Genomic DNA, 72,089 nt, shown 5'->3' on the forward strand with positions numbered 1-72,089 from the left:
CTCGGCAGGCAAGGACAGCGGCGGCGTGGCAGTTGGCCGAGGAGCGGGGGGCTTGGCGCGGGAGGGCGGGTCGACGTTCGGCGGTGGCTGCGGTGACTCGACGGCGAACTTCTTCAGCGATGGTGGCGGCGTGGGACAGCGAGGTGTGGCAGCAGAGTGAGGCGGCGGGATGATCTATTGGCCGGAGACGAAGGGGGCGGCCAGATCCGGCCGTCTAGATCTGGCAGCCTCGCCGGGGTGGGGGTGATGGCGGCGAGATGGAGGTGAGAAGCGGCGGCAGCAAATGGTGGCAACACAAGGACGAAGGACAGAGAAGGAGGGGTGGCCAACCTTTGGCTGTCTCTTTCCTGGATCTAGTGGGGGAAAAGGGAGTTCGAGATACAGGAGGCCGGCAAAGACGGTGGCTGGCAGAGGCGATGATGGCCGGCAAAGGTGGTTGTTTCAGTTGGAGCCGAAGTAAGATGGCCGGCGAGTTTGGGCGCGAGGTGCAGGTGGCCGTCAGCCCAGGGTAGGAAGCCGATTTCGGCTGGAGTTGGCTGACGAGGTGGCCGGAGTTGGCCGGCGGGGCTTCAGTGGTGATGAGAGTTGGCTGGTGGTGTTGCTGCTTGGAGAGGTTGTCGTTGGTGACATGGTTCGTTCGTTTGGAAAGCCGCAGGTCATGGTGAACAATAGTGTTGTCGGGGGCTTGATCATCGGCAAGTGATCCTCCACGATCAGCTGGGGCCTCTCCCGTTCCCTGGAGTTCCTCCCCTCCTGTTGGCCGGTCTGCTCTCAGATTCCGGTTGTGGGGAGTTCTATAGCAAGGGTTGGGATGCTAGCTTTGGTTGGTGTTTGAGAGCCGCAACACTGCTTGCGCTTTGAATTTCTTGCCTCTGTGAAGTGCTTGGTTTGGTGGAGTTCGGTGCACAAGACCACTGTGATGCTTCCTTCCGCTGGTGTTTGGGGAGGAGTCAGAGCTGCTTTGCCAGGTGTGGCAAGCTGGGCAACGATAACCCCCTTGCTCCTCCTTTCTGGTAGCTTCGTTGGAGTTGCTGTGCAGCTGGCTTCCTAGCGTGTCTGTTGGGTAGGTGTGTTGGGGGGGGGGGAGTCGGAGCTGCTTGTCAAGTGATTAGCTCGGCAACGATAATCCTCTCCCGCTTTCCTTGGTAGCCCTGTGGTAGCCAAGGTTGTCGTAGTTGGCAGGGGGAGAGAGCCGGGGTGAATGTCCTACTCGATCCTAAGCTAGAGCCAACGATGGCGACGCCTGTGGGTGCTGTTTTTCTTCTTGAAGGCATCGTTACTTTGCTTTTCCCGTTTCTTCGGGTGAAAACCTTGTTCCATTTTCGAACGGACATTGTCTGCGTTTCAACGCTATCTTCCTCCCTGGAGGATTTGTCTTGAAGACCCTTCCCTACGTTGTCTGTGGTCTGTTCATAGGAAATCGGAGCTGCTCTTCGGAGCTTGGCAACGATGACCTGTGTTTTATCCTCCTGTTGTGTCGTTGCAAGTTTTTAGTTTGTTCTCCGTGTGGGTTTAGCCCGGTTTTCTACTTTGAACCGTGCTTATGTGAGGGTTTTGGGGCCCGGTTTTCCCTCAAAAACTGAGCTAAGTTTCTTCTTTTTAAATGAAAACAGGCTCTTCTTATCCTCTTCTGAGGTTTTTCCTAAAAAAATAAAGTGATAAGTGTAACACCTGGGCTCGAAAAAGATTATAGGCCCAATGCAACAAAATTTTATTGCAGTACTTTTGCACTCATTCTCACTTTGTGCAAAGTGAGAAAATCCAGAGTTACACGTATATAGACCAACTGACCAAAATCAAAATTGAGATTGTTTGGGAGATGTCCACAGCAGGAAGATCAGTGTGAGCCTCATAAGTCAAGGAACCGTGTTAGCATAGGTGGCGGCAGAACAAACACAACATTCTCTATCCGAGTAATAAAAAAACAATACGAGGTAAAGCCATTTATAGTGAAGCTGTCATTTTTTTATATTTTTAACAGTCATATAAACACAACAAGATATATATTATTGAAATAGTTTATACGTACGATAGATTGTTTTATATTTAAAAAGTAGTTTGATGTTTCACAGGCAATAGAAGTTGTATGAAAAAACGTGTATACATGATTTTATCTAGATAAAATCAATTTTATCTTTCACTTTATTAATTCTTTGCCACATCAATTAAACTGTTGACATGACAACGAGCAAGATTCTACTGTTGACTCTAGAATTATCTGCATCAGCAATACAGTTAACTGATGAAAGATAGCATGTTCTCCCTTCGTTCTAAAATAATCAATTATAGAGAGAGTTTCAGTATTAGCTCATCTATGTTTTGCAGTTTCCAATGGAAATTAATTGTCCCATAATTTATTCGTTTCGTTAGGGAACCTTTGTTCAATGAAAATTCAAATACTCACCCGAGAACTCTCATTGGGTCCCCGGAAAATTGCCTCCCTAAATACAATATTATGCTGTCGACCAGCAGTCCACAAAGGAGGCACACAGAAGTTCATGTTTCAACTCAATTGATATGAATCTGTCCTTTCCTTTGTAATTTATTTTTCCATAGGTACATCAACAATCTCCGGAATGCAAATCTGACTGAATCAAAAAGATTTTTTTTAAAAGAAAAGATAGCGTTCAGAGTTCAGACAAATCGAAGCCGGCCGGCCATGCACACCGCCACTTCCATGCGGGACTACTAAAACAGCTACACGGCGTCGTATATGCATGATACACTGAGATCCTACCAAATCTAGTACCATCATTCCCCGGACACACGTACGCTGCGTGCGCATCCAACGATCATCCATCCATCCATCCCGACAAGCGCATCACTTTCGTATATACCGACGCCCCGACCCCGAAACCTCGTTGATGTTATCACCACCCTTGCCGCTAAAACCCCACACATGTTTTGTATCCACATGAACGCCATGTTCATATATATGTCCCCGATTGTCTACCACGCACCACACACGATCGATCCAGCTCTAATATAATTGATCAGCTACCGACTGTAATTGAGCATGAACAAGCCACGGGGGCTACTGGAGCTCATGACGGCCGTCGACGCCGGCCTTGTCGCCGTAGACGACGACGGCAGCGCCAGGATTGCCGGCCACAGACGGCAGAGCGCGCCGGTGGTGGCGGTGGCGGTGGAGACACCGCCGACGTCCTCGACGGACGACGCGATGAGCTTCGAGTTCAGCGCGGCGGTCAGCTACAGCTCCGCGTCGCCGGCCAGCATGGTGTTCTCCGACGGCCAGCTCCGGGCGCACCAGTTCCCGGCCGTGCGGTCGTCGTCGGCGGCGAGCAGCCATGTGGCGTCGCCGGTTCGGAGCTGGAGCTCCTCCATGGGCGGCAGTGGCGGCGCCAAGGGTGGGTCGTCAGGCGGCGGGAGCAAGAAGAAGCGTGTCAGCTTCAACGACGGTGGCGCGGGGCGGGCGGCAGCGGCGACGGCGGCCAACGCCGGCGACCAGCAGAGGACGAGAGGCGGCGGCTTGCTGGGGTGCATGGGATCAACGTGTACGTGCGGGTCGTCACGTAACGAGGTGGTGGAGCCGAGCAATAATGCCAACCGTAAGGTCGTGGCCGCCGCCTGATCGAGCTTCTGCATGTTGCGACTATACTTAAGCTTAATGGCTTATATTCTGAGCTAATTTAAACTGCCGTACAAGGTTTCAGCATGAGTTACACTCGATCGGCGTCGTTAGTTATGAATTGGTAATTAATTTCATTTTGGCTGAAGCTCGTATGATCGACGCATGTGATGGAAGAATAATATATAAGATGGTGAACATGTATTATTGTGGAACAATAGGGTGATCGATGCATGTCACGGAAGATAAGTTGTTTGCTTTTCGTTTTTTTCAGTCTACTGTATATTCCCTCCGTTCTAAAATATGTCAACTTATGGACATGTATAAAGATAGAGTCTAATATGAGCTCTCTATATTAATTAATGTCACTAGAGACTATCCTCCTACAATAGTAGAGACGATAAGATTTCTAAACCATTAATGCATAAATATTTTTTATTGTACTTCTTTCCTTTTCTCCACGCTCATGCAACAAACTTTCCGTTAATAAATGCTAAAGAGTCGAGGGCATGTACAATGGAGTCTAATAACAGGCTCTCTTCGTTGTCATACAAAGTAAATTTGGTGACGTGGAAGAAAGAGAGGGAAGGAAGGAGAAACATCGTTGCTATGTATGATAATGACATAGAGTCGACTCTTAGCATTTATTAGGAAATTTTTTTTGCATTGAGTCTAATAAAGGAAAGATGACTAGTAAGAAAGTATTTTGGTACATTAATGGTTAAAGACCGTAACGTGATAGCCTCTAATTAACGTAGAGACCATACCAGTCTCTACCTTTGTACTTGCCCTAATACTCAATTAAACACTAGAGCTAGTACATGAATACTTATTGACAACTATTATATGGATATATACTAATTACAACTAAAAATGTACTATTTATGTATTATATATTAAAATCCCATTAGTACTCCTAAATCACCATGTGACGCTGTAATAAATTAGAGAAATTCTTACAAATTCTGGGAGAAAAAAAAGAAAAACATATATCCATCAATTTTTACTTAAATCATGGACCCATTATTTTTATCCATTAGATAAATTAGAAAGTGCCAAATTTCCCTTAAAACCATGTCTTACTTATTTACAAAAGGAAACAATTGTACATGTTCAATAAACAATAAAGTCGATATGAATATTTTATTGAATTAGTGATGTATTAGACTTATTTTGATCACATGGATGCATGATATCTCATAGTGCGATAATAAATAGTAGCGATAGACGAGTTTAAATATAACAAGATAATGTTAGTGCGGTGAGATGAAATTTATTTTGTATTTTTTTAAATAAACGATAAATAATATGCCCACATATCTTCGCGGGCTTCCTTCGTTCGTGGATTATGGCTTATTGTTGAGTGAGGGAAAACAGGGCATATAGTAGGGACCGCCTATGCATCACTCGGGTGATTTTTGAGAAAAAATCACCCAGATTTTTTCTTTCCTTGGATTTGCATCCAACAGACTACAAAATAAAATAACTAATACAAATTTACTTACACAACATTTTTTTTCAAAATTACAGTGCACTTACCTGTCATATCAACTAAATTTACATATGTAATTTTAGTTATATAGGACTGTAATTTTATATTTGAAATAAAATAACTAATGCAAATTTATTTACACAATATTTTTATCAAAATTACGTGCACTTACATGTCATATCAACTAAATTTACATATGTAATTTTAGTTATATAAGACTGTAATTTTATATTTTAAAGAAAATAATAAGTACATATTTACTTACACATTATTTTTATCAAAATTACAGTGCACTTACATGTAAATCAACTAAATTTACAAATGTAATTTTAGTTATATAGGACTGTAATTTTATATTTTAAAGAAAATAATAAGTACATATTTACTAACACATTATTTTTATCAAAATTACAGTGCACTTACATGTTAAATCAACTAAATTTACAAATGTAATTTTAGTTATATAGGACTGTAATTTTATATTTTAAAGAAAATAATAAGTACATATTTACTTATACATTATTTTTTATCAAAATTATAGTACACTTACATATCAAATCAACTAAATTTACAAATATAATTTTAGTTATATAGGACTGTAATTTTATATTTCACGACAACGATGAGAGGGACGGTGTCTCTCGCCGATCAGTATTGGCCGTGCTACCGGCGGCTGGCTCGCCGGTCAGAGGCCACTGTGTTACCGTGCTTCTCCGATCTCCATTATGGTGTGCGCTTGGGCTAGCTAGACACGAAAACCGACGTGCTGGTGTCCGACGTGCCGGCTGACGAGGCTGAAAAAAAACGTGAAATGTCAGAAAAAAATCACGCGAGTGATCGATAGCAAAATCGTTTCTTTTCTCCTCGATGCCGCACGATAACAAGTGTCTGATCGCATCTTTTTCCTCTTCCCTTCTATCCTCCCGTTGAACTGATGTCAACACCTCTGGCCATGAGTCCACGAGTCATGACCCTCAACACCGGAGTGGTTCATCGTCTCGTTGTGCCTAAGACCATCTCTCTCGCCAGCCGCCACGCCATTTAGATCCAGCCATGTTTCTTTCCCTTCAAGATCTTCACCGCATGCAACAAGCAAAGACCTCAAAATTTTTATTCAATCTGGTTTCCTTAGCTCTATTCTTTCATAAATTAACTAATTTGATATTTGCAAGCAAAATTATTGAAACTAGAATACAAGATTTGAATTTATTTTATTGCTGTTATTAATTTTCTAGACTGTAGGGCTAGGAGTAGTCAGTTTGAAGCAAAATTGTACGTCTCTATTGAAATATTATGGGCAATGACTTTATTATAGCGTACTAGTAACATGCACGTGCTAACGCTACGACGATATTTGACACGCTACAGTTATATGTGGCAATACAAATCAAAACAGTCAAAGAAAACATATATTTTGGCAATATAAGTATTTAAATATATAAAATTTTGAATCGTCAAGTAAATATATGCAACTAATTTTTTATGTACATTTGGCTTGAATCATAATTTCATATTCTCCATTTTTTGTTATATTCCAAAATATTCTTATAATATAATATTATCATCAGAATTTCACTTTTAAAAAACTTGCTTATCTTTCTTCGCACCTACAGCTTATACCATATAAGAGCCCATGCACATAACCCATCAACACATTTTTTTTGGAGGAGCTGGACTCAGTACTCCGGAGCCAACATGAATTAAATGCTAAGAGAAACCACATGAAACAGAGCTCTTGCCAATAGGAAGAAACCACATGAAACAGGGCTCTTACCAATAGGAAGAAAGATAATTATTCAGTCATATTTGTATAATACTACCTCAGTGTAGTTGTCGGTTTCGTGTCCAATTTTAAAAATAAATATGATTAGTATTTTTGGTGTTATTAGATGATAAAACATGGATAATACTTTATATGTGAGTTTTTTTAGTTTTTTCATACATTTTTCAAATAAGACGGATGGTCAAACGTTGGACAAGAAAATCCACAACTGCACTTATATTGGGACGGAGGTAGTAAGAACTTACTCTCTCCGTCCCAAAAATATAGGTACATCTAAGATTCAAATTTATCTCTAAATAGAACTACTTATCCCCATTAAATTTGTTTTACCTACTTTCTCATTTCAACCAGTCACAAATATTTCACACACATATCTTTTTTTAGAAAATAACATAGGTACTTGTATCTTGAGAGGTAGGGAGTGCATGTGTTCTACTTAGTTGAAGAATGGGGAAGATATGGCAAAGAGAGGAAAATATATAGTGCAAACCACATATATAGTGGAAACCTGGAAATTGTTGAATCGAAAAATGGACGTCTGAAATCCGTCCACGTCACCATGAGTAAATATTTTATTAGAGTAATTTTTTTACTCATGAGTAAATCTGCCAGTCTATTATTCGATCAACGGTAGTCTCTAGGTTTTCACTACATATGTGGTTTTCGCCACATATTTTCCCCAAAAAGAGTGACAAATTACGCAGGAATGTTGAATTAAGATGAACCGACAACAAGCTTAAGTTAACAAATAGAAAACCTGTGGTGTGGCGGGAGCAGGCTCCGGAGTGTGTTTTTGTTTTTTTTTTTTAGCTGATGATTGTCACCCACCTGCTGCTTGATTAATAAAGTTCTCATTTTACCCTTAAAAAAAAAGAAAACCTGTCTCATTTTCAATCTGACAAAGACTGTAACACTAAGGTTACTCTGATTATGTAAGAGACTAACATTAAATTGGTGGTGTTGGCTAATACTGGATCTGAATATTATGTGTTACTTCATTATTAGTTCAAGCACAGAACCATAGATAACTTGCTTCCAGCAATCAGAGGCACCTGCATCGGCGTATCAAACAAAAAGGTACAAAATCATTGAAAAGAGTGCAGTGCATGTGTACCAGTAACCTCATTCACCGGGTACCCGGATCACATTCCTTACCATAGACGCTAGCGAGGGATCGGATTGGGTATGAATGTGTCACCGGCGGGCGAGGCTTGGGCAGCCTCTTGCTGGCCCTGCCCGTGACGGCGTTGGAAGAGAAGCAGGAGATGAGAGAATAGAGAAGATAGATGGGAGTAGATTGGATCAATTGGTTGCTTTATTCATGAATCACTGGCCCTTTAATAGGCATACAATTAACTGAATTGTTGCTAATGAGACGGAAACAACCAACTAACTTAATCCTATCCATGCAAGCGCGATCACTGTTGCTCGTCCGGCAGTTGCAACGGTAGTTCAGGAGCCGGCGTTCTGAGCGCTATGGGCTGCCGCTGGCTCGCGATTCCTCCATTCGTAGATGATGCGACCATAACACCATTTTCTTCTGGGTTTACTCCCTTTGCCATGGCCTTTGATATTTGAAAATGAAGCATCCGTTGCAACATCACATTAAGATGTTGAAATCCATTAGAACAGCACCAAAGCCGTAGTTTGTAAACTTACAAGAAGTAATTTGTCAAGACCTTCCATCACAGGCAGATCCAAACTACTTAGGTCTGCAAAACACCAGAAAGTTAGATCTCCACACAAACGCGCGCATACAGACATGAAACCCCAATGTAACATCAAACTCTCCCGGGCAATCTCATTCACTGCTTGCGCCAGGGACATGATCTGCGGTTTGCACTTCTGCAACAAAATAATCAAAACACGCAGCCGCATCTTTTTTAATCAGGAGGCATCCATCCTGCCCCCCAAAAAAAAAGCTGCATACGTTCAAAGTAATTACGTAGCTATATGAATTGGAGCTCAGCAAAACTCGGTTCAATTCAGTCCATGGATCTTCCTAAGAAGTACACAGGAGAAGCTGACCCAATAAACTTGATCTATCATACACAACAAAAACTACCTTCTCTGCCCAAATTGCAGCTAGCCGAGGAAAACCATCTAACAATCCTAAATTTCTGTCATGCTGTAACACAACAACAAAAAAAAAATCAGTTACACTGTTAAACCCCCAAATCAATATATGTATCTCCAATTTTCCTCACTGAACAGCCCAAAATCTGCAGCTCTAAATAGTTTAATGCCAACCCAACACATGCATAAAGCAGAAAAATGCCAGAAGTACTGCAAAAAATGTTGTGTAAGGCAGTCCATGAAAGCAAATTTTATGAGACAAGCAAAATTCATAATTTGCCCTGAAAGCCAATGCAGAAAAGAGAAAAAAGAATTATGTGTATATTATCGTGGATAAATATATATGACTATTCAGTTGAAAAGGTTGTGTCCTGAAATTATTTTTGCTCAAAGATTGCTGCTGCCAGCCATTAGTTGTGGGAATGGTCAGCAGGCTTACTGCCACTTGCCGAGTTGCTAAAGATTTAACCTATTGGGTAAGCATTTTACCAACACACCGATGGAAGTCTTTAAAAAAATACCATAGCCACTCTGTTCATGACGATGGATAAATGAAGAAGGGGAGAACATGTGTACCTTTCATGGACGTATGCCCATACTTTTGTGCACTGCTCTGCTGTCAAAACATAGGAGCTGATTACTATGAATTGAAGGCCATCCAACAGGCCGAGAAATACCAACATGTGTCAAAGCATGTAAACCAACATTCTCCCTGCAAATACAAATTCACACTGCCATTTGGCAAAAGGAAAAAAACAAATTGTCTGAACAATCAATGAATGTCAGTTCTATTTATCCTCTGATGTTATATTTACGCTGCAACTGAGGCTCCATTGGCCATCCAAAAAAGGATCAATCAAGATGATGATACCCTCACAACGATGTTTTAGGATGATCAATATTCCAAATCAAAGACCGGACGAACTCCATGGTGCAAATAATAATTTGATTTATTTACCTGCCAACCGATGCCCTGGCTAATAATTGATGTAGGAACCATAGAGCTTGCATATCTTCTGGCAGCAATGAAAGTTCCTGTTGCATGTCTACAACTCAAAATTTTATTAGATTATAACTTCTACATGGACAACACATAATCACAGTTATTGGGACCGGACCGGACCGGCGGTTGGACCGGAAAAAACCGGAACCAAGGCCTCTGCCGGTTCGGTCCAGTTAAAAGATTGTATGTGCAAATGACCCGGTATAAACCGGTTGGGCCGGCCGGGTTTATTCGAAAACCGCTTAAAAGCCGGTCAGAAAACCGGCGCAGGACCACTCAACCGTGACCTGCTACTCTGCCGGACCACGTGCACGCATGGAGAAGGAGGCAGACCACGTGCAAGTGCACGCATGGAGAAGGAAATAAAGGAAAAAGGGGCGTATGGTGGGATTCGAACCCAGGATGGGCTGAATGGAGTTGTGGTGCACCAACCACCAAGCCATATTGTTGGTTATGTCTAGAGTGAATCAGTTATACTTAACCTTATTGAACCGACGGTTCAACCGGTCAAACCGGTGAACTAGTGAACCAAAGGCCTAGCCGATTTGATGGCCGGTCCGGTCTCAATAACTATGCACATAATACATTCTAGCATAACATTTTCTTTCTATTACTGAGCATGGTTGAAATACTGTAACGAATGAGTTAAGCAATCGTGGGCAAACAGAATAATGAGTAGTACAAAGCATAATTGAAATACTTTTTTTTTAAAAAAAAAGGTGCTCAACACAAACGAACCAGTCTTCGGAACTCCTCAATCTGTCTTCCTCTCCCACACAGTGAGGATGATAAGCTTCACGGCAGTCCATGAAAGCAAATTTTATGAGACAAGCAAAATTCATAATTTTCCCTGAAAGCAAATGAAGAAAGAGAGAAAGGAATTATGTGTATATTATGGTGGATAAACATATATGACTATTCAGTTGAAAAAGTTGTGTCCTGAAATTATTTTTGCTCAAATATTGTAGTACTGGCTAATGGACCTGTCATTCTTCATGAAAAATTCCATTTGAGGTTCTATAACAGATTAGGAAAAAGAACTGATGTCAGAGACCGCACTAAACCGATCGACGCAGCCGACAGCTATACACTGAGCCAACCAAATGAAATCAGACCAGAATTTATGCAAGTATTTATGTTAGCCATTTCAGTTAGCCTTATTTACTTGAATAATAGCAATAAGAGGTAATGATCTACTGTCACATGCGATCCAAACAGCTAGGCAATTCAACCAGTTTTGTCAGGAAGCATCTCTTTCTCATTGCTGACCATCCATGTTGGCCGTTTCAGTTGCATATTCTCAACCTGAACGTATGCATCACGGATCACCAACTTGAATGTATGGAACCACAAATCCACAGAAACAAGTAAAAGAGGGGAAACAGGTCTTACCTTCACTGCAAGCATATGAACAGGGGAATACAATCAGGCGAAGACGTGTGATATGGCGAGCAGCGGCATGACAGCGATCTGGTGGCGTGAAGGTGTCGAGGCAGCTCCTTATTTGATGGCGTCCAAAGGATTCTAGGGTTCTCGAGGGGGTCTGACAGCGAGGAGGAGGAGGCACCCTTGACATGACGGTGGAGAGGCGGCAGCGCCCCTGACCCGACGGCGACGAGGGTCGCTTGATCTGCGGCGGCGCTTCCAGACCGGAGGATTGGGGAGGGCAAAGGCGCGGGAGGAGGAAGTGACAGCGTTTTCTCGGGTGGCGCAGGGTAAGGCCGTGAGGAAGGGGATCGGAGGCCGCAATCGCGGGGGGTAGGAGGAGATCGCGCGGACGGGATTCTGGGGAAGGAATCAGGAGAGAGGATGACGTCCCCATCGATCGGGCGTGATTTTGGGGGATGGAGGCCGTGGGCTTGGTCGCTTGGAGGGGAACGATCCCGAACATCCAATTGCACGCAGAATGTCATTGGCCGTCCGATTTGACGAATGAGTAACGTAGGTGTAACACTCAGTTGATGCATTATAGGGTAGAATTGTGCAGATAGCCAGCTATTCTCCTTTTGCCTCAGGGCTATAAATGTCAGGCAGATATAGGGAGAAATTTCTCAAAAGCAAATCGCCATAAAACACCAACTATATAATTGTTCACAATTACCACCCTAATCAATGAGACATGAAAATATATCCTATCTTAAATTATTATTTCACGGTTATTCAGTTGCTAATTATGATGATTTTACTCTGTTTTATGTTGTAGGAGATTTGAGTATTCTCAGGATGGCTTATGATTTGAGTTTACATGATATTAACTTCTTTTGTCACATTTTGGTTAGCATTTTTTTATCGCTTCTTATTTGTTGTTGTAATTGTGTGCAGTTAAATTGTTCGTGTTATATGGTGATTTGCTTGAGCATTTTTATATTCCCCTATATGCATAGTCAGGGTTTACAAAACCGCGCGATTACCACACGATTATCGCGGTTACCATGCATGGTAACCTTTTCAGTCTTTTGAAACCACAGTATGTCCTGCGGTTACCACACGGTTTTCGCGGTAACTGCGCGGTTACCGCGGGGGTGCGGAAACCACGCCAAAAAGGTAAGAGGAACCCTGTGCATAGTGAAGTGGTGCACCCCTCAATTACTATCCAGCTCCACCAAACTGATCCTCATAATACACGTGAGGCTTAGGGGGCCTCTTCCTAAACCTAGCTCTCGCTGTTCAAGTTGTTTGCTACAGTGGGTGGAGAAGAGCACCCATCAAAGAGGACAAGATATATAGTGGAGCGACAAAGAAAGTGGAGGAGGATGCATGCAGTTGTTTTCAAAAGAAATTTGAAAATATACTATTTATTTTTTTCAAAAGTATTCGGGATACAATTTTTTTGGCAGAAATAAACGTCGATCTCGTACAACCGTTACGCGAAAATGACATGGGCATGACGAACTATCAATCTCGCAAAGGGAAACAGCGATATCGAACATTGTTGCATAAAGAAACAGCGGTACCGAATGTCTTGTTCAAGTGTGCCGCTTAAATAGTGATTAATTACCATAATTAGCGATTAATTAATAATAATTAGTGACTAATTAGTTGTTAATCAATGTGATTAAACAATAATCATTTGCTCTGTCGGCAGTCTCGCAGATTGGTTGTGCGAGACCGTATGCTCAACCGCGGCGCGTGGGGAGTGGTTCAGCGGTACCGTATCGCTTTTGCACTCTCACCACGCGGTATATTTGTGCCAAAAAAATTTAAATTCTAAAGATTTCTAAAGAAAATAAATAAACAGTATATTTTCAAATTTAATTCGTTGTTTTCCATGGTAGGGGAGGAGGAGGTAATGAAAGGCAAGGGGTGGCAACAGGGACAAGGATGCAGGTGGTGGTGATTCTCAAGCTCCCAGCTTCCCGCTTACCTCGATGGCTCAATGTCCACCGCTGAAGTTAGCCTCTGTCCATCTCATCTTTCGCCATCCACACACAATGGAGTTGAGGCATAGAGGTGGGAGAACAGGGCAGCTATGCCTGCTCGCATGGGCCGAAGTTGACCTGGTGATCCAAATCCCCAATCCTAGTCCAAGGTGCAACCAAATGCAAAGTTTTACGGTGTTAAGTGAAAATATTTGGTTAGACCAAGCCCGATATGAAACTTTGGTAAAAAGGTACACCGACGTGAAATTTACTAGAAAAAAGAATTTGTGGAGTCGAGCTACACCACTCTTGCTTTAACAATCATACCTTGCACGCAGAACGCATGAAACCCTATGATTCCAACTTCTTGTGGTTGGTGTAATATGAGGTGTACATGATGGCGTTGGTCCTCTCGAATCCCTCCTAAGCAGTTGTGCTACGTAGTTTGCCTCATTTGAACTCCTTCGACTCATATACTTGAGAGGGGAAGAAAAGGAGGAATCATTTGCCTCTCCTGTCCATGGCCACCACCACCGTCTCTCTCTCTTTGGTAGTTGTTGCCACCACCTCTCTTAGCTATAGCGCTTGTTTACCATCTTGTTTCCTCCATATTCCTCATTTTCAGCCGCTATCTCTCTTATGAGCCTGCCATCACATCTCTCATCTGCCGCCAACAGGATTGTTGTGGTGAGAAGTTTGGCCTCATAAACTTGGAGAAAAGTGCGTGGAATGAACACTGAATTTTCTTTAAATAAAATTACCTCTTTCGTTATATCAAAGGGGTCAAAGACATCAAAATGAGACTCTCTTGTATCCAAATGACAAATAGCACTAGCGGCGGACGAAATTGTTTTAGCCGTCCGATCATGTGGGTATGAAACTATGATCGCACAACCATAGCTGCCACCTCAACCAGTCTGTCTCGGTTGCTATCTTCCTTGCCGGTTTCACAATGACGATAGAAAGCCCGATTTCCCCTTTCTTGATGCCAACCGCAGTTGGAAGCCCTTCAGATCACATTCGGTGAGCGCCATTATCCTTCATGGTACCAGGCCTTGTCTTCTCACCGCTTAACATTGCGTCTCGCATTCCTAACCTCCTCTTTGTTGGCGTTTCCCAGGATTCACTCCCTCACCACACACGTGAGGAAGAAGAAGAATATCACTAAAAATAAACTCAGTTTGTGGGGACAAACACCGGTTTCTTGGCTATTTTTTATAACAAAGACACACACCACACCAAACACATCGTCTACTACATCTTTATACACACCGGCGACGTAGCGCCCACGCACCCAATTCTGCTACCTTCATGCGCACTCACGCCTGAAATCCGACAATACGGCCTGCACTCATTTGTGAGCCACTTGCTCCTCCACGAGACCTGATCAGGGTCGGCCCTAGGGGCGCGAGTGGTGCGGCCAATCTGGGCCCCCAAATTGGAGGGGCCCCACCCCCCTTGGAGTCCCAGGCATGAGGCCTGCCTGACGAGTGACGACCTGGCCCAACAGAGGAGGTGGAGCGTCGATGCATGCACGAAAGGAAGGCGTAAAAACAGACTCCGCGTGAATTGTCAGTCGTCAAGCGCCGCCCCTGCCGCCCACATCCTCTCATCAATCGTCGACTCCTCATCTCCTCCTTAGCTCCTGATCCTCACGGCGCTTGCGAGGCGGATTGGTGGCGTTTGGCGAAAATCAAAACAGCGTGTCGCTAGCCCCGCAGCAACGCCTCCGTGGCTGGTTTCCGGTGACCGGTGGCTGCGGCTTTCCACTGCTGTTCCAGCGAGGCGGCGACTGGCAGAACAGTTCCGCACTTCCGCTTCCCGGCTACCGGCTTCCACATGAGACAATAGACATGGTAATCACTAATCCTATAATTCACTAATCAATAAATCACTAGTCAGGTTCTCATGCGTGATGTGTGGCTGATGATGATTGATGAATGATGAGCGACAAAGTGTGGGGACACCCAATTTAGGCTTGGTGCCCCAAAAATCCACTCGTGATCGTCCAGGATTTCGATCACGTACAAATTGATATACAGAACAGCTTTCGATTATTTACATAGGTTTGTTCATACAAACTAATTATACAACTGTTAAAGGGTGAAAAGATCCAAACTAATATATCCTTATTTGAAATACAAGAAAATCCAAAGTACTAAACTCCTAAACTCTTCAACTATTAGAACTACAATTAATAAACTCCAAAGAATTCAAAGAACTCCACAGGCAAAAGCTTGAGTGTAGGCTAGCCTAGACAAACTTGTCGTTGCCGTAGATCTCGCTTCCTTCTGATCTCCTTGTTAGCATGATTCCTCTATATGTCAAATTATGCAAGGGTGAGTACTTATGTACTCAGAAAGACATATTATAAATAATTAAAGGTGAATAGATATGAATAAATAAACAATAATAAAGTAAAGAAATAATAAAAACCATAAATCATCTTTATCCTCAACATTTTAATTTTAAAACTACTTATACTTCAGGAGTAGGAATCACCCTGATGACACAACTCCAGAACCGGGAGTACGGCGCATTTGAATGATTTAATTCACCTCTGCAGAGACTATCCAGCTTTACCCACACGATGAGAACAGTTTGCAAGACTGAAAACACCATAGCCGCTCGAGAGTCCCACTTACTACTAGTTACTGCACAGTGGGGTCTTGGTTCATCATAGTGGTCAAACTCTTGCCAGGCCTAAGACAAGGTATCTATATCGTCACACTTTCATGAATCCCACTGTTGTGAAACACTGCCCCCTAACTCCTTACGCATGTTCACCCCAACCGCTCATTGAGCCACCCAACAGTCTTTCATATAGTGGGACAATGTACTAGGCTAAATCCAATTACTTGGTTGTGTGGATGGACGCAACTATGTCATTTCCATGGTATAAGGGGTAATTATAATCCGGTTAAACAACCAAAATTTTCCAAACTCCCCACACCAACAAACTTCATTATATATAACATTCAAAAATACCCATTTTAACTGGATTCCTAAGTTTCTAAAGATGTTTGAATAATAAACCACATAAAATGATCTCAAATGTATCTTTCAATAATATCATGTAATCATGCTTAAAAGCATTTAACATCTACCCATGAGATGTTAAAAGAGCAAATATCATGCATCAAATTTAAATATGAAGATTATATTAAGGTTTCTATATGATCAAAATTTTAATTATGTCTTGCCTTGCGCCTTAAGATTTCCCGCGGCTTCAGCGTAGCCATCTGGGTCCACATCAGCTCCTTGGATGCTGATAAAACTTGCTATACGGTCTAACGTATGAATACGAAAAGATGGCAAATAAAACCTATAAGCAATTTGCTAAAAAGAAACAATAAAACCATGGAATAAAATTGGAGCGAAGCGAGAGGAAAAAGGAATGATTCAAGATAACTTTTAATTTGAAAATAAAAGAGAGGTGATGGTTTCTATAGGTTGAAAATTGAATAAAATCGAAGAAAGGATAATTTTGGATAGGTGGGGTTTATTTGGTGGATTTGGTTTCTAGTCGGTGCTAGGGTAGGGTAGCACGACGGCTAGATATTTGGAGTTGGTTAGCCGATGCTAAGGCTAGGTAGCATGCCAGCTAAATATCGGCTCGTCTAGTCGATGCTACAATCAAGCGGCACAACGACTAAAGAGTTAGGAAGGTTTATGCAGGATTGTGGGGCGGAAAGTTTTACCCTACAGCAGTGAGTAGCAGCAGAGCGGCTTGGATCGCACAGAGCCCGAAAGCTAGTGTGCGACGTGCTGTGGAGGTCGAGGGAGTAGTGAGGCTCCGACCACTATACGCGTTGAGGCATGGGATGCGAAAAGCAACACTTCGACCTTAGGATTAGCTTATGCCGGGTTTCACGACCCTTGGTTCAACGTCGAGGTCCTCAACCATTCGAGCGTCCCCATGAGAGGTATGAAATTCCCACAGTGGCTTTTTTTGGTGGCTAAAGGATGTTATATGAGTGGTTTAGAAATAAAAAGGGTATTTAAAGAAATTAAAGGATAATTAAAATTTAAAAAAAGGTTTTTAAATAAAACAAGAAATTTAAAATTAAAGGGATGTAAAGTAAATCAAATAAATTTAAAATAATTTTTAAATGTTAATTAAAATAATTTAAAATTAGAAAGTAAATAAATAAATAAGTAAAAGGTTTTTTTAAATAAAGAATTTTAAATAAAATTTTAAAAATAGGAAATTTGGTATCAAAACGAAGAGTTTGAAATTATATGAATTTAGGTCAAAGTCTCACTGGGATTGGATTTGTGGTTGGAAAGATATGGGTGTCTAAAGATTGAAATTGAATTAAAATCAAATAAAAGAGAAAAGTTACTGTGCAGGGGGGCCCACTTGTCATATGTCTCTTCTTCCTCCCGTTCTTCTCTCCTTTCTTCTGTTTCTTCTCCCGAGCAACAACAGAGAGGAAGAGGGACAGGGCGCCAGTGCTTCGGTGGTTGAACGGCCTCGACGGTGGCGGTCAAGCGTGTTCCCGCTCGCTGCACATCCGGGGAGGTCGGTGGAAGGCAAAGGGAGAAAAGAGGATGGCCGGAACAGCGGCAACAAGAGCTCAGCTCCGGCCGGCTATGGTGGTGCCGGTAGTGCTTGTGGCAGTGGCTAAAGGAGAGGGGAAATAGGAAAAATGGAACCACCTCGGCGAGGCGGAGTTGGTGGCGCAAGGGTTTGGCTTGCGAAGCTCCGTTGAGGGAGATCGGCCGGTGGCACCAATGGCCGGACATGGGAGAGAAAGAGAGAGAGCTTGAGCAGCTCGGTTTGTGTAGGGAGGAAGAGGGAACTTCGTCTTCCTTTTATAGGCGGCGAGAGGCGGTGGATAGAAGAGAAACCGGCGACGGCACGGCGTGCTTCGATTTAAATGCAGAGAAGCGGCGCCGGGTGGCCTCGTCGGATTGGCCGACATTGGCGATTTCGTTGGCGGCGACGGCTTTCGACGACGCGTGGCAGCGGCGGATTGGCTGGGCAAGGTGGCGGCGGCGGATTGGCTAGGCAAGGTGGCGGCGGCGGCGCCACAGAAAAGGGGAGGGAAGCAAAATAGACTTGTGCCGACTGGGCCGAATTAAGGAATTTCGGCCCAAAATGAATAGGAGTCTAAAGGAATTTTGTGTGGAGGATTTTGATTGGAATTCAAAGGGGATGAAAACTAAAGGATGGATGGTTGTGGACTTTTTGAACTTGGACAAGGAATTTGAATAGGATTCAAAGGAATTAAAAACTAGGGGAATTTTGAATGGAGAGTTTAAATAGATTTTAAAAGAGTTAAAATTTAAAAGAAAAATGCTTGAGGGTCTTTTGAATTTTATAAAAAGAATTTAAATATAAAGTTTTTAAAGCAAAAAGAAGTTTGAAATATTTTTTAAATAAAATCAAAGATATCTATTTTGAAGTATAAACTTTATAAAGGATAGAAATGCTCCAATTCTAATAGAATTCAAATAAGAACTAAATGTAAAACTTGTCATGAAAGATTTAAAAATCAAACGGGAAGGAAAGGCAATAATTTAACTTCTAACTTTGGATAAATTTAGGATGGTGGCAAAATAGATGGAAGAGAAGCAAATAGGACTTTAGCCCCAATATATGTGGTACGGATTTCTGGGTGAAACATTTGTTGGCTAAAGGAAGTTGGATTTTAAATGGAAGGGATTGAAAATAGGTTTCTTAGCACAAGAACAATCATTCAAATATTTGTGATAATATTATTCTTGTGCCAAGAATGTGATCAAGCAATAGGAATCAAATTGGCGGCTTGATCAGAATAGGAGAATTTTGGGAATTTCAAAGGGGTTTATGAAAGGCATTGTATAAGAAAAATGGGGATTTCAAAGGGGAAATATTGGTGGGAGTGTAGAACTGGATTCAGAAGTATATGTGGACAGGAATTTCTACAGGAATGAAATTTGTGGTAGATTGATATACTTCTAAAGGATAGGTATATTGACTCAGGGAGATTGAAAAGGATATTTTATGGACTATGGGAATATTTAGGTGGAGATCCAAAGGAAAGGTATTGGTTCTGGGGAAAAATAAGAATTGGTATTTCATGTGTTTGTGTAGAGATCAAAGGGGAAGTATTTGATGGAAGATAAAACTGGATTTGGTGATAGTATGGTAAGCTCTAAATGAGAAGGTATTAACTCTAGAGAGATTGATATTTTATGTGCTCTAGAGATGGTTGAGCGGGAATTGAAACGATATTTGTGGATGTTGGAGATGTTTGGGAATGGATCCAAAGGAAATATAATCTAGAGCCAAAGTTAGAGATTAAATAAAATAAATGAAAAGGTTTTTATGAAATTAAAAAGGGGTTTTAAAGAAAGCTTTTTAAATAAAGTTTAGATCCACGTCAAAGAAAAGATCAAAAGTGAGATTACTCAAAGGAAGAATCGAGAAGAGCATGACTTGAAATATTTTGCAAAAAAATTTCCCGTAAAATTTGAGTCCATTACACAAAGTGAGCAGAGCAGGGCCTAGGTGCCTAGCTAGATTGTTTGACTGTTTGTTGCTGTAATTCTGTTTGAATATAATCAATCGAAATATTGAATCGTCCTCATCTCTCCGTCGTTGAATGCATATGCAGCGTGAATTATTTCTGGAGGCACCGGAACTGCTGCCCGCTCCTTCTTGCCCTCGAGTACGGATTACTAATTACTGAACGTTGCCCGTCGGAAACTAGTGGTAAGATTTTAAATTTAGATTTGTAATTGTGTAGTGTAATTTATATGAGTTAAATCACTGTAATAATGTTAATTTTTTAAAACTATCAGGCCATGTCGTCGAGAAAGTATGCATCAAGTAGTAAGAAAAGGAAAAAAACTAAAGGTGGAAGTCTTAATAGAATCCCAAAAGGGGACAATGGACAAATTTTTAAGGGGTAACAATGGCATGTCAAGGAACCTAGCTGAATTGTCTATGTTGTTGTGGAGGAAGCAAGTGACATGGACATTGAAGACGAGGGCAATGAGGATGGTACTAATGAAAGTGATCATGAGAACATATTTAATTCACCTGCTACAGAATTTGCTAGTGTTGATGAACAACTAGTTTTTACTGTCGATATGTATGATCCAAGAAATTGGGATAAACTTGATCATAAAGCTAGGGACATATTAGTGGAGAAGGGGCCAATAAGAGAAGAAAATATTGAATTCCCTTTGGATGATAACTTAACACATTTCCCATATGCTCTTTTTTCTAGAAAAATGAGCAACGAGAAGGTTCATGATGGAAAATGGTTGGCTTACTCAAAGCATGTTGATAGAGTAATTTGCTTTTGTTGTAAGATTTTCAACTCTAGAAATTGCAAGAGTTCACTTGAACATGATGGGTTTAGAGATTGGAGGCATATTAGTGAAAGACTAAAAGAACATAAAGCTAGTGTCAAGCATATCACCAACATGACCTCTTGGAATGAATTGAGAGCTAGATTGAGGAAAAATGAAACAATTGACAAAGATTTGCAACAACAAATTACTAAGGAGAAAGAACGTATACGACAAGTTTTACTAAGAATAATTGCTATTGTCAAATTTCTTGGTAAACGTAATTTGGCTTTTAGAAGATCCAATGAGCAATTTACAATCATCAGAATGGCAATTTCTTAGCATGTAATGAGATGGTTGTAGAGTTTGACTTGGTGATGCAAGATCATCTTAGACGTATTCAGAATAATGAGATACATTATCATTATCTTAGTCATAAAATACAGAATAAGTTGGTTTCTTTCTTGGCTTCTGATATCACAAAAGCTATCATAAAGATGGTTAAAGAGGCAAAATATTTCTCTATTATCCTTGATTGCACCCCAGATGTGAGTCAAAATGACTTTGTTGGTCCAATGTGTTAATATGTCATGTGACAAAATAACATTAGAGGAGTATTTTATGGGTTTTTTTGAAGGTGGATGATACATCCGGTTCAGGGCTTTTCGATGTATTGGTTGATTCCATCAAGTCCTTTGGTTTTAGTATGATGATATTAGAGGTCAAGGCTATGATAATGGCTCTAACATGAAAGGAAAACACAAGGGGGGGGTGCAAAGACGATTAATTGCTTAATATTAATCCAAGAGCTTTGTATATGCCATGCGCTTGCCATAGTCTTAATCTCACTATCTCTGATATGGCTAAATCTTGTGCTAAAGCTATTTCATTTTTTTGGAATTGTGCAACTGATATATGTGTTATTTTCTGGTTCAACCAAAAGATGGAAAGTTTTGCTTGAACATGTTCCAAGTTTAACAGTGAAGTCATTGTGCAATACTCGATGGGAGAGTCGAATCAAAAGTGTTAAAGCTATTAGATATTAAGCTCCTGAGATAAGATCAGCTTTGTTGTACTTAAGGGAATCTAATGATGTTGAACCCAATCATAAGAGTGATGCGCAAAATTTATTTGAGGTAGTTGGTACCTTTAAGTTTATACTTGGTATGATTATTTTGCATGGCATTTTATTTGTTGTTAACACTGTGAGCAAGAAATTGCAGTCACCATCCACGTGCATTGAGTCCACCTTGCAACAAATAAAAGGCATAATGATTTACTTTCACAAGTACATAAATGAGGTGTTTGCTTCTAGTTTGATCATAGCCAAAGATATTGCATCTGAAATGGGTGTAAATGCATCATTTCTAGTAAAGTGTCATGAACCCAGAAAGAGACAGCTTGATGAAATTGAGTGATGAAGTAAATTTGCAAGTTGAGAGGGCTTTTGAAGTTCAACACTTTTTTGTTTTATGGTTGACATGGAAATCACTTCACTGAAAGCTAGATTTGAAGAACTCCAAGAATTCAAAAGCATAATTGTGTTTTTAATGAGTTCCATTGTCTTGAAGTTATTGGATGGAGTTGAACTAAAAGACAGTTGCGCTAAATTTGCAGAAATTTTCTCTCTACGGGGTTCATTTGATGTTGAGTTAAATGATCTAATTTTTTAGTTGTGTTTGAGTTGAGCTAAATTTGATGTTGAGTTAAATGATCTAATTTTCTCTCTACGGGGTTCATTTGATGTTGAGTTAAATGATCTAATTTTTTACTTTGCCAGATAGACTGATGTTTGCCATGGAGATTTTTGAGTTCGTTAGAGATGCAGATTGTTACCCTAATATTTCTGTTGTTTATTATCTCTTATTTGCATTGATCGTGATAGTGGCATCAGCTGAAAGAAGCTTTTTGAAGTTGAAATTATTGAAGAACTATTTGAGATCTTTATGCATTGAGAAGAAATTATTGGATGAAGTTGATATTTGTAACATTATCAATGACATCACATCTAGAAATATTTGGAATTTTTAAGGTAACATGTACAATGTTTTCTATATAGATATTATTTCCAAATGCAATTTAAATCTGTTTGGCAATAATTCATATATATGTAAAGTATATGTATCTATTAAATTTTATTATATAGTATGATAAGGGCATCTATGTTTAGTTTCACACCAGGGCCCTAAAAAGCCCGAACAGGCCCTGGACCCGGTCCGCCATGGGGAGCTTGTGCCGCGCTCCACAACGTATGCCCGTGTCTTGACTGCTTACACATGCACACGAACTACCACACGCGACACACACGCCCAGAACACACTATGGCGTGGTTTATTCCTAGCAAACTCCCCTAAACCACAACACCTCCATACGTCCTGACCTACAAAAGCCCCGGCTCGTCGTCAACGTCCGTGAGGACGGCCCTCTCCATCTTCGGTTCCATGCAGTCCTTGGCAAGGTGGCCACGAACACCGCAGTCGAAGCACCTTCCTCTGTGATGCTTGCTAGCACTCGAGCTCATGCTGCTCGCGTCGTCGTCATCCTTGTCATGGCCGCCGCTACGGCCAGCACCCTTCTCGCTATTGACACGGCGTGCGTCACCGCCGCGCGCCCTCTCCTTGCTGTTGTGCCGACACCAACGCGCCTCCCACTACTCCTCGGTGAGGAGCAGCCACTCAACACCATGCGCAACTTCTTCAACGTCGGCATCCTCCGCCATGCGTAGCCAGCCGATGACCTCCTCCACGGACGTGGTGTTGAAGTCCGTAAACATTTCGATCACCACCGCGACCTGCTTCATCTTATTGGGGACCACGCGCAAGGATCTTCTTCACCACATGGCTGTCCTCCATTGCCTCGCCATGCTTGCGCCAGGCTAGCGACAAGCCCATTGATGTGCATCGCGAAGTCGTCAACGGACTCCCCATCATGGAACGCGACGTTCTTGAACTCTTTCAAGAGACGTTGCATGCTGGCGGACTTCGCGCGATCATCGCCGACCCTCATCTTCTCCACTGCAGCCCGCGCCTCTTTCGCGACTTCTTCACAGCGAGCCCGACCTTCACCTCCGATGGCACGCCACGCAGGATGGCCGCCAACGCTTGCCTGTCCTCACGATGCTCGAGCTTGTCCTTCTCCACCGTGTCCCACAGCCCCAGCGCCTCCAAGCTCACCCGCATGACCAAGGACCACTCATGGTAGTTGGTCCTAGTCAGCAACGGCAGCTCCACGGCACCGGAGTTGGCGATGACGCGCTCCACGGCGGCACCAGAGTTCGAGCTGTCTCCAATCTTCATCTAACCTGCTCTAATACCAAATGTTGGCGTTGCCCAGGAGTCACTCCCTCATCACACACATGAGGAAGAAGAACAGTAGCACTAAAAACAAACTTATTTTGCGGGGATGAACGCCTATTTCTTGGCTATTTTTGATAGCAAAGACACACACCACACCAAACACATCATCTACTGCAGCTTTATACACAACGGCGACGCAGTGCCCACACACCCGCGTTTGCTACCTTCACGCACACCCACGCCTGAAATCCCACAACCCGGCCTGCACTCGTTCGTGAGCCACCGCGGTCCCGCAACGTACGCCCACGCCTTGACTGCTTACACACGCACATGGCACACACGCCCGGAACACACCATGGCATGGTTTATTCGTGACACCCTTCACCTTCGGCAGGTCAAGGAGACGCTCGGCCGCCTCACCCTTGCCGGACGCCCACCTCCATGTTTCTTTTTTTTTAGGGGGGGTGGGGGTGGGGGTTGATACGAGATAGGTTTCATGTGTAAGCCAACTTGTAAGGATTAAGTTAGAGAATACACTATTAACAACGTCAACCTTAATATAATCGAACAAAAATCGTTGCACCAAAAGACACTCTCTTGTATTAAAATCAGCAACAGTTTAATTAATTGCTCACAAGATCATCCAAATGAATAGCGCCAAAGACATAACCTCCCGTCTCTGGTCGATACTTTCTTCAATGCTTCAAGCTAAAGGAGCAACAGCTAGTGAGACGATGGCATAGCAACCAGGCAAACGCATCAGAAATCCAATCACTTTCCAGCCCTCTTCTGGTACTGGCCCTTGACCCACTTGATGCCACTGCTCGTCCCGGACTTCACCTTGTGCGCTCCGACCAGCGCCGCCGCCTTCGCCTTCACGAGGCCCTCCGACGCCGCGGCCTTCACGTTGCCGGCCACCGTCTTCTTCTCGCTGTTCCCGCTGCTGCCTCCTCCTCCTCCTCCTTTCTTGAAGCTTCCGTCGCCACCAGATGAGCCCCACTGGTCTGCCCAGGTTTGGGCATCCTTCTTGGAACCCATGGAGACGCTAGCTGGAGCTGGAATAACAAGATGAACTGCACGTTGTTTCGCTAGTTTTACAAGAAGAGAAGAATATTTTTTTATGTGTATCAAACAGAACAGTGTTTTCTGAAGCAGAACTCGAGCAAATGAATAGAGAAAATTCTCACTGCTCTGGTGAGCAGTATGTGCAATATCTTACAGGTTCTCAAAGGACTACTATGAGCAGAGAAGAAAAAAATGGAAATAACGGAATGGAGAAAAGAAGAAAACAAACATTGAGATTAATCTGATGACGATATGTTTCTTCCCTTCTTCCTTTGGGCTGTGACCTTCAAGGCTTCTTTTATACACACAGGAGATGTAAAAAAAAAAAAAAGAGGGGAAATTACCTTTGCTTCGTGAGGTGGGAGTATATATATATATATATGCAGAGAGATATGCTTTGCTTTAATTTGCTCTCAGCACGAAAGGAAGAATGCCCTGGTGACAACTTCATCGGATCCTCTGAGAAGATGAGCTGTCAGCCTGCCCTGCCAATACTGCAGAGCCAACTGTCTCGCTTTCTGCAGCTTCCAGTACGCCGATGATGCCAAATGGGCCTTTATTGCAGCGATAAAGTGAGGAAATAAAAGAAGGCGGCAGAATTTTATGAATTTTCTGAACCGCAATGCCAACCGAGCTAGCAGAATTACCGAGTATATAATTACAGCTCCTATTTTAGAAACGTTCAGATCTTAAAACTAACTGCCTCTGGATGTAAATAGGTATTGTCATGCAAGCCTGATGTTAGAGTTCCTTTGGATCGAAGGAATTCCATAAGATTTAAATCTTTAGGGAAGTTTTCCTATGAAGCTCTTCGCAGTAAAGGAATATGATGCCAAATTTCATATGGATTGACCTCATTTAACCCCATTTCCAAAGAAAAAGAAACATGAGGTTATTTTTCTTTTGACAAGTCCAATGCACTCTCTTCCTTTATGTCTCCAGTTTCTCTCTATTACAAGCAAGTTCATTATTTACTTCCTGCGAACCAAAGGAAGGAAATTTAGTATTCATGTGTTTTAGAACTCTATAGGATTCTATAGGGTATGATTATTCCTATTTTTTTATTCCCGTGTTTTTAAAATCTGGCGTTCCAAAGGAGCCAAATATAAACATAATCCAGTGAAATATTTTATGAAATTTCCTTCTCTTTAAGGCATCCCACCATTTAACATGTACTATTATCGAATTCTCCTATCAAAATTGCCCGGACATAATTAATGAAGAAAACTACTAATTCTCCTATCAAAATTGCACGGACATAATTAATGAAGAAAACTACTATATCCAGTAAAATATATGTATCGATTATATGTAACGGACTCAAATTTTCAGAGAAAAATTTTTGCGAAATATTTTAGTTGTACTCTTCTTGATTCTTCTGTTGAAGTGATCTTACCTTCTGTTAATCTCTTTTAACTTGGATTTAAAACTTTATTTGCAAAGTTAATCGCTCTCTTTTAAATTTTACAAAACCTCTCTATTTATTTTCTTTAATCTCTGACTTTGGCTCTATATTATATTTCCTTTGAATTCCATTCCTGAACATCTTCAACCTCCACAAATACCAATTGTTATTTTTCCCAGAACCAATACCTTTCCTTTGGATCTCCACCTAAATATTCCCATAGCCCATAAAATATCCTTTTCAATCTCCCTAAGTCAGCATACCCATCCCTTAGAGTTTATCAATCTACCACCAATTCTGTTCCTATAGAAATTCCATCCAAATATACTTCCGAGTCCAGATCTATACTCCCACAAATATTTCCCCTTTGAAATCCCGTTCCTCCAAATTATCCATTCAAGATTTCAAAGTCTACTATTTAGTTTGGGCCAATATTTCCCTGATTGACCCGACTCTCTGTTATATCCCATTAACCATTTTTATCTTTGGGGCTAAACCAGTATAACTCCCTTTCTGTTAGATTTTATTCTGGATCAACCCCTATCTAAACCTTTGTCTCCTTTTAATCGATCCAAAATATTCTGTGGTCAAGTTCCTATTTTGATTCATCCACCAATTTGATTTCTATGACTTGATCACATTCTTGGAACAAGAATAATATTATCATAAATATTTAAATGATTGCTCTTGTGCTAAGAAACTTATCCCTTCTATTTAAAATCCAACTTCCTTTAGCCACAAATAATTCACCGGGAATCCATACCACATATTTTGGAGGCTAAAATCTTAGTTATTTACCTCCATCTATTTTTGCCACCATCCCAAATTTATCCAAAGTTTGAAGTTAAATTATTACCTTTCCTTCCCGTATGATTTTTAAATCTTTCGTGACAAGTTTTACTTTTGGTCCTTATTTGAATTCTTTTAAAATTGGAGCATCTTTATTTTTATCCTTTTCAAAATTTATATTTCAAAATAAATATATTTGATTTTATTTTAAAAATATTTTAAACTCCTTTTTGCTTTAAAAAAACTTTATATTCTTCTTATAAAGTTCAAAAGACCCTCAAGCGTTTCTCTTTTAAATTTTATCTCCTTTAAAATTTATTTAAAACCCTCCATTCAAAATTCCTTAGATTTAATTCCTTGACCAAGATTCAAAAATTCTACATCCATCCATCCATCCTTTGATTTTTCATCTCCTTTGAATTCCATTCAAAACCCTCTACATAAATTATCAAAACTTCCTATTCAATTTGGGCCAAACTCCCATTTGGCCCATTCCCCTTTTCTTTTCCTTCCCTTCCTCCCTCCTCTCGGGCCGCCGGACCAGCCGAGCCGGCCCACTTAGCGCGGCCCAGCCAGGCCGAACCGCCTCCTCCTCCTCCAGTGGGCGCCGCCACCACCGCGCCACCATGGGCGCCGCCGCCGCCCAGCTAATCCGACGACGCCACCTTGCCGCGCCGCCCACGCCGTCTGCTGCCATCCCGCCCCGTGGCGCCCCCACAGCCGCCGCCGCCATCGCCTTTTCACGGCCGCCACCGCTATTCCTCCGCCGCCGCTGTTAAGCCGCCGTCGCCCACCGTCTTCGCCGCCGCCGCACAACGCCGCGCCGCGTCACTCGCCACGCGCCGCCGCAAGCCGACGCCGACTACCGAGCCGCCCCTTTGCCGCCAATCGGAAGCCGACGCTTGGCGCCGCCTCTCCGCATTCCAACCGACATCGTGCCGTGCCATCGCCGGTTTTCCCTCCTCCACCGCCTTTGCCGCCTATAAAATCCGGCGACCCCTTCCATTTTTCCCTCATCCAAATCGGAGTTCCCTCTCTCCCTCTCTCCTCAAATCCTCCATTTCTGGCTGGCCGCCGTTCCCCTTTGCCCTTCTCCACCGTCGGCCGCCGTCCTTGCCTCCCCATCGCCGGCCGCCGCCTTTTCCCTTCCCAGCGCCTCCTCCGACCACCGCCGCCATCGAGCGCCGTCGGCCACCGGAGCACCCCGCCCCTTGCCGCCCTTCCTCTGTCTCCCTCTCCTCTGTGCCGATACGAGGAAGAGGAAGAAGAAGAAAAGAAGAAAGAGGGAGAAGACTGACCTGTGGGCCCCACCTCTGATAAAGTAATCCTTTTCTTTTTATTTCAATTTCAAATTTTAGGGATCCATATCTCATAAACCAAAGATTCAATTCCAGAAATTCTTTGAGCTAAATTCTTCTAATTTCAAACTCTTCATTTTGATACCAAATTTCCTATTTTAAAATTTCATTTAAATTCTTTATTTAAAAAAATTCCTTATTTATTTATTTACTTTCTAATTTTAAATTATTTTAATTAACCTTTAAAAGTTATTTTAAATTTATTTGATTTACTTTACATCCCTTTAATTTTAAATTTCTTGTTTTATTTAAAAACTTTTTAAATTTTAATTATCCTTTAATTTCTTCAAATACCCTTTTCTTTACCATTTTAAATTTTATTTCTTTAATCTATTTTAAAACCCCCTTTTGAATTTAAATTCCTTTGATATATTTAAATACCCCTTTTTATTTCTAAATCATTCCCATACCATCTCTTAGCCACTAAAATTCCGCCGATGGAATTTTACGCCTTCCATGGAGACATTCGCATGGTCTCAAACCCCGATGTCAAACCGTTGGTCGTAAAACCCGGTATAACCTAATCCTAAGGTCGAAGTGTCGCTCTTCGCACCCCACGCCTCAACGCGTACCGTGGTCGGAGCCTCACTACTCCCTCAACCTCCACAAGCACGCCGCACACTAGTCCTTGAGCTATGTGCGACCCTAGCCGCTCTGTTGTCACTCACGACTGCAGAGTAACACTGTTCCGCTCCACACAAATCTCCTAACTCACTAGCCGTTGTGCTACTTAACTGTAGCATCGACTAGACGAGCCAATATTTAGCCGTTATGCTACCAACCTTAGCATCGGCTAACCACTCCAAATATCTAGCCGTCGTGCTATCCTACTCTAGCACCGACTAGAAACCAATCCACCAAATAAACCCCACCTATCCAAAATTATCCTTTCTTCGATTTTATTCAATTTCCAACCTATAGAAAGCATCACCTCTCTTTTCTTCTTTAAGTTAAAAGTTTATTTTAAACCCCTTTCCTTTTTCCTCTCGCCTCACTCCAATTTTATTTATTTCTTGGCTTTATCGTTTCTTTTGTAGCAATTTGCTTATAGGCTTTATTTGCTATCTTTTCGTATCCGTAAGTTAGACCATACAACAAGTTCTATCGTCATCCAAGGAGCTGACGTGGACCTAGATGGCTACGCTGAAGCCGTGGGAAATCTCGAGGCGCAAGCAAGACATAACTAAAATTTTGATCATATAGAAACCTTGATATAATCATCATATTTAAATTTGATGCATGGTATTTACTCTTTTAACATCTCATGGGTAGATGTTATACTTCAGAATAACATTGTGGTAATTATTAATGCCTAGCATTATTACATGAGGTTATTGAAAAGGTGCATTTGAGATCATTTTATGTGGTTTATTTTTCAAACAACTTTACAAACTTAGGAATCCGGTTAAAATGGGCATTTATGAATTGAGATTGTGAATGTTGTGATTATGAATGTTAATATATGATGAAGTTTGTTGGTGTGGGGAGTTTGGAAAGTTTTGGGTGGTTTAACCGGATTATAATTACCCCCTTATACCATGGAAATGACATAGTTGCGTCCATCCACACGATCAAGTAATTGGACTTAGCCTAATACATTGTCCCACTATATGAAAGACTGTTGGTTGGCTCACTAGGAGCAGGATTGGGGTGAACGCATGTGTAAGGAGGTTGGGGGCATGGTTCACAACGGTGGAACCCGTGAAAGCAGCGACCAAGTAGCCTTGCTTAGGCCCAGCAAGTGCCCGACTGCTAGGACGGATCAATATCCCACTCGTGCAGTAACTAGTAGTAAGTGGGACCTTCGAACGGCTCTGTTGTTCTCAGCCCAGCTAGCTGTGAGCATCGTGTGGGTAAAGCTAGACAGTCTCTGCAGAGATGAATTAAATCATTCGAATGTGCCGTACTCCTGGTTCTGGAGTTGTGTCATCAGGGTGATTCCTACTCCTGAAGTATAAGTAGTTTTAAAAATTAAATTGTTGAGGATAAAAATGATTTATGGTTTTTATTATTCCTTTAATTCATTATTGTTTTATTTATTCATATCTCTTCACCTTTAATTATTTATAATATGTCTTGCTGAGTACACAAGTACTCACCCTTGCATAATTTGACATATAGAGGAAACGTGCTAACAAGGAGATCAGAAGGAAGCGAGGTCTATGGCAACGACAAGTTTGTCTAGGCTAGTCTACACTCGAGCTTTTGCCTGTGGAGTTCTTTGAATTCTTTGGACTTTATTAGCTGTAGTTTTAGTAGTTGAAGAGTTTAGGAGTTTAATAGTTTAGCACTTTGAATTTTCTTGTATTTCAAATAAGGATGTATTAGTTTGGATCTTTTCACCCTTTAACAGTGGTATAATTAGCCTGTATAAACAAATTTGTATAAATAATCGAAAGCTGTTCAGTATATCAATCTGTGCGTGATCGAAATCCTGGACGATCACGAGTGGATTTTCGAGGCACCAAGCCTAAATTGGGTGTCCCCACATTATATTATTAAGACAACTTTGAAAGGAGGCACCACGTTCACTATGGAGGCAAGAAATCCCACATTAATTGGATAAAAAAGTTCAAGTAGAAATACATCTTAGAATATAATGCATATTTAAAGAAGTGTTCAATTAGATGATACAGGATTAATTAAAATTCATAAAGAAGGCACCACGCCCATTTTGAAGGCTAGAAATTCTCACATTGATAATATAAAAAGAAAAAAAGAGTTCAAGTAGAAATACAATTTAGAAATTAACAAGATATGCTTGAAAGATGTAGCACGTTCGCTGTGAAGGCTAGAAATACCCACATTAAGAGGACAAAATGAAAAATAAAAGGTTCGAGTAGGAATACAATTTAGAAATTAATAGAACGAAAAATAATAATGAATATAGAAAGAAGAGTTAATGTAGAACAATATACGTGATTAATTAAAATTAAGAAAGCAGACATCACATTCGCCATTGAGGTTAGAAATTCCAACATTAGCCGGAGAAAAATAGAAATAATTTTAGTAGGAACACAATTTAGAAATTAATTAAAATTCAAAATAAATATAATGAATATTGAAAGAAGTGTCCATATGTAAAACACAATACGAGATTAATTAGAATTCGGAATACAAAATAAAGTAAATTCTGAAAATGGATTTTCAATATGAATTCCAAATAAATTTTAAAATGATCATTAACGTTCCAAACAAAAATATAATAAAAAATAAATCAGTAAAGACTGTACCAAAAAGAGTCCATATCAAAATACAATCTAGAAATATCCAAAAATAAGATTAATTAAAATTTAGTAGAAAATTGAGAAATGACATGGCGGCGGCCAAGTGGATAGGCAACAAAGGAGAAAGGAGACAATAGTTGCCATGGGACAGTGAGCCGAGAGGTGGCACATGACAATAAAGAAGGCAGGTAACGGGTAGAACCCCAATGATGATTAGGTTTGATATTTGGAATCCTAATGATGGTAAAGAGTAGGGGCAGCGGGTAGGCCATAAAGGTGTATGGTGGTGGTGGTTGATATTGACGGGATTTCTACAAAGTAAAACAAGGAACCCATACGATGATCAGGTTTAATTTTTAAAATTCCAATAACAATAAAATGGGTACGGGGCAACTGACAGGCCATAAAAGATTAGGGTGCTGGTGTTTGATGGAACTAACCCGATGACATAATGGATTCTAAAAAAAAGGTCCAGATTTTAAAGAGAAAATTCGATCCATAGCACATAAAAAAAATCTACCAAAAAATAGCACAACAAATTTCCCACTTTGACCAGAAGCACAGGCCTTCAGCTTTTCCTTTGATACATAGCACTTCTGTCATATTTTCCATCCAAATATGTGAGTTGGGATGAAGAAAGACTAATTTACCCTTACTCCTCTCTATATAGCCCTGTACCCCACTGGCCCTTCGCCCCCGCCACTCCCGATGGCACCGCCAGCTCTGTCTCCGCCCACAGGTCTACTGGTCTAGGCACCACCTCTCCGCGACTACGCCCTCTACGTCTTTGACCCACCTTGCCAACGCTGGCACACTCGTCTCTATTGCTGGTCCTTGGGTAGCGCCCCAAGGACTTTGTCTCCTTCGCCTCGCCTCCGGGTGGTGCTCTCGTGGTCAAGGCCATCAAAGCGGTGGCCTTGTAGGTGGCTCAACCATGTGCGGCTGCAAAGCGCGGTGACTTGGTCGACAACAGCGGTTGCTCGCGGGTTGCTCTACTGCGCGTAGCTAATCCGCACAGGGGGGCTGTGAGATGTTGCGGTTTGGTCGATAGCGGCTGCTGCTGCTTCCAAGGTGCAGAGAGGAGATGACGGCAGTGGCTGGCAGGTGGTTCGACCTAGTCATGTTGGAGAAAAACAAAGGGTAAATCAGTCCGAGGATAAAATTTTCTACTCTAATCTAACACGGTTAGCTCAAAATGTGACGGAAGTACTATGTATAGAAGGAAAACCGATGGCTTATGCTTCTGGTCGAAATGGAAAATTTGTTATGCTATTTTTTGGTACCGGACTTTTTTTGCATGCTATGGATCGAATTTTATCTTTTTTAAAGGTCCCAAACAGAATGAGTATAAGCCGTAGCGGTCTGGGCAAAAGTAAAGAGGGGTGGTAGCTGGTGACTTCTAAAAACTGTAAAATTAAAAACCCGGTGATGATAAGGTTCAATTTGTTAAAATCCTAAGACCATGAGATGACTATTTGACATAGTTTAAAGAAAATCATGTGTAAAAATATTTAGATAGTTTTGTATGGGTGCTAATGGCACAATTGCATAGGCAACCTAACTAGTTTTACATTTATGATAAGATTTGGTCATACATTAAAAATTTGACTATCAATATTTTTCAAATAATTTAAAAAGGGAAAAAAGGTATACATATATTTGCGTGGTATTATCAAAATATCATAAAAATATTATTATATTTTACAAATTTATTTCAATAGAAAAAATTGAAAGTGTTAAAGCATTTTTTTTCACATTAGAGGCAATCTATAGAAATATTTTTGGAAGTGTCAAAAACAATTTTTTCACATCCAAGGGTAATCTATAGGGAAAAAAATTAAAAGTGTTGAAGAGGAGGGTTTACTAAGTTCATATCACATGATTAATGTTTTACATTTCAGAGGAGGGTTTGTGCTTGGAACATATGGCATCCTACAATGCACACATTCAAACATCAAAATCTTAAATCATTAATGTCCAAAATTATTGAGTAGGAAAGGTACATTAGTATATTTGTCGTGGGGTATAGTTATATATTTAAGAGTAAATTTCATAATACCCTACTTATTATGGTCCAAGTTAAGAAACCACATGGATTTTGGCACATGGCACATGACCCCGGTATTATGGCCATCAAGTTTCACAAAACCACACTATTGATCATTTTTACTTTATGCGACCACACTTTTGAGTTCTATAGTAATATATCAAATTTATGAGTTTTTTATCCATCATTTAAGTAAAGTTTTATAGATTTAAGTAAAGTTTTATAGATTTGTCGTGTTGTGTAGTTATAATTTTAATAATATCCTTTCGTGAAATAAATGATATGATAAAATAATGATCAAATATATTCATATGAGACTCGTTTGGGGCTCACCAGTATGACTGGAAAGTGTCTTTAAGTTTAAATATATTATATTTCACATTTCAGATGACAACTCTTCTATTCAGAACAGATGACATCCTGCAATATACATGCATATAAACACCAAAATCTTTAGTCATTAATGCACGAAATTATTAAGTATGAAATGTGATATTAGTAGGTTTGTCGTGAAGTCTAGTTATATTTTTAATAATTTTCTTTGATAAATATATGATATGATAAAATAATCATCAAATATATCTATCGGAGACTGATGCGTTGATGTTCGAAAATGTCAAGTTGAAAAATTAAGGTAGTATATCATTTGCACACATGAATTGTATTAGAATTATTCCTGACTCAATGAATAGAAAAAATCTATATTGTCTCAAATTTAGAACCTATGATACACTTTTTTTTGATAATAGATTAAAAACCCGCTCTCATCCATGAGGATGTACACAGCCAAACGTATGATACGGTTATTATAGATCACTGTAATGCACACATAGGGATGAAAACGGTCGGAAAAACGTCTCAATCATTTACATAACCTTTTTTTTTTTTGAAAAACAGTAAAGACAGAAACAAAAACGAAATAGGAAATATCAAAAACTGAAAAGGGACTATAAGGAAAGAAACATGTCAGTATCGACCACGAGCCGATAATAAATATCAGAAACATTAATCTGTAAAATTGCACTCAAGTTAGGATTAGGTTAAGAAGTTGATGGGCTTCTAAACTATGGGTCAAATAAAGAAATATACCATAAATATTAGCGTATTTAGAAATATAAAAAACGGTAATTACATATGAATGCATTAAAAGTAGGAAACAACCGGTATTCAGCAAAATTGTTTTTGTTTCCATTTCCATATTTTTACCATTCCTATTTTAGTGTTCGTCAGTAACCATTTCCACATTGCTTGGCTGGCAAAAATAAAAAATTGAGCAAGATATCTTCACCCCTATGTGCAGATATCTATCTAATAATCTTAGAGTTAATCACAAGATATAGACATAACAGAACTAGGAAATGAATGACATAGGAGACAGACGATGAAGCGATGAATGGAGCCTTGTTGTTTTGTATTGCATTAACACCAAATTAAGAGAAGCATTGAACTCTCCTCCTACAGAAACCTATATAAAGACCCTTGTGGGGGCCATTGAAAGTCAACCAAATAGAGCAGAACTCATCTGTACTCAATCTGTCCCAAAATATAAGTAACTTCTATCACTCAGAATTTGTCCTAAAATATAACAACTTCTCCACAGCATTCCCTTCCCAACCAATCACAACTTCTTTACCATTCAAAATTTTCACATACCTCCACGGTTAGGTAGATTTTTGTCAACTTTACATGGAGAATTTCTAGTAGGATGGCTGTCTGAATAAGTTGTCTATTTGTTGGCGGAGTGGTTATTTGTCTTCCGTTTGATAGCTACTTTATTTTGTTTTGGGGGGGGGGGGGTAGGGGTGGTTTAAGCCAATAATTGTGTAAAAATTGGTTGTAACTTATGTTGAAGTGAAGGCCGGATTTCATCCATATCCAAAATAAAATCTACCTATCTATATACAAAAAGTTTATTAAATTTTCTATAAATGCTCTAAGCAGACATGTGGTATTCCTAAATACACTCCTAAAACTGCCACATGGCACTCAAATAAATTGGTGGACCCACTATTTTTAATTATTAGAATTATCTTTTCTTTGTCCCCACAACACGGCCCACCCTCTCCTCTCCCCACCAGCCCACAGCCCCACACTAGATGCATGTACATACACATGTGGTACGTATGCCTCCTGTAACGCCCCAATTTTCGTTCAGGATTAAAAATCATTTAATAATGTATTTTCTAGAAATTAAATAAAAGTTAAAGCAATTTAATTAAGTGAAATAATGGGAGAATTAAAATTTTCCTTTAAAAATCATTGGCCGACAATATTTTGTAATATTCTTTGTGCCCTAATATACTCTCTGGATTTTTCCATGAATTTTCGGGGCTCAAGAAATAATTTTAAAAGCACAAAGTTCATTTAATCAATTAAATTAAATAGAAAACCAATTAAAAGTCTCCTCTCTCCCTTTGGGCCGCTTCCGGCCCAAAGACCTCCTTCCCTCCCCGCGGCCCGTTCCCTCCCCTCTTCCTTCCTTCCTCCTTGGGCCGTCGACCCATCTTCCTTCCCCTCGAGCAAAGTCTAAATAACCCCCTGGGTCTCCTCCCTCTCTCCCTCCCCGACAGGTGGGCCCGACGACCCCACCTGTCAGGCCTTCCTCCTACCTTCGGCTTCCCGAAGCCTCCATGGCCGGCGGATTGCCGCCCACGTCCCGCCAAATCCGGCGCCCTCCCGCTCGCGCCCTCGCGCCCAAACCGCATAAAATCGGTCGCCCTCCACGTCCTCCACCTTTTCCCCCACTCTCCCCATGAAAATCGGCGCCGGTTTTCCCCCGCCACGTGCCCACGTCGCCACTCCATCTCGCCGGCCGTTGCCGCCCCGTTGCCGCCCATCCCGGCCACGATTTCCACCTCCCGAGCCTATATAAAGCCTCCCCGGAGCTCTCTCTTCCCTTTTCCCCAAACCCCCGAGCCCGTCGCGCCCTCTACCGAGCTCCCCACGCCGATCCCCATCGCCGCCGCTCGCCGGCGTGCTCCGGCCGCCATTTCCCGCCGCCACAGCCGTCGCCGAGCCGAGCCGCCGCCACCGCCAGCTTCGCCGCCGCAAGGGCAAGCCCGGCCGCCTCTTATGTCCCCCTTTCCACCCCTCGAGCACCACTCCCGCCGCCAACCCGAGCCGCCGCCGCCTCTACCGCCTCCAGCCGCCCGCCACCGTCGCTAAAGCCACTGCCGCACACCGCCGTTGGTCCCGCTGGCCTCGCCGCGCGTTGCCGCACCCCGTCCACCGCTCCGCTTCCGCAATAAACCACCCGGGCACCGGTTTCACCGTGCACCCGAGCCACAGCCGCCTCTTGTCGCCTTCAGTCGCGCGCCACCGCCACTCCCGTTGCTGCCACGCTGTGCCGCCACCGCCGAAAGCTTCACCGTTCCTCGCCGCCTCCGGCCGCTGTTTTCCTCGGCACCGCGCCTTCCCCGTGCCACTTAAACTCTCTATCCCCTTCCCAGGTCCCGGAGGTCCCCGGCCGTCACTCGTCGCCCGTTGGCCGCCGTTGGACCGTCGCCGTCGTCCTCGCCCCGGGGAGCACCGCCGCTATCTCGCCTCCGTCCGGTGCCGTGCCGCTTAGTGAGCATCCCCCTTCCTCCTCTCTTTTCCGCCGCCCTTCGCGCGCCCTCTCGCGCCGCCGCTCGCCGCTGCGCGTCGTGTCTCAGCTAGGCCAGCTCTGAGCCGTGCCCGTGCTCTAGGCGCCCTGCCCTGTGGCCGCCCGTGGACCACCCGTGGTCTCGGTCCACGGTGCTGCCCCGGCCGCGGTGGACCGTGTCCACCGTGCGCCCTACCCTAGTCCCGCTGACGTGTGGGGCCCGTCTGTCGGCGCACCCTTCCCCTTTGATGATGTCAGCAGTGCCTTTTCCCTCGAGAAAACAATTAATAATTGCGTTATAAATTAGTATTAATTCTAGCAAATCATTTAAATGGCTCAGAACTTCTAAAATTCATATCTAATTCATACGAACTCCGAATTGAGCCGTTCAACTTGCAAAATTCATCTAAAATTGAGATCTACATGTTTGTTTACTTTTTATATACTGTTTACTTGGTTTTTATTAGTATTTTTCCTCGTTTTGCGTGCCAGCGTGTAGTTTCTGTCGTTTCGGAAGTCCGCGGTCGCGAGGAAAAGAGTTCGGAAGATCAAAGTGAAGAAGCAAGGCAAGTCACACATTCCCCTTGAGCATGTTGATCCCAAATTAAAAATGTTTTACCGTTTGCAAATAAACATGCATGTCTTGCTAATTACATGGGATCTGGGTATTACCTATCTGCTCGCTTGTGCCATGTTTACTTGATATCTGTTCTTTGTCAATCTTGGGTAATAAATCGACTAGCTCATGTTACTTATGTGACCTAGCTAGAACTATATGCTTAGCCATGCTTAACTACCACTAGCTCAGTTGATGGGATAATTACAGTATTAGACCTTTTTAGCATCAGAACGAGCTGCGTGCTCAAGACATCCAGCCATGTGTTCGTGTCCGTAATTATCCAACTAAAATGCGACTGAATGGTGAGCTGTGGGTGCATGGTTTTGCTAGTTGCACCCATGGCAATTAAGGACCGGTTCGCGGGAAACCCTGGAAGAATTCCTCGTACTTACCACAAGCTAGCGTGGGCAACGGCTGAGCTTGTAGTGTAGCTTTCCTCTAGCTGATGCATTCAGGCAAGGGTGGGCGTGATGGAGCGGGGTGGGCCCTGCGACGGCCTCTGTCGCTTCCGGATTCACCTAGGCACGAGAGGGGACTGCCCGTTGCCCACTGGGGACGGGGGTGAAACCTGAGGTGTGGTGTGCTTGGCTAGAGGGGGTTATGCGAAGGGTCCTGTCACGGCCTCTTTCCGGTATGTCATGGTGGCATGTCGGCGCACGGAAACGTGTCATGGGGCTGTGTCTTGTGGGTACAGTTGTACACCTCTGATCAGAGTAAAACTATTCGAATAGCCGTGTCCGCGGTTATGGGCGGTCGACCAGATTCACCGTGATTAGTCTCACACTTCATAAATCGACCCAATGCACTGTAGTTCAGGTGGGTTAGTTGGGCCTGTTCAACGTGGTGTAGTGTTGATCAGTGGAGATTTAATATTACCTTAATGACTCTACAGTTTTACTGTTTTGCTCAATAAAATGTTTTACAACTGCCTTTATGCAAATAGCCACAAGCCATCCTTGTATCCCCTTGCACGTCTGCATCATTGGTGTGGCTTGCTGAGTACGGTGGTTATACTCAGCCTTGCTATTATTCCCCCTTTTCAGAAGTGTAGTGCTTCTGAGCTGAAGACGAAGTTAGAAGACCAAGGCTCAGACCCAGTTGAGTTTTGCCTGTGGAGTGGAGCTGAAGCCCCGCTAGGATCGCCTTTTTCTGCTGCTGCTGCTTTCGTTTCGGTGTGAGGACTAAGTGCCTCTTCTGTAAGTATTTACGCTTTTATTTACGTTTGGAACTGTATATTACTTGTCGTTTTGTGTACCCTGGCTGGTCCTGGACAGGGATTTAATACACAAAATAGTCTGGAAATTTGGGCTAAATTTCTGGGCGTGACACCTCCCTTCTCTAATCATCCCTCTCACCTGTTACTAATCGAGTATGGAGTACCACCACCTTGTGTGGTGATGATGTGGAGAATGCAATGGCTCAAATGACTAACCTAACTAGCTATCTAAATGAACAAGTTGAGATTGCCTCCTATGCATTAGTTTGCGAATAACCAAAAGAAAAACATGCTACTGTTTCGAGTGAAGGGCCTCGTTTGCCATCATAGACTAGACTTGAGTGTAGTGAGTTGTGTGTCTTAGGTAACCGAATACTACAAGATGGAAGAGTTGAGGTAACGAAATACTACAAGATGGAAGAGTTGAACTCCTTCAGCTATAGTATGACTATAAGAGTTTGAGGATAGGTTTGGCATGGCTCAGTGATAACAGAAAATTTTATCAATGAATCTCTCTAATGCGTCCAAATGCTAGCATGAGTACATCATCAATATAGTTATTGCATCATTTACCTGGCGGAAGATACGTAGTGGTAAAACAATAAGTGTACATATGAGTTGGCACACCAACGGTTATATATCTACACCAAGTCGACAAAGGTTAATTTGCACAAAGGTCCTTGGCTTGCTAGCAAATCAAAGAAAGATGATGCTATCATAGGTGATGTAATATATGCTTGAATATAGTGAGTTGTTAGTCGAGTGTAACCCAACACTGCAGGATGGAGGAGTTGACCTCCCTTGGACATAGGACGATTAAGGATGATGGAAACGTGGTTGATATGGCTCCATGGTAAGGGAAAATTTCATCAATACATCTCTCTAATGCATCCAAATACCATCAAGAACTTCCAGCAAGGGCATCTTCATTATAGGTGATTGATTCATTTACTGGGGAAACATACGCAGTGGTAAAAAGAGTAAATTTAAATATTATTCATAGTACCGATAACATATACAATACTATTAGTTAAAAAAATTAGGAAATGTTAACCATATTTGTTCACATTAGAGGCCAATCTATAGGAAAAAAATGGAAGTGTTAAAAGCATTTTTTCACATTCGAGGGCAATCTGTAGAGAAAAATAATTGGAAGAGTTAAAAGGAATTTTCTTTTCACATTAGAGGGCAATCTATAGAAATTTTTGTTGGAAGTGTTAAAAGCATTTTTTTTCCACATCCGAGGGTATTCTATAGGGAAAAAAAGCTAAAAGTGTTAAAGGCATTTTTTTACATTAGATGGCAATTTATAGAAAAAAATGAAAGTGTTAAAGACATTTTTTTTATACCAGAGGGCAATCTATATTAGAAAAATGAGGGGGAAAAGGGATCGGGAGGAGTTGAACCCAAAACCTGTGAAATGAAACATGCAACTATAGTAACCAGGATACAAAAGGAAGTTAGTGACTTGCGCTATCTGTACGAAAGAAAATGACATTAGTAGATCTGTCGTGAAGCATATTATATATTTAATAATATCCTTTCGAGAAATATATGTTAGTATAAAGTAATGAGCAAATATATTCATATCAATTATTAATCACTTTGTACATTAATCCTATTTTGGATTAAGATGACAATGTCAAGCTTTTTTGTTTAATGTGGGAATTTCTAGCTTTCTGACATAAAAGTGGAGACTTTAGGATACCCTCCAATTATTATAGGTATAAAGAAATTGTTACTACAAGAAATGGAAAAACACCCTTCAAATATTATTTTCATCAAAATGTGCCAAGTAATCTGACCCGTTTTATTCCTATAATCTAATGATTTAGATTCCTTCTCTTGATGGTACCGATAGGGCAAGAAAACCGTCGGAGAGTCCATTGGTCGACCGTTAGTTGTAGGCTATTCTCCAAGTAATACACTACAGATCACCGTCATCAGCAATTAACCTTAGGCAATGTACAAATCCAACGGTACCATCGGTGATTGCATGAATCCATTACTACGGATAGCCTACAGGGAATGGCCGACCGTTAACCCTCAGGAATGTATGTGGCATTGTGGCCTACCATGTAACTACATTGCCAATTGGCCAAAGGGTAGGACCCTAGTAGTGTTTCCTTACTAATTGCTACTTCGTACTACTCATCTCCTTGGTATAACCTATCTTCCCATATCTTAACCCTTGCTACCACTGCGACCTTTCCCCTCTCCCATTTATAACATTGCATGCTCCTAAGTACGTACTAGTGCTATTGTTGCCACCCTACCACACACAACGGTGCCAAATCTTTGGTACTTTCTAGCAGGTGCTGCTTCCACTCATGTACCCAAGCCAGCACAAGTGCCGTTGTCAACCCATCCCAAGCCAGCACATGTACACAATCCCCGGATGATTGCCACGGCCTACCCCTCTCCCTCCCTGGCGCCACCACCACATTTTCCTCCCCTCATGGTCTTTCTATCTAACCCTTGTTTTATTTCTTCATATAAATGACACAAATACCTTCTGCTTGTTCTAGAATATAATTAAACACATGAATTCGTGAGTTTATGGCGTTTAATAAAACTACAATCAATCATTCTCCTCTATTCACATGAACATTAAAACATCCATTAGAAAATTATTATGTGAGAAATATCAACTACCATCTGTGTCTTATACATGTGCTTACAGAAATTTTACAGTTCTCCAGAAAGTACCTAGAGGTACCAAATTTACATTAAAATTGGTACCTCGAGGTACCTAGTACCTGGAGTACTAAATTTTACACTGAAAAATATGGTAACTCTAAATACTTTCTCAAGAATGATAAAATTACCCATATGCTTATATCTCATATGCGATTCCAACCTTTAGTACTTGGCTGCGAGGAATAGACAACATCTTCTCGCCATTTCTACAGTTTTTTCTAAGGAAAGAATAGATGTAATTGACAATGATCTTGTTAAGAAGCGAGGAGTGAGGGCTTGCCACTATGTCACTCTCTCCAAGTATGTACACAACACCATTCTCCATCTCTCTGAGGATAGCCTGCTGCTCCTGTTGTACCTTCTCCATCTTTTGCATGTTCATATTCTCTACCTGGTACCCAATTTAAAACTAATGTTACTACAACTAACATTTCCAAAAAATCGTATGATCTTGAAAAGTAAATCAAACCAACTTGTTCCAACATTGTTATAATTATTTTTTTGTTGTCATAGATAGGATGTCGAGATTCCTAATTAAAAAAAAAGAAGTTTGTAATGAATATTAATTGTTACCTGAAATTGTTTAAAATGCTTGCTTCTGCCACTAAGTTGCTTTGTATGCTCAGAGAAGGATTCGGCTGGTGTAAGCATCTCCTCTGCATAGACTGCATGCCCAGAGTGTTTCTCATAGCTGGCAAAACTTTCAGCAATGGAACTGGCATAGCTGGTACTCCTGAATATATGTTGATCACCGCCTGTAGTGTAGAAGTTAACATCCCTTATGTAGTACTGGAGGTTCTCAGTAAGTGCATCAACAAAGTCCTTGGCCTCCTCCATGGGGTCTCGATAACCGTACCGCGCCACGCATTGGAACACCTTGTACTCTTCTTTGTCGACATGTCGAAAGATGAATCGCTCGGACCTATCGACCGACGGAATCGGCAAGTGCTTGATAGAGACAAAGATGAGCACAGAGTGGATGGAAGGGATCTTCTCAATGAGGTGAGGGAACACCGGGGGTATGCCTTGCACAAGATCGGTGTAGAAGAGCCCTACCCCGGGAACCCTCTGTATGTCACGGCGCTCCAAGAGCTCCTTCACCTTGTCACGGGGCACAGTGTGCTCAAGCTCAAATTCATATCTCTTGACATGAACATAGTGCCAGACAGTCATCACAATCATCAGGAAAACTGACATGGCCACAGGTACATACTCGCCATGCACAAATTGGTATAGGACCGCCGATAAGTAGATCGACTCCGATGACATGAAGACGATGAAGAATAGTGCAACGTACCAGATGCTGACCTTCCATACTAGGAGCATCACTATTGTCAATAGGAGGGTTGTGATGATCATCACAAAGACCACACATATTGCTACATGAAAGAATCAACATAATGTTAGTCACATACATTGACATATTCACATGTGTGAATTGTGTAATATTTGATATTGGATCATTGAATTTAACTAGGATTAAGACATGAGATAAAAAATCCTTACCGTGAGCTTCTCCAATAATCACGGTTGTCTTGAAACCAATTGTTACAAGGCAAGCACCCACACAAAGCAAGAAGTTCACTTCTGGAATGTACAGTTGTCCTGAATATTGCCTTGATGTGTGGAGTATCTTAACTCTGGGGAAGCAGTTGAGTGTCTGCAAATGCGAAATGGTTGCAAATGCGCAGGATATCATGGCTTGGCTTCCAATAATGGATGCAGCAACTGCCAGGATGAACGTGGGCCAGAACATCACGTCTGGAATTGTTCACATGTGGAAAATAATTAATTAACCTCTGTTCAAGAAGTCAGATGTATGCACTATTGAAGTATGATGATGATTCTACACATACTTGGAGTTGATCTGTAGAAAGTGTTGGCTATATGCTCTGGATGTTCTCTCAAGTATGCTGCTTGCCCAATGTAAGCAAGCAACACTGAAGGGACTAGACCAAAGCTGAAGCTTAGCTGGAGGACAAAGATACAAATTAGTTGCAGTTTGATTAATCCATTAAATAGTTTATACAATTTATCCGAACTTACATACCTGTATTGATCTAATGCTGAAATATCCTAGATCTGAAAACAGAGCTTCTGTACCTGTCATATTGGCAAAACAGGTTTCTTTTCAGCGAACAGAAACATCTTGTTGAAATTTAATTTTCTGTTGCAGGAGGTCTCAAATTTATCAAATATTTCCTTTTTCATATTTTACCATGTTAATTATTTTTAGGTAATGCAATTGGTAACTCTCATATTTTACCTGTGAAGCAGAGGAGTATGCCACTAAGAGAGATCCATCCATCCTTCTTGTTCCTTCGGAAGTAGTCGATAATGTATTTCAGGTTGAACGCCCTCAACACGCCGGTGTCAAACTTAATGGTGTTGTAGATCCCAACACACCCAATGAGGAGCAACCACAGGAGTATGATCGGCGCAAACAGGTAGCCAATTTTATCTGTGCCGAACCGTTGGATTGCAAACAGGACTACCAAAGTCGCCACTGTGATCCACACGATTTCATCTGTTGGAACAGTCAGAGAGATCTCATATATAATTGGTCATTATCAAATGAATTGCATTTCACTATAATAATTATACAAATAGTACTTAAGGTGATGTCATGCTTTCTACCTAAGTAAACCTCAACTAGTGTGTTATTTAGGGGAGGCTTTGAAGGTGACCATTTTTCCAAGAGAAAGAAAAAGAGGAAGAGACCTTGAAGGTGATGACCTGTTCAGAAAAGTCATCACTTGTACAGCTTCGCCGCCACCAAAAAATTGACAAAGAAATGCATATGTGGTGTAAGAACCAGTCTCGTGTACCATACTAATACTAGTACAGTTCTACTCTATTAGGTGTGTACGTCCATACACATATGTATAAAGTAGGTGGTGATCAGTTAAACCTGGCCATGAATCTTGTGAAGAATTTGATTGGTTGACATCAACAATAATACTCGGAACGTTAAATCAAGCCAACGATTTAGATATGAGAAACACAGCGGCCACATACATTGGCCGTCCTATTAAATGCTAACAATGACAGTTTTTTCAAAGTGAAGAAGTCCAAGAAGTCGACACCTCAACATCAATAATAGGAGCGTGTGAAAAAGACTACATTCTTGAAATTTTTTGACATGAATATATGATGTTCACGTTCTTTTCCAAATTTTAATCTACTACAGAAAATCAAAGTAAAATGTTATAGTACGCATTTTCTACTGCGTACTTAGAGATGTATATTTAATTTTCTTTCAAAATAGAAGTAAACTTATAATGTCTATATCAACAATATACCGACATTTAATTGTGGGTATCAGAAATTAAACCTTCGTAATCAACTAGGCACAACTACACGACTACACGAAACGTAACTTCTCATATACGTTTAAGTTGGCTAATTTATGGCCGTATAATTTTTTTCTACGAGACAACAAGGAATTGGCGTGTAAACCCATAGTCACGACCAATAACTCAAAGAATTTAATGAAGCGAAGACCTGTAAATCAACTAGGCAACGCTAGTGTAATTTGTGTTTGCCTTTGTACCTGTTGTCAGGTTCGGTGCTTTCTCTTTCAGCCCACCAACCGCAGACAGAACTGAAAACATTTTCACAAAGTAAATTCACAATAATATTTAGATCAAAGTTCAGAGATGAAATTAACCATTTCAGATATATATATATATATATATATATATATATATATATATATATATATATATATATATATATATATATATATATATATATATATATATATATATATATATATATATATATATATATAATACACTATCTAATTAATTAGTTAAGCTAGCTGTCACCTGAAATGGCCGGTGTAAGGACGGCATCGCTGATGACCATGGCGGTGGCTAGGATGGTGAGAAGGAAGAGCCAAATCTTGACGGCTCTGTTGGTCTCGAGAAGCTCCTTCATCCACCGAGCTCTCCTCAGCGTTGCCTGCGGCTTCCCGGTGTTGTACTTGGAAATGAGCTCGTCTTCCGCCTGCTGGTTCGGGATCAAGCTCACCTTCGCATGCCGAGAAATCAGCGTGTACAGTGCAAACGTTCCACCTGCAGATGACACATATTCAAACTTATTTTGGGAGTTAATATTAATAACAGCTAGTAATTAATAACATTTTTCAACATGCTATATAAGTAATGTTCTGCTAGCTAGCTACCACCCCCTCCTATTATAAGGGCAAAATCTCTTGTATTTTAGATGAAATAACAGGGCTTGAGAAGTATGAATATTAATTGTAAAATGTAGAGAATGATCAAATCCATCAATTAAGTTTGCCAAACTTAATGTATACTCTAAATTTAAGTGTTGACTATATATTCTCTCCGTCTCTAAAAAAATATCCTTTTAACTTTTAGCTTTATCCCACATGTTTTAGTACACTACCAGGTTAGAGTGACTTTTAGTAGACTACCAGGTTGGAGTAGGTCACTGATCATGCCAAGTTGGATCAGGAGAAAAAAAACCATGCAGGATACGGCAGTGGCGTCCAATTAATGCATTTAATTTAACTAGCTGAAAATTAGAGGGGAGACATGGAATCGGAAAAAACAATCATGGACGACACGGCAATGGCATTTAAGCTAACCGGACATAGCAAATTAATAGCTATAATGGTTGCATACAAGCTAATGACACACTTTGCTTGGACGCAACATGCATATATTAACTAGCTTAGAACTAGTACTACCTTGGGTACCAACATAGCAAGAGAATATGTAAACAGTGATACAAGTTATGTAGTGATGGAGATCACAAAAAAAAATCAATTATGTTAAAAATATGTAAACTTTTAAATTAGAAAAATACTTACATATTTATACATAGGTACCTAGACACATTTTATTTTTTGCAAGGGGCAGCTATAGCTAGACACAAATTAGTTTTCCATCTTAGTAAGACATGCATTTTTCTAAGTCCGGAGAGAGTCTTACAGTTATTTATCTTATTGAGTTGTTATATTTTTTCCACTTTCATGGATGCAAGGATCATATGAACCTTCACGCTCTTTAGCACAAAATTTTGAGTCTTGCGTTTCTACCATTTCACCATCAAGACATTTTGAAAGTGAAACATATATGGATAGAACTTCTAAAAAGTGATCGAAAAAGAGATATTTTTTTCTTGGCCTGCATTCTTTTTCTAGGTTCCTAGTCTTACAAGATAGAACTTTCTAGGTTCCTACTAGAGATATTACCGTCTTAACAAATTCTTTTTTTCACATGGGGTATTTGTATTTGTAACTTGTCTATTTTCTCTCTTTCTTTTTTATACAAGCCAAACTTAAGTACACATATATAACATAAAAATAGCATTCAATGAATAAAATTGCAACTTTAACATAACAACTTCAAAACGTAGTTTTTTTTTATTTTAACGATACGCATACTGTACTACACCGATGGAGATGGTATGTCGTAGTAATTCAGAGTCGCTGCTGAGGGCTGACTAGTAGAAAGGTAGTAGTAGAAAGAAAGAAGTTACCGTCGCCGTCGTCGTTGGCGCGGAGGGCGATGAAGACGTACTTGACGATGGTGAAGAGGGCGAAGCTGTAGATGATGAGGGAGAGGGCGCCGAGCAGGTCATCCGGGTGGCGGACGCCGTCCTTGAACGTGCTCGAGTACACGAACAGCGGCGATGTCCCGATGTCCCCGTACAGTATTCCCACGCACTGGAACGCTAGCTTCAACGTCCTCGCCCAGCTCTCCTCCTGCATTATTACAGTACAACATATAATAATTAATTAATTAGCTCGATCGAACGGTTAATCCATGCATGCATGTTAAACTATATATATATATATATATATATATATATATATATATATATATATATATATATATATATATATATATATATATATATATATATATATATATATATATATATATATGTACCAGGTTGATCTAGCTGGGATTAATTTTCAGAAAAAAAATAAAGGTGCATATGAGAACTTGGCCAAACTTTTCGTTTTCAGGTTAGTTAATGCTGATCAATTTGGCAGACTGAATATTATGGTCGAACTGATAGCGAACATGTTTGAGTGGTGCAACTAAATAACTAGTGGGTAGAAAAATCCTGAAATTTGCTTTTTATTCCTTAAAAAGTTGGTGCCACTCGTTTTTGTTGAAATGAGTTTCTGGCTTTCTGACATATATACATACAGATAACAAAACATGAAATCTCTGTCACTATCCAGGAGTCCAAATAAAACTAGTTTTAATTTTTTTTAATTCTAAAAACTTCAATAAAATCCATGGATCCAAATTAACAACCTTTCAATGTTCAGCACAGAATTATTAGATGAATACACAACAGCAATAAAAAAACGTGGATACAATTTTTAGATATTTGTGGCACGCTTTTCAAACTGCTAAACGGCGCATTTCCTGTGATAACTTTCTATATAAAATTTGCTCTAAAATGTCAGATTAATCTATTCTTTTCAAGTTTGTAATAATTAAAACTCAATTAATCATACGTTAATACCACCTCGTTTTGCGTAAAACACTTAATTTTTATCTTCATCTTCATCTTAAGAAAAAAAACACCAAGTCTTTAACAACATATATAATGGAATGCATGGGACCGATCGATCGATCGATCATAAGCATTTGCACAGCAGTTTGGCCAAACAATGGTAGTACATGATCAATGAATTGGACAGCAGTTTGGCCAAATTAATAAACAAACCTGGCCTCCACGGTGGTTTGCTCCGCCGGCTCTCGTCGCGTCGACGTACAGGGAGTCCTGCCGCCGCACCGCCGGCACGTCGTCGTGATCGTCATCGTCGACGATGTCGACGAGGACGATCTCCTGATCTCGTCGGCTCCCTCTGCCCAGCACATCGTCACCCATCTCTCTCTGATAGCACAAATAATTTAACCGGGCAGCTAGCTAATAAACAAGGTTCACAAGCGAGTACTCCGGTAGACATATAATAATCTCTCTCCGTTCTGATAAACTATCTAGCTGCCAGCCTCAGCTCATGCAGCTTCCCTTTTATAAGCTCTCTTTCTGACTCTCTATCTCACGGAGAAAGGTGGTGCAGCTAGCAGCAGCAGCTGTGGTCGCTCCACGTGTTCCAAGTTTTTCTCTGCTTCTAGTTACCTTATCAGAGACGACGATAACATATGGCTCCAAGAGATTCAGAAACAAAGACCGCGTTTTCACACATCTGCTCATTGATCTACTCGTCTGAAACCGGTACTAGTAGTTTCCGACTTCGCTTTCTGTAGCTAGCTTACTAGCAGCTAGTCCATCCACTGATCTATCGATCGACCGATATATGCATACATACGATACACTCTCACACGTGCTTTCGCAACCGCACAGGTCGATCCAAAGGGTGCGTACGCGCCAACAAAGTCGCGGGAAAACGTAAAACATGGCGTTCGCGTCGGCAGTTACCATCAGGTTCAGATTCAGAGACAGTGACGGCTGGGTTGGGCTTATATTTCGACGTAGGAGTACCGAATAATCTGTGTTCGTCGCTTTGCTCATCACGAGTCAGCGTTTTCATACCTTAAGTTGGCGCGTCCAACCAAAGAGCAACGTAACTAACTGCTACCACTGTCTTAGCTCTGTCCTACCTGTGATCCAGCCTTCACTAGTACTACTAGCATGTGTTTATTTCACACCAAAATTATAAGTTTAGTTGAAATTAGAACGATGTGAGAAAAAAGTTGAAAGTTTGTGTGTATAAAAGTTTTGATATGATGGAAAAGTTGAAAGTTTGAAAAAAAATTTTGGAACTAAACTCGGCCCTAGGATATAGTAGTGAGAAATTATATTATTGCAGCTGTGGTCTTCATCACCACAGTACTAGCAGATTGTTCCCTGTTGAACAAGTGCTTTAATTTGACAACTTGGTATATACTCCCTCCGTTTCGAAATGTTTGACACCGTTGACTCTTTAGCACATGTTTGACCGTTCGTTTTATTTAAAAAATTTAAGTAATTATTAATTCTTTTTCTATCATTTGATTCATTGCTAAATATATTTTTATGTAGGCATATAATTTTACATATTTTACAAAAGTTTTTTAATAAGACGAACAGTCAAATATGTGCTAAAAAGTCAACGGTGTCAATATATGATCTCTATACGTCAGTTAATTACTCCTTCCGGTCGGAAATTCTTGTCGAATTTTGACCCAAGGGACAACTTTTGGTTTATGATCTCTGTATATACAGATAACTGCATTCTGCCCGCGCCCTGGCAGATTGGTAATCTCGCCTGTAAAATTGATGGACTCGAGAGTCCAGACTTTAGTATGGCAGAGCCAGCTAGTTCGTCCAGTCAACACTCGAGCCATGAAAAGTATGCATGCCACCGGTTTAATTAACGAATGGATGAAGGTAGATAAAGCTGGCTTTGGTCTCGTCTAATGAACTTTCTCATAAAGTTACATCGTACTGTCCACATCTCTGTACCGTTCTGCTCTGGGGCAGGCTACATTACAGACCGAGAAAAACAGAGCAAAGTCGTCAATTCCTGCGAAATGTAGCACCCGCTCACAGCGCATGCTGACAACATTTGAATAATTTTGATGATAATGGGATCAGAGACTGTGGCCCAATATTCCTCGCACAGAGTGAGTGTATGTGTGTATATATATATATATATATATATATATATATATATATATAAAAGTCACTTTAGACATTAATATATGAATTAGGAAAATGTTAAACGGCCCAACTTGTGGTATTGCAAAAGAGTTTCTTTATGGTACACTGTACTACTGTATACTACTCTCTCCATTGAAAAGTGTTAAGATTTTTTTTTCTTCAAGATGGTAATATTTGTAGTCTCTATACAATCAAGTTTTATATAAACAGTTGTCATTTTGTTTTGCAATACTAAATTGTTGACTGAAACTCCGAGACACCATCTTAATACTCATTGATTGATTGTATGTATTTGCAGTTTATTAGGGTGTGTTTGAATGATACTCTGGCTTTAGAGCCCTCGCTCATGCAGGTCCATCCAACCATTGGCAAATGAAATCGGACGCTTGGGAATGATGCCTGGCTCGGGCATGAATCTCAGGGCTTGATCCAAACAGACCTTTAGTCTTTGTTACAAACATGATGATTGCAATGAGATTCCTGATATCCCGTTAGGTGAGGATAACTATTGATTTGGCGTAAACTTGACACACATGATCCGACTTCTGATCAACATGATCCAAACCCTACAATCGCAGCAGCACGTCTCATTTGGTTATCAACCATGCCAAAACCCAATTGATCTCACCGAGAAGGCTAATCCTTGCATGCGAACTAAAGAATACAAGCCAGAATAAGAAAAACAACAACTCAATTCCATATGAATTATTAATCAATTATGCAAAGTTGAGGTTCCACAAACCGATGAACAACGAAACTGCAATGGTAAAAATAATCTAAGCAATCCTAAATCTAAACTATGATGTCTACTGATTAAATATGATTAGGGATATCCTAGGGTTAGTCCTAGTGTATCCACCCCATGGGATTTGCTCACAATATAATTATAAGGCCCAAGGCCCAAATCAAACTCGGGATGGATGAGGTTTGTGGATTATTTTGCCGATTCCTAACATCTTGGGAGAAACTTTGATGCGGAACTAAAACCATCTTAAAGTAGACTCCGTAAGCATTCCAACAAGTACTCATGGGCCCCAAGATTTGTTTTGGATCAGTGACTAGGTCCATTTGAAATTGATGTTGTTAGGAGAGCCGAATCAGAATCCAAAACGTGCAGAACTTGATCTCTTATCTTTTATAGACCAAAAGTGATGTGGTGATACAGGAGTAGACTTGGTGAAGGTCTTGGTTTTTTCCCAATCAACTTCTTTGATCATTCAAGTACTTCGTATGCATGCTCCCCTTTTCTTTACCTATGCAAGTATTTCTACAAACGAGAAGATACAAAACTCATGGTGCAGTAAAGTGTATATATAACATTTGGTTGATGGATACAAAAGGTAGACATGGTCTTATCCGAAATAGTGATGACCTCATCCTAAGATGAGTTCATTTCTCTTTGGTCTTGGGGACAAAAACAAATAAGCCTTAGACTTTTGGATGGAGGGTCACTAAAACTAATTAATACTCATAGTATGGGTAGTATACACCACTAGTATGAGTATTGAAGAGGAAAAGTATGGCATATCAATAATTTGCTGGGTAGAAATATGCAAAGATACATCTCCCCGTTGTTTCACAGAGGCAATGAGGATCCAAGGTTCGACACAACAACATCACCACCTACCGGAGCTTGCACAGCAGCAACGGTGGCCACGTGTTGCCTGCCTGTGTTGTGCTTCATCCAGCGGTGGAGGACTCGCTAGACAAAAAGGAACTAGGATCCTTAATCTTGTATACTTTTTGCTAGCCATGCACATAGTACTCATAGTCACCAGGCTAAGTATTGTTCAATCCTAGTGAGGTACATAAGTAATTAGTATGGTTTTTTAGCAAGACAGGGACTAAGATAAAACAGAGTTAAAACAATCACCAATATAGAGGAATATGATGAAACAATGGAGGAGAGCATTTTTTTAATCATTATTCCCTTTTTTTTCTTTGCCAGTGTAGTTGTGGTCTTGTGTTTGTTGACATGAATCGGTATGGTTATATAGTACTGTCGACCACAAATACATTACGCCTAGCCATACTATATATTGTAATACGACTGGTGCCCTGACAGCTCTCGTGAACTCTTGGGTGAAAGAGTGAAACTAAACTTCTCCAGCTTCTCAATTGTCCTCCTCTTTGGCTCTGGTGGGCTCTCCATTGTCAAGCAGAGGAAGAGGGGTCTCTCCTTGTACATCCATCAGTTTAGTCGGGTTCTACCCATTAGGTCTCATGTCATCATGTTGGATTTCTTTTCGTTTGAGCATGTAGGTCGTCGGCGAGCCCTTTCGTCCTTGAAAATTCAAGTGCCATTAATTTGGTTTTGGTGATTAATGACAAATCCAATTATGTGAGACTAATGTATTTTTTATAAGCATTTCTTTGCCTAGTGTCATGTGGATATGAAAGTGGAGTGTGTGAGAGGTGATTCCTGGACTTGTTATGAGTTGAGATAGAAACATTCATCGATGGTGGACCTAAATCACAAGGATGAAATGCATGGAGATCAAGCTACATGTATCGCTCCTTCTCTCCATGTACATATTGATATGTTGATATATAATATTTCCATGTGAATAACAATATACATGTGAGACTAATGTTTTGTTTGAGTCTTTTCTCTTATTTAGTTTCTTTACATTGAGAACATAAAGATGATGAAGGTATACATTTATTTTAATGCCAATATTTGATAAATGCCTTCTATTCTTGTATAGGATAAGCTCCTAATGTTTCATTCTTTTTATGCATACTCTTGATTCACATAAACATTTTATATGCATATATCTAGGGGGAGCAAATCCTTTACTTTAGTTATGCATGTAATTGATCCAAGTTATTCACTTTCATTTTATTGGGATCTCTACATTTGAGCATATGATTGAGTATATGACACTTGTGGTGTTGATTAATACTCATCATTTATTTATATCCTTTTATACATGTGATCGATTGGTCAATATGTGGATGTTGACAACCAGATCATTGGGACTAATAATTTTATTGAGTTGAATGAAAGAAATAGGTCCCAAGGATTTCAAAGGTGTTGATGCTCAAGTGATATCATTACACCTAACGACACTAAGAATGACAAAGTGAAGACATTGAAGATGTGGGACACGGAGTGGCTGTTATGGCAAGACGGTGAAGGGCAAACGATGCTCGGTCGCGATGGACTATGCGGCGGTGAAGGGCAAGCAAGGGGCTTGGCACCGAAGAGCCAAATCCGGTGGTGAAGGACGAGTGATGGCTATGTCATGATGGACCGTGCGAGACCATTTGAAGCTACAAATAACCGCATCAATCATTTGAAGAATATATGGTGAAACGGTTTTGGCATTGGCGTCCCTTAAGACAACGAAACGAAGATGAAAAGAAGACATTTCTATTGGTATAATTCTCTTACTAATTAAGTTTGAGTTTAGGAATACCGTACTATCAAGAGGGATGCAACGTCGATATATTTGTGTATGTCTTGGTGCTAAAAGTGACCTATCATAGTGCTATCTTGAGTGAAACCCAAGATTTAACCTATCCTTTTAGTGGATTTAGGCCTTGTTTTTAGTTTAGTTGGGTAGTCCTCTGAGTGAGCTTTCCATAGAGTCCAAAATCATCAAAAACGTACTCCCGAGCAATAAGTTATAGTCGTTTTACTCTATGCTTTTCGGAAATTCCGAAAAATTACCGGAAACTCGGAAAATATTTCGGAAATATCTGAAAATTATCAGAAATTCTGAAAATGGCTGCGAATTTGAGATTGGCTTCTGTAAATTTTCGGACATATCCGAATATGCTTTTCAGAACTTCTGAAAATTACAGTCTTGGCCTCCAACGGTTAGTTTTTGATGGGCTCGGGTATACAAACTCCTCCACCCCTCCTTTGAGTGGCTGCTGTTCTTGGGGAGTATTAAACACATCCAAAGCCAAATAGCCATCCTCATTTCCCTACCTTGTTGGTACATATTTGTGAGAGGGATTTAAGAAGGGGAGAAAGTTGGATTGAGAGATTGAGAAGTTGAGAGCTAGTGAGCTTCACTCCATACTTTGAGCACTCGAGTTCATAGCAAGCAAATCTTTGATTGTGCTTGTTATTCTTGGGGACTAAGATCTCATAGACGGCTAGGCGTCGCCAGTGAACACCCAAGGTTGTGGTGTGCCACGGAAAGTTTGTGAAAGCTTTGATTTCGCCTCCGCAAGGAAAGAGATCAAGAATGAAACCGATGAGTGCATTTGTGCAACCTCGTGAGGAAAGGGTTGAAATAGGTCCGGCCCTTGTGGCTCCTCAATGGAGGCGTAGGATCTGTTGATTTGAACATCGGGAAACAAATCACGCGTCTCCTCTCTTGGTTTTCCCATTCTTGCATTCTCTCATATTGTGCTTGAGCTTGTTTTTACCCGATCTACTTGCATGCTTAATTGATTTAGTTGGTGACCTTATATCTTGCTTAGATACCTTATTTTTCACCTTTTGATTCATAGAAATTTTGTTTGTTTGAGGTATAAGTTCATAGCTAGTGTTTTATCTCGTTATCCACCGAACTTTTCGGTTGAGACCGGAACTTCGAATCTCATACCGGAAGTTCCGATTTGAATCAAAAGTTCTCATCATTCCAATATGCTATGAAGTTGTGATAATTTTTAGCAACGCCTATTCACCCCCCCTCTCTAGACGACACCCAGGTCCTTTCATTCCTGGATTTCATGGAACGAAGATGTTAAAGTTCCTACCCTATTCTCCCTCATACCATGGCAAGTCCTTCGGAACTAACTCTAATGGGTAGAAAAAGGAAGCTAGATAGGCGTTAAGGGATCCTCTTGGTCTAACCATAGACACTGAAATATCATTTTTAAAATAGTCACATTCAATTGCATTGTACTACAGAGGGCCTAATTGGCTAGGTACTCTCCTTGGTGATTTTCTTTTATGTAGACTACCATGCAATCTTCATCTCTGTTGCTGCCATGAACAATTAGGTTGTCATCCTCTCAGTTTTTGATTCAACGATGCTCTACTTCAGCTCTAGCAGTACTCTTCTATGGCATTGCTGAACCATTCTCAGCTACCAAGGCCTTAACCTCCCCTTGGATGAGGCATGTGTAGAACATGTGAATTGTGTGCGCATGTTTAGTAACACCTCGCTAGTTTAGCAAGGTTGGAACAAACTCATAAGGCATCTTCCCTCCAACCATATCACTCTTGGGTTAACCCTTTTACACGAAGCGAGGACGAAAGTGTAAGTGGAGTGCTATGTGTAAGTGGGCCCGTCCATTGGTTGGGCTGGGCTATGCAGTTATGGAGGGAGGGCTGTGACAAATGGTATCTGAGTCGACCCTCGCGGTTGGACGTACGGGTCAGTGTGCAGGCATATGACGTCGGCACTGGACGTACGGACGTGCACTAAGAGAGGGTGTATTACTGGACATTTGCCTATATGTTTGTGTGGCTATGTATGTGAGTTGGACCGACAGGGATGTCGGGTCCTTTGAGGGGGAGTGTATGTGACATCCTGGCCCAATTAGGATGAGACCTGTGTAGCACACGAGAGCTGTGTGCGCATGCTTAATACCACCTTACTAGTTTAGCAAAGGTGGAACCAACTTATAAGGCATCTTCCCTTCAACCATATCACTGTCGGATTAACCATTTTACACGAAACGAGGACGAAAGTATAAGTGTAGTGGTATGTATAGGTAGGCCCGTCTATCAGTTGGGTTGGGCTTTGTAGTTCTGGAGGGAGGGCTCACTACTACAAAACAATTTTTCTATACGAGGACCCCTATAGATTGCAAGCGGACCATAACTAGTCGCGTCTGCAAAAATCGAGCTCTATTTTCACATGGCTCATTATTTTCGCATGCAGTTGCGCTGGCCGCATACGAAGAATAATCATGATTTTCACATACCTTTTCTAACATGTGGCCCATCCAACCTGCGAAAATGCTTTTGGACCGTTTGCAAAAACCTATTTTGGGGCTGTCAGTGGCGGATCCACTTTTGGGGCTGGTTGGTGCGCTAGCCCCACCTCTAATTCTACTCCTAATTAGTCATTAACAAGTCTATTTATTTATTAGTGAAGAAATTTCCGGGACGGCAAGGATGCAAGCTGCCTCACTGCTTCTATTGCCCATACTGATAAAACATAACATATTCCAAGTATACATAAAATATATTCACAGATATTTGTAAATATTAATATAAACACGAATTAAAATAGAGAAAGTTCTTTTCGTCTTATGCGTATTTAGTTTTCATTGAAAAATATTTTAGTTGATATATCTTTATTTGTTTTAATCGTATTATATTTGTTTTACACTAGCAACTCTCAATTTAAATCCTTGATTCGTGACTGGGGGCTGTTACAGTTGGGGCATAATTTTCTTCACTTGTTTTGTCTGCTATCAAGCACGTCAACCAAGTCATGGTCGATGCGGGCATAAGACAAAAGAGGACCTTTTTTGCTTTTCTCAAATCATGCAAGCTCATGTGGAACTTAGTGTAATTTGGTCATCTTGAAGGGCCTTTTCTGCAAAATTGGTTGTACTCCCATTTTGATCAACAGTAACCACTAAGGGCCCCTTTGAATCGCAGGGTAGAAAAAACGGAGGAATAGGAAAAACATAGGATTCTGACAGGAATTGAAGTGTAAAACAGAGGATTGCAAAACACAGGAAAAACACAGGAATGGTCGTTTGATTGGAGCGCAGGAAAAACGCAGGAATCGGATGAGAGAGATAGACTCAAAGGAAATTTTCCAAGAGGTTGGAGCTCTTGCTAAATTTCCTCCAAAATCTACATGCAATGTGTCATTCCATAGGAATTTCATAGGATTTGGAAAGCTTCAATCCTTTGAATCAAAGGGCCAAATAGGAAAATTTCCTATAGGATTTAAATCCTATGAAATTTCTACATAAATCCTTTGATTCAAAGGGACCTAATAAGGCAAACAGCCTTTTAGTATCTCTTAAAGAAAAATACTAGATGCTACTAGTACTCTATTACTGCCATTTAAATCCATGGCTGCACGCGGGGCGGCAGCTGGTTAGCCACCGATCTCTCTCCGAATGCCACGTGGTTAAGTACAGCGTTTGTTGGTGAAGTGGTTTGACGTGCGCCTGATTCTTAAAGGAATGGTACCGTGTCATCGCAAACGTGATGGATGGAACACCCCAGATAAGAAAAACTATATCACATCTAGACTAAATAACCCATCAATACCATGGTGGATAATTTTCTACATTATTACATTAGTTAAAAAATACCTTTATCAATGAGTGTTAGATTTTATCGTATTAGTAACCTTATCACTAGTACGGCTAACTAATGATATTTCTCCATTGTCAATCTCAAAAACACACATCATACCAATTATTTCTGGGCTTTGGGTGATAGATTTTAATGATGCAAATTCTATCTTGTTACACAGTATTATCTTAATTATTTACACCTCACTATAAAAAACGATTTTTCTATACGAGATCCTATGATTTTTGCAAACGGACCATAGGTTACCGCGTCTGGAAAAATCGAGCGGCATTTTCGCATACGGCTCCTTAAGAAACCCGCATGAAAAAAAAAATCAAATTTTCCATCCAGACGTCTTAATAAGCCGTATGCGAAAATAAAATTTGAAAATAGTTTATCTCACTCATTTTAACTCTGAATTGGATGATTCTTTTTCCTAAATGTTTCTAAAATCATGCTCTATCATGTTATTGTGTTATTACTGCTATTATTTTGACCATTTTTTTATGACTTTATTTTATCAATTAAAAATTTGAATTACAAATCTTCAAATAATATTTTGAAGCAGTAAATAATTTCAGATGAAAAAGTCATGAACATAAAAGTTGTAGAACTCATCAAGACATATACAACTTTTATTTTGGTCATTTGTTCAACCGACAAAGTGATAGTAACATTATTCATAAAATTTAGATATCTCTCTTATATTTTCTAAAACCAAATGTGAGATATGTAAATTTTGTGAACAATGTATCACTTTGTCGGATGAAAAAAAGACCAAAATAAAAGTTATAGATCTTGATGAGTTACACAATTTTGTTGTTGATTACTTTTTCAGTTGAAATCATTTAGTATTTGAAAATGTTGTTTGAAGTTGTCATATTTTCAAATTCAAATTTAAACTGTTCAAATAAGTTATATAGAAAAATGACCAAAACAAAAGTTGTAGATCTTGATAAGTTATACAACTTTGTTATTTATAATTTTTCAATTTAAAATCATTTACTAACCGAAAGATTATTTTAATTTCTTATGTTTTAAAATTTAAATTTTATATAGTTCAATCAAACTCGGATGCAGAAATGACCAAAGCAAATTGGTAGATCTCAATGAATTCTACAACTTTGTTTTTTACAACTTTTTCACATAAGTTCATTTAGTATTATAAAATTCGATTCAAAGTTTAAAAAGCCGTATGATTTTTTCATACGGACAGTTAAGTGGTCTGCATGTAAAAATGTACCCGCATGCAAAAATATCAGCCTATTTTTTTCATCTCTCCTCTCTCTCTACCCCTCTATTTTACTCTCCCCTCTCTCCCTCTCTCTTTCTATCCTCTCTCGTTTTCTTTTGTCCTTTCACTCTCCCTCTCCCTCTCCGAGATCGAGCATCGGCGGCCAGGAGCAGGCCGGGCGGCGGATCCAGCGGTGCGGCCCTCGGGAAGACCATATCCGCCGCCCTAGGATCCGGAGCGGCTGCAGCTACAGTGACAGCGAGCGGCGGATCCGGCAAGTGGGTGGCGGCGCCACCGCCATCCCCTCCTCACCGCCGCCGCCGACAACTACGACGACGAGGAGGCGACCGGCTCCATCCCCCTCCCACCCCGATGCCGCTGCCATCGATGAGGAGGAGGCAGCCACGTCGACGGCGACCGCTCGGCCTCCTCCCGCCCGGATCTGGTGGCGGGAGCGGTCGGCGCCAACGTGGGGGCGGCTTCCACAACGACGCCGGTGGTCGGTGGGAGCAGTGGCAGTGGGCCTCCTGCCACCCAGATCTGGCGGCAGCGGGCCTCCTCCCGCCCGGAACTGGTGGCGGGAGCGGTCGGCGGCGACGCGGGGACGGCTTCCACAATGACGCCGATGGCCGGCGGGAGCAGTGGCGGTGGGCCTCCTCCCGCCTAGATCCAGCAGTGACGAGCCTTGTCCTGCCTGGATCAGGCGGCGGGAGCGGACGATGGTGGGAGCGGGCAGCGATGGGAGCGAACAGCAGCGGCTCCCACGACGGCTGGAGAGGAGGGCGCGACGCCAGTGCACGGCCGCCGCCGAGAGCAGCCAGCGTGATTCTTTTTTGCGATATTATTTTTTTATTTTGGATTTTTTTTGCATGCCGGCGATGTAAGCAACCGCATGCGAAAATAGCGATTTTTGCATGCGGTTGCCCTAGCCACATGCAAAGATCGTGATTTTCACAGACCTTTTCGTGCATGCGGCTGGCCCAACCACATGCGAAAATACTTTTCGCCCATTTGCAAAAATCTGCTTCTTAGTAGTGTCTTCCGGATGAATATTCTATGGTGCCAATTGTATATAAAAAAAAGATCACTACATAACAAGTACTCTATTCTAAAATATAAAATATAAGACACATCTACTACTTCTCTTATATATTTCATAATATAAGGCGTGCATGTATGCATGTAATTAACTACTAGCACTTTTTATCTACTAAATTACTTTTTTTTAACTCTTTCACTCTCAAAATCTCTAATTCTATTGGGTGCATATATTATATTTATTAGGATGATTCAAACAATTAGATGATAGTTGTTTCTTGGTCTTTGGTCTAAGGTGGTTATACCTTATATTTTGGAATTGAGGGGTACACGCTATACCGCATTTTTACTATTGGGATGCAACTCATCTAGTGAAAAATTAATTCGGTCCCGATATTGAAGTTTGCTATATATGCAAAGCAGCCAATTAGAGCAGGTACAATAAGCCAGCTGTAAACATATTTTAAGGAGATAAATCAGAAGAGAGAAGAGCAGCGGGCTACAGATTTGTAGCTAGCTGTAGCACGGATTCCAAGACGCAGTATGTCTATGACAGGTGGGACTAGGTATTAATAGTGTAGTATGTAACTATTGTATGAATAAGCTATTAGATTAGCTATAGATGAATTGGAGCTAGTAGTTGGCTATACTATTGAACTTGCTCTTAAGCACCAATCTTTCTCATGCATTCAAATCCTCCTTTAATATTTTGGGGACCAGCTGCACATGCACTGCATTGTATTTTTCTGCCTCCGATTGCGAAACAATGCATATACAACAAATGCATTGCACTATCAAATGTACGGCATCACATAAAACCTTGCACATGCACATATTGCACTTAATTAATCTGGTTTGCTTGTTTGTGCTTCTCTCGGCAGACGGCAGGTTTGATATATGCTCTGAGATTATGATATCTCTTTTGCTCCCCTGCATGCTGCCAACCTTGCACGCTCCACCATTTTGTTCAGTTATTTACGTACGTACTCTGAATCTTATTAATTGGTTTTGTGGAAATAATGTTGACACTGGTGAAGCTTCCTAACCAACGGCACAATAGCAAAACCAGCCTCAAATGCAGTGTCCAGACGAACGGAAGAGGTACAATTAATATGGAAATCAAGAAACGTACTTCAGATCAATGGTACACAATTTGCATTTAGTTAGAGATGAATCCTAACTATATGAACAACTCAGATCAAGAAAAAAAACTTATAATAAGCTAGGCTGCTATTATTAATACTCCCTCTAGTATCATAATTCTTCTTTACGTTTTAAACAACTAGCAAGGTGGCCCGCACGTATGCGCGGGCATTTATATTATTGAAAGGTAAAATTATTGTTTGTTCAGAAATTTTGTCTTATAGATTAAGGGAAAACTAAAGTTTGGATAATGCTATTTTATAATAATTTAAGGGTTTTATTTTTCTTAAGGTATCTTAAAAAACCATTTACAAACTTTGGAGTAGGAGATGGATTAAATACTTACTACTTTTGAATCATGTTTTTATTTTCTCGAGTAAATAAGAAACTATTGCTAGTTAATTATCATACAATTCATCTATATACATACTGTGTAGTACGGCCACAAATAAAAAATGCGAGTGCAAGATACTCAAAATTCTTAAGATTAAACTGTCTCATAAAGGCGAATGATATAGTAATAAAGGGAGGGAAGCATATGCATGGAAAAAAAAGAAGAAAGCGAAAAAATGAAAAAAGGGAGGGGAATTGTACGTACCCACGCATGTAGGTGCATACCTATGCCGTGGGAGGAGAGGTGGGACCTCGTAGTATTTAGTTTGTTCTAAGATCAATTTAATCTAACGGTTTATAATATTGGACCTACTGATTTAAGTGAAAATCAAGTAATAATAGATACTTTGCTTTTTTTTTCTTAGAATTTCTAATATTTGCCCTAATTTATTAGAGCACCACGTGGCAGCTTGAGAGCATTTTAAGGAATTTTAAAGGACATTAACACATGTAATTAGAATATTAACCACACAATATATATGTATGGGACATATGGTACTATTTGTTTCAGCTTCGTCCATGTTTATATACATATAGAGAAAAAGTAATTTTGTGGCTAGCAAGCCATTAGATGTCTAATTAATAGCAATTAATTTTGACATATATTTACAATTGTTCAGAGTAGCTCTTACATATTCATCTTACGACTTTGATTATCCGTTGATCACCAATTTACTGATCACCATGACTTGCATAAAAAAATATGTACTACTTAAGGTTTAGGATAGCTGAAATTGATGAATTATCTAATTTATGTGATAGCTATTTGAGGGTATAAACGAATGAATTGACTTCTAAAAAGTTAAAATGTTGTTTAAAGAAGACACCATTTAGAAACTTGGAAAGTGTGCAAACAAAAATCAAAAATATAGAATCGGGAAAAAAAGAGAGGGTCTTAAACTCCCTAGTATCACCCTTGTCGTAGTAAGAGTTCTATTAATATTCGTTAATATTGCGCTCACATTTATAACATAATGATTCCTTTCGCCTTCACGAACAAATAGTACAAAATCTAAATACGACATTACACAAATACACTAGAATTATTATGTAATCAACTTTCGGTTTTAGCTTAAACAGAGCTAAGTGTTAGGAAAAACACAACCTACGGTGGTTAATTATTCTCTCGATGTATCACACCTTTAATTTTCTTTTCGTGTTATTAACAAAATTAATCATCTCCATATATGATTTGATATGTGGCAATTCGTGTTATTAACAAAATTAATCATCTCCATATATGATTTGATATGTGGCAAAGCGGTAGTGCTACAGTGGTTGTGATCACCTTAGATGTCTCAGACAGTACGCTTTGTCACGCGTGCAAAAGGCAAAGGTGTAGACGTGCATTGTGCAGCAGGCAAAAAGAGAATTTCAGCCACTTTATTTATTAGCAAACAATAGATCCAATGATTATAATAATTGGTCCATCGGTTCTAGTGTAAGTGTAAATTAGTTAATATAGATTTTAAATTGTTAATTTAATGGGTACACAATATAATGGTGTAGACCTTATTTTGTAACAGTGCATTACTTGAGAATAATAGACCAATGTAATAAAAAATAGATATGATGATTTAAATAATGAGGCCATCAGTTTAAGTACATGTATAAATTAGTTAATATAGATCTTAAATTGTTTATTTGATAGGTACATAATATAATTGTGTAAAATTTATTTTAAAATAGTGCATTATTTGAAAATAATAGTACAAAGTAAAGAGTACATCGGTTTAAGTTATATGATTGTAGATTCTTTGTTTGTAAAATTATTATTATTTTAAAAAATATATCCATTACATATATAAATGGAAAAAAAGAAGAAAAAAAGGGAAAAAAAAAGGGAGCCATGTACGTACGTATATACCTGCCATGCCAATGCGCGGGAGGAGGATAGGTGGGACCCCATGCTATTTAGTTTGTTTTAAGATCGATTTCATCTAACGGTGTATAATATTGGACCCACTAATTTAAGTGAAAATCAAGGGGTAGATGTTTTGCTTTTTTCTTATAATTTCTATGATTTTTTCTAATTTATTAGAGCGCCACGTGGCAGCTTGAGAGCGTTTGTAGGAAGTTTAATGGACTTTTAGTATATAATAGATAGATGACACGGTCTGCAAAATATACCATTGACTATATATTTCTATTATAATATATACACTAAATAAATATGTTATTACTTTAATTATAATACTTGGTAAGACAAATCTATATATGTTATTCTAGTGCCTTTAAACTAAATATTGTTAAAGTTATTAATAGTCAAAGTTATAAAAGCTTAATCTCAACTTTGTCCAAAACATCCAAAATTATGGAATCGGAGGGAATACTGAGTTAGAAACTCATTACATTAAAAAATGGAGGTGATTTTCAAACTAAGTACCCCCGCCATCCTAAAATATAAGGCCGAACTACCACTAACACAAATAATTAAAAAACATTAGCACCTTCTCATTTGGATTACTATAATAAACACAATGCATGCACCTAATGGGATTATAGATCTCGAGGATAGAGGATTTAAAAAAATGAATTTAGAGGTGAGGGAGGTGCTAGTTAATTAATTACATACATGCATGCTTTGTATGATGAATCATCGAAAAAAAAGTAGTTGTGTGTTGTGTTTTGGGATAGAAGGAGTATTATAGTGTTATAATTTGTTTAAGTTATTCTTAAACTGAATATATATTGCACTAGATTATAAGTTGTTTGAAACTTACTTCAAGAAAAACTGAATATTGCCAATGGAGAAGGGGTGTAGCGGCCTTCTGGTGGCCTTTCTTCAAATTTTTTTTGTGAATTTCCAACTTTATTTGATTGATACTTGCAAAATGACTAAGAGATAACAAAAGTAGTAAAAAATATTAGTCTAAAGAAAATCGATGATTCAACATTAGTTTTACCTATTTTAGGTCTTAAGGTTGGAGGTGAAATGGTGTTTAACGACTGCCAACACTGGCCTTCACAACATTTCCACTTCACTGCAGCGGCTAGCACCACGAGCACCACAACCAAGGTATATAATGAAAGCAAGTTCATCACCATGATGCCTTTCCCCTTTGTTACCCTCGCCCTCGCCCATGGTCACCACCCACCTAACTCCATCTCCCGCGCCACATCCTTGGCAGGATCTGGCCGGAGGCAGGAGAGGTGGCACTACAGATGGGGGAGAGGCATTGGAGAGGTATTGTTCATCAAACCCCTTAGCTTTCTAGCTAGCATTTGAACGGGACCCCTGGATCCAGTGAATGATGTCGTTACATCGATGCCGGTCCCCGGACAGTGTTAAATCACTACTCGTGCAAACCAAGAACCGACAATAATAGCAATATCACATCTGATTTATTTCAGTTTGGGCAGAAAGCCAAGATGAACCAGCAGTGATACCCTATCATTGCCTATTCACACCTTACTGGCAGTGATGGATTTTGGTGTAGTAGTGGAAACGAAAGGAGAGGAATGATGAATAACATAAAGAATGGCAAAATCATGTTTTTCTACCACCCTTAATAGCAAGGTAGTGGAGGAGCTAGCAAGGGACTAGAGAACTTAGGTAGAGCCAAATAGTGGTGCATTTTTTTAAAGCATATAAGGAATTGAGCAAACAATCAGTTTTATAGGAGATTTTTTCTTTGTTGCATATTATCCAAACAACATGCAGAGTACCCCCATCCATTCAATCTTTTGATAACAAACATCAATCGTTATGGAGTAAGTTATGATGGCATTTGAAGAGGAGTTTCATGATGTCATAAAATTAGATTGTGTTACTGTAGTTGGTCTCCGATGGAACGTTTCTTGAGTATAATTATTAATTATAACATATCTCCACTATGGATTTATATTAATTCATAATATTCATATGTATAGTATGAAAAGAGTACATTCTCTACCTTTCTATTGGTGGTGTGTAAACGTGACTATAATGTCAAAACAATTAAGTTCAATAATTATGCTACTTTTTAAAGTTAGTTTTGTGGTTCATGGTGTTCTACTTATGTAAAGGTTGTGGATTTGCACATTAGTTTCTTGAGAAGGGCTACTTATCATTGGATTATTGCATCTAAAATTCAGGTGATCATTATGTTTGGCAAAGTTTCAACAAGTTAATTCATAATAATAATAAATAATATTTGTCAACATAAAAAGAATGTCATTTTCTGTCCTTTTCGTCTACAAAACAAAAATCTCTTTGGGGAATCAATTGATTGTTCATATAAAATTCAGCGGTATAAATTTTCCAACAAAAACAAAACAAAATGTAATCTAGTACAGTCCAATTGTTTTGGTGACTCATAACACAACTCATCTTGCGGTTGTAGTTGGGACATAAATGAAAAAAGAAATTCTATATATATGGAACCCATATATCGCATTGTGATATTCTCGATTATGACTGTTTTCATTTTGCTGGCATATTTTCCTCCTTGCATGTAATTCTTTTATTTTTTTTCCTATCATGGAGAGTCACGCAAGCAAACAAAATCCAAGTACATTTGCAAGTAAGCAAACCCTGCATGCATGATATATGCTTGCTCGACAAATCTACACCCCTTGTGTATAAGCCACCATCTTACTGATTGTTGGCATGTTTATATTTCGTACGTGATTCCAACCTTGAGCAACTTGCGGCGTGGAATAGACAACATCTTCTCTCCTTTTCGAGAGTTTTTCCTCAGAAAGTTGAATATGTAGTTTACAACAACTTTCTTAAGCAAGTTGGAATGTGGTTTCGCTACCACTTCACTCTCCCCAAGTATGTAAACCACACCATTGTCCACTTCTCGTTGGATCAACTTTTGGTCTTCCTCAATCTTCAACATCTCTTCAAGGCTCATCTTAGTTGTCTGATTTACAAAAAGGAAATTATTAGCATCCAGATATAAGAACAATACATAATTTTCAACATGTTGTTCAGCTATATGGTAATTAATTAGTATATCGATTTCTTACTTGGAATTGCGCTAATCGGCTGCTCATACCAACAGGATGCATTGTGAGCTCAGAAAATGATTGGATTGGTGTAAGCATCTCCTCGGCATAAATGCCATGCCCTGAGGGTCGTCTATCCCAGGAAAAACTATCAATTCTAATGCTTGGGCAGCTCATCTTGAGTGGCTCAACCGTGTTGTATAGATTTAGGTCCCGGATATAGTACTGGAGGTACTCGACAAGAGTGGTGACAAAGTCATCAGCCATCTCTAGAGTATCCCGATATCCATATCGTGCGACACATCGAAACACCATGCACTCCTTGGGCTCCACTTGCCGGAAGAGGAAGCGCTCCGAGACATCGACATGAGGGATAGGCAAGTGCTTCATAGAGATGAACACGATCACCGAGTGAATGGTCGGGATTTTCTCGATAAGGTGAGGGAATATCGGTGGGATGCCTTGCACCAATTCAGTGTAGAAGAGCCCCACACCAGGAACCCTCTTTAGATCACGCCGTTCAAGGAGCTCTCTGACCTTATTAGGTGATACGGTATGTTCAAGCTCAAACTTGTATCGCTTCACATGCACGTAGTGCCACACGAACATGATCACCATTAGAACAGCTGACATAGCCAAGGGCATGTATGGTCCTTTTGTGAACTTGTAGAGAACTGCTGATAGGTAGACGGTCTCCGTTGACATGAAGACGACAAAGAATAGAACGATCCACCAAATATTTACTTTCCATACGAGAAGCATGACTATAGTCATCAGGATAGTTGTGATAACCATCACAAGGACCACACAAATTTCTGTTTGACAATGAAGAAGAATAGTCAGTATCATCAGTATTTGAAATTAAAAAATAAATAAGGTTGCACATTTAGAAGTGTCCTTACCATGTGCTTTGACAATGAAACCTGTCGTCCTGAAACTTAAGGTGATTACACAGGAAAGTAGGCAGAGGAAGAAGTTCACTTCAGGACTGTACAACTGTCCTGAATAACGCCTTGATGTGTGCAGTATCTTAATCCGTGGGAAACAATTCAGTGTCTGCAAGTGTGACATGGTTGCAAAGGCACAAGACACCATGGCTTGGCAACCGATGACTGACGTCATGATAGCGAGAACGAACATTGGCCAGAACAGAGGTCCTGTAAATTACAATCGGAAGAGCCATGTATATTCTGTCAGTACGTGATGACGATGAATTTCGAAGCTTATGATAGGTGATGTATGTTTTGGTTTACATACTTGGAATGGAATTGAAGAAAGCGTTTTGTATGTGCTGCTGATCCATGTGTTTCCTTAGGTATGCTGCTTGCCCAATGTAGGTGCATAACACTGATGGGAGCAAGACAAAGGTAGAGCTTAACTGAAACATAGAAAAGATTGATCAGTTTCAAAATGTTTAATTATATATGATATATGTACAACTACCTATATATATGTACTCCTATATCGGATAAATATTGGCAAAACACCAGCACTTGAAAAGTTGCATTAGTAAGTTATCCTTTGTTTGGTGAGACCATCACGTCAAAGCAATGGCACATAATTAATGGTGGTGTACTATGTTAACGTGTGCTTTACCAACACAACACAGCCACTGGCTGTATTTCATCTTTCAACCCTATTCACTCCAGACCAGTCAACATAACAGGGAAGAAATTAACTGGGCCTTCAAATAATTAATATCAATGAATTATATTTGCATCACTTTCAAATTATATATGGAGACACTTCTATCATTACCCTAGAAAAAAGTAAATATCTTCAGACCTCAGCTTGAATAATTCAAAGGGATGTTAAGTAATAACAGTCTACCTGAATTGATTTGATGCTGAAGTATCCTAAATCAGCAAAGAGAGCTTCTGTGCCTGTTATTCAAAAGACAAAATTGCTTCAATTAAGTAAACTTATTTACAACTATCCACAATTATGCAGATGCACATGTCTGTCCTGTCACTGCATCATGCTTAACAAAATGAACAGAGTGAATGCAATATCATCTGCCTAATGACATTAATGTTTGTTCGTTCATTTCTGTCACACAAGACTCAGTACAACATGTAATTAATTAAGCTCACCGGTAAATGTAAGAAGAACTTCACCGAGCTGGACCCATCCGTCCTTCTTATTTCGTCGGAAATAATCGATGATATATTTGGGGTTGAACGCCCTCAAGACACCGACATCGTACTTGACCAAGTCATAGATGCCAATCCCTGAGATGAGTAACAGCCACACAACAACAACCGGGGCAAATGTGTAGCCAATCTTGTCAGTGCCAAACCGTTGCACTGCGAAAAACACCACCAGTATTCCCACCGTGATCCAGACCACTTCGTCTGTTCAGATGAAAATAGTTCATCAGCAATTAACTAGTAAATCTATATGCGCGTTGATCAGTACAAGTTCTGTCATGATACCATAGTGTTCACGTTGCAATTTGGGTCACAACCTAGTAAATTAATTAATCAACCGTAGCATCAGTTTTTTAATCGAGATCTCCTATAATATTGTGGACAGTTAATAGTCTTGACAAGATGATCAGGAAACATTAGTTGTGCAGTTCAAGGAGTGATCTAGTCCTTATGCATTAATTATGTTAGACTTGATCGCGTTTGCATGCAATTTTGTCACATGCAACGTGTGAAACCGAAAATAATGTATAATATGGATTAGACTTTTGGTCCATGCACCACTGTAGCCATGTAGTATTTGATTAACCGACAATTTGCTTTTCACGTTATTTGGTTCACTGTTCGTTTAAAGACTCGCCATTTTTTAAACTGAATTCCGGGGGGTAATACTACTACTGCTTTCTGTTTTCTCACTGTACCTGTTGTCAGATGAGGTGCTCTAAGTTTCAAGCCGTTGACCGCCGAAAGTACTGAAGCAAAACAACAAAAAGATCAAAATCATGTCAGGTCGATCGAACACTAACTATATCAATTATTACTATGCGTAAATCAATAATTGTGCATTAATCTAGCTATATAGTGTACCAGAGACTGAAGGGTTTAGCACACAGTCGCTGATGGCCAGCGCGGTGGCGAAGATGGTGAGGAAGAAGACGGCAATCTTGGCGGGCTTCTTCTCGAGCTGGCTCTTCATCCACTGCGCCCTCCGCAGCGTCGCCGGCGGCTTCCCGTGGTCGTTGTACCTCGTCACCAGCTCATCCTCGGCTTGCTGGTTTGGGATCAGGCACACCTTGGCGTACCGCGAGATCAACGAGTACAGAGCAAATGTCCCACCTGAAAAAACCATTAATTATAATCGATAGTAAGAACAAACAAACAACTAGTGATGATCGATCAAAGAAGACTTGTATTGGGAAGCGTCGTCGGGCACACTGCACGCACCGTCGCCATCGTCGTTGGCGTGGAGGGCGATGAAGACGATCTTGACCATGGTGAATAGCACGAAGCTGTAGATGATGAGGGAGAGGACGCCGATGATGTCGTCCTCGTGCTTGATGCCGTACTTGAATGTGTTCTGGTACACGTAGAGCGGCGACGTGCCGAGGTCGGCGTGCAGGATTCCCACGCACTGGAACCCCAGCCGCAGCGTCCTCATCCAGCTCTCCTGCATATATCAACCACTCATTCAGCCTACCTAGCCAACACTATGTGTGCTACTAGATAATATTGTCCAGATTCGTTCCCCCTAAGTTAAGTTTTTTATAAGACGGAGGGAGTACAACTTAGTTTCTGCTTGCGGCAGATTCGTTCGCCATGTTCATGGATGGCAAGAGGAAAGCTAGTGCCACAAATGTTTTTGCTGAATTTTCGGCCATGGCCATGCATGCATATAACTTATAATAGCTTAGTATGAGCAAGCACCTGTCCATGGTGGCCGTGGGCCGGCCGCGTCGCGTCGCGGTAGAGGGAGTCCTGCCTCAGGACGTCCAACGGCGGCGCCTCCGCATCGCCGGCGCTGCTGCTGCCGCCACTTCCTCCCCGGGCGGCGACGATCTCCAGCTTGCTGCCTCTTGCACCGGCTTGCTGCTGTGCCATCGATCGATCTCCAAAACTTTCCTGCTTCTCTATGCTCTAGCTAGGTACGCTCACCACCGTGCAGCACTGCCTTTTTATAAGCAGCGGCAGAGCTAGCTACCTACCTATACTTAGCCAGCACGCTATGCCTCAAAAGAAATAAGTGTATAAGAAATCGTATATAGTTAGCAAGAACGGTGCGTAGCCGTGTAACTTCGCAGCAGCTAAGCTCATGCCACCTTATGCTGCTACCCTGCCTTTTATAAGCAGCTAGAGGCTACTACTAATCCCTTCCTAATTAATGTCTTTCCAACCTTCTTGGCGACGCAGCTTAATTGGAAATTTCTTGGCTCTGGAAGGGGCCTGGCCTGACCGAGATATATATAATTCAATTTCAACCTGGCTGCTTTAGTTTAGGCCTTGGTGCCTTGCTCAGTTGCTTGCCGCAGGAAAGGAGAGTTTACTAAATTAGCAAGTCGTCGTCGACGACGACGACGAACGATGCGTATCCTGCAACCATATCGTCATGACTTGACTTGCTCCATCCGGTCTTCATTTGCGACTGGGAATTGAAGCTGAGCTAGCGCCACATACTGACATACTGCAGGACGTCAGTTTAGTAGCCGACGTGGTGTGTTCTACCCAGGGTTTACCTTATCGTTTGGGCCGGGGTTATTGCCACCCCGCGGTAGCGCGATAATCGTGATAATCGTGCGATAATCGCCTAAAATCGCACAAAAATCACATCCAAAAATTCGAATTCAAAACTCAGTGGTATCACGGTTTCACCACGATAATCGCACGGTTTACCGCGATAACCGCGATATTCGCACGGTTATCGCCCGCAATATTTGCACGGTTATCGCGGGCTGTGTAGCTAAAATCATGTAAATGTAAAATAAATAGGGAAAAAAATCAACAATACGGTTGAATATGCGTAGAAAACTATAAATTGAGAATAATTGGAAGAATATGTAGGATACTTAAGGCCCAATATTCTCTTCTTTTTTTCAATTTGTAAACTATTTTTGGTTTTGCCCTCAAACTTCTACCAACTAGCTAGCTAGCAGCTGGGACTGGGAGGGAGGTGGACTGAGGGCCTGCTTGGTAAAAAATTTTGCCCGTGCATATCACATCGGATATACGGACACACATTTAAAATATTAAACATAATCTAATATGAAAAAAATTTACAGATTTAGTCAGGAAACTACGATATGAATTTATTAAGCCTAATTAATCCATCATTAGCAAAAGTTTACTGTAGCACCATATTATCAAATCATGGCGCAATTAGACTTAAAAAAATCGTCTCGCAATTTCCTGGCAAACTGCGTAATTAGTTTTTTGTTTTATCTACATTTAATACTTTGTACATGTGTCCAAACATTCGATGTGACAGTGTGAAAAATTTTGTTTGGGAACTAAACAGGCCCTGAATCATCCATTCCTAAAATTAAATATTTATAGGATTTATACACCCTATAAGTTATTTTCATGTTGATTCCAAAGAATAGGAATCCAAGGATTTTTTTTAATTAATCTGATGT

The 72,089-nt window shown here is 40.6% G+C and overlaps 3 protein-coding genes, 1 long non-coding RNA gene and 3 pseudogenes across 6 annotated transcripts; 1 reads left to right on the forward strand and 6 right to left on the reverse strand.

Annotated features, from left to right (window-relative positions):
* Positions 1-8,454: 8,454 nt before the first annotated feature.
* Positions 8,455-11,754, reverse strand: LOC4333294 (uncharacterized). The gene is made up of 4 exons (XR_010740458.1): positions 11,336-11,754; positions 9,899-10,793; positions 9,517-9,652; positions 8,455-8,992 (listed from the first exon to the last, which is right to left on the reverse strand). It is a non-coding gene; the product is annotated as an uncharacterized lncRNA (long non-coding RNA).
* A 5,801-nt stretch (positions 11,755-17,555) lies between these two features.
* On the reverse strand, positions 17,556-18,051 carry LOC107280415 (uncharacterized; annotated as a pseudogene).
* Positions 18,052-20,265: 2,214 nt separating this feature from the next.
* On the forward strand, positions 20,266-21,384 carry LOC136355656 (uncharacterized; annotated as a pseudogene).
* Positions 21,385-22,733: 1,349 nt separating this feature from the next.
* Positions 22,734-23,955, reverse strand: LOC136355533 (uncharacterized; annotated as a pseudogene).
* A 507-nt stretch (positions 23,956-24,462) lies between these two features.
* LOC4333295 (uncharacterized) lies at positions 24,463-25,402 on the reverse strand. Of its 3 annotated transcripts, none has more exons than XM_015774444.3 (2): positions 25,295-25,402; positions 24,463-24,940 (listed from the first exon to the last, which is right to left on the reverse strand). In XM_015774444.3, exon 2 carries the CDS (start codon positions 24,921-24,923, stop codon positions 24,657-24,659), a length of 267 nt encoding a protein of 88 aa, XP_015629930.1. In that variant the 5' UTR covers positions 24,924-24,940; positions 25,295-25,402; the 3' UTR covers positions 24,463-24,656. The 3 variants fall into 3 exon arrangements, with proteins under 3 accessions (XP_015629930.1, XP_015629928.1, XP_015629929.1); XM_015774442.3 differs by lacking the exon at positions 25,295-25,402 and adding an exon at positions 25,180-25,220; XM_015774443.3 differs by lacking the exon at positions 25,295-25,402 and adding an exon at positions 25,180-25,220 and having other exon boundaries at positions 24,463-24,958.
* A 16,351-nt stretch (positions 25,403-41,753) lies between these two features.
* LOC4333296 (potassium transporter 27-like) lies at positions 41,754-48,901 on the reverse strand. Its single transcript, NM_001418346.1, has 10 exons — positions 48,618-48,901; positions 47,409-47,634; positions 45,725-45,973; positions 45,448-45,498; positions 44,161-44,421; positions 43,945-43,997; positions 43,751-43,865; positions 43,401-43,655; positions 42,468-43,273; positions 41,754-42,285 (listed from the first exon to the last, which is right to left on the reverse strand). Exons 1-10 carry the CDS (start codon positions 48,780-48,782, stop codon positions 42,031-42,033), a joined length of 2,436 nt encoding a protein of 811 aa, NP_001405275.1. The 5' UTR covers positions 48,783-48,901; the 3' UTR covers positions 41,754-42,030.
* A 17,037-nt stretch (positions 48,902-65,938) lies between these two features.
* On the reverse strand, positions 65,939-70,771 carry LOC4333298 (probable potassium transporter 16). The gene is made up of 10 exons (NM_001418347.1): positions 70,387-70,771; positions 69,907-70,129; positions 69,550-69,798; positions 69,384-69,434; positions 68,629-68,889; positions 68,366-68,418; positions 67,793-67,913; positions 67,438-67,692; positions 66,557-67,350; positions 65,939-66,450 (listed from the first exon to the last, which is right to left on the reverse strand). Exons 1-10 carry the CDS (start codon positions 70,558-70,560, stop codon positions 66,196-66,198), a joined length of 2,436 nt encoding a protein of 811 aa, NP_001405276.1. The 5' UTR covers positions 70,561-70,771; the 3' UTR covers positions 65,939-66,195.
* Between the last annotated feature and the right edge of the window lie 1,318 nt (positions 70,772-72,089).

The sequence above is a fragment of the Oryza sativa genome, chromosome 3 (assembly GCF_034140825.1).
Source record: "Oryza sativa Japonica Group chromosome 3, ASM3414082v1".
Lineage (NCBI taxonomy): Eukaryota > Viridiplantae > Streptophyta > Magnoliopsida > Poales > Poaceae > Oryza > Oryza sativa.

What these genes read in the sequence shown, in the direction of transcription:
- LOC4333295 (XM_015774444.3), bottom strand. Translation starts at nt 24,923, where the DNA reads ATGGGTTCCAAGAAGGATGCCCAAACCTGGGCAGACCAGTGGGGCTCA.
- LOC4333296 (NM_001418346.1), bottom strand. Translation starts at nt 48,782, where the DNA reads ATGGGTGACGATGTGCTGGGCAGAGGGAGCCGACGAGATCAGGAGATC. An exon ending in AGCACCGAACCTGACAACAG is followed by an intron (nt 44,422 to 45,447) that starts GTACAAAGGCAA and finishes CTGTTCCAACAG; the next exon opens with ATGAAATCGTGTGGATCACA. An exon ending in TTTCTACAGATCAACTCCAA is followed by an intron (nt 43,656 to 43,750) that starts GTATGTGTAGAA and finishes GAACAATTCCAG; the next exon opens with ACGTGATGTTCTGGCCCACG.
- LOC4333298 (NM_001418347.1), bottom strand. Translation starts at nt 70,560, where the DNA reads ATGGCACAGCAGCAAGCCGGTGCAAGAGGCAGCAAGCTGGAGATCGTC. An exon ending in CCCACGGCCACCATGGACAG is followed by an intron (nt 70,130 to 70,386) that starts GTGCTTGCTCAT and finishes TGATATATGCAG; the next exon opens with GAGAGCTGGATGAGGACGCT. An exon ending in CGCCAACGACGATGGCGACG is followed by an intron (nt 69,799 to 69,906) that starts GTGCGTGCAGTG and finishes TGGTTTTTTCAG; the next exon opens with GTGGGACATTTGCTCTGTAC.